At 39.1% G+C, this 72,089-nt stretch overlaps 2 protein-coding genes and 1 pseudogene across 4 annotated transcripts; all 3 read right to left on the bottom strand.

Moving 5' to 3' along the window:
• Window positions 1-17,888: 17,888 nt before the first annotated feature.
• Window positions 17,889-22,006, bottom strand: gjd2b (gap junction protein delta 2b). The gene is made up of 2 exons (XM_060879432.1): window positions 21,248-22,006; window positions 17,889-20,814 (listed from the first exon to the last, which is right to left on the bottom strand). Exons 1-2 carry the CDS (start codon window positions 21,316-21,318, stop codon window positions 19,971-19,973), a joined length of 915 nt encoding a protein of 304 aa, XP_060735415.1. The 5' UTR covers window positions 21,319-22,006; the 3' UTR covers window positions 17,889-19,970.
• A 1,109-nt stretch (window positions 22,007-23,115) lies between these two features.
• On the bottom strand, window positions 23,116-24,161 carry LOC132852312 (actin, alpha sarcomeric/skeletal-like; annotated as a pseudogene).
• A 4,400-nt stretch (window positions 24,162-28,561) lies between these two features.
• Window positions 28,562-70,423, bottom strand: aqr (aquarius intron-binding spliceosomal factor). Of its 3 annotated transcripts, none has more exons than XM_060879427.1 (36): window positions 70,273-70,423; window positions 69,999-70,074; window positions 67,233-67,289; window positions 66,855-66,895; window positions 66,699-66,734; window positions 66,472-66,592; window positions 65,139-65,279; window positions 64,871-64,939; window positions 64,497-64,597; window positions 64,316-64,398; window positions 60,313-60,377; window positions 58,625-58,741; window positions 58,343-58,456; window positions 57,509-57,612; window positions 55,812-55,914; window positions 53,605-53,725; window positions 53,370-53,511; window positions 53,113-53,291; window positions 51,840-52,007; window positions 50,895-51,064; window positions 50,360-50,601; window positions 50,070-50,213; window positions 49,903-49,972; window positions 48,376-48,486; window positions 47,903-48,012; window positions 45,562-45,697; window positions 44,601-44,810; window positions 43,298-43,435; window positions 42,917-42,988; window positions 41,577-41,764; window positions 41,261-41,432; window positions 38,481-38,651; window positions 35,936-36,021; window positions 31,365-31,530; window positions 30,253-30,366; window positions 28,562-28,981 (listed from the first exon to the last, which is right to left on the bottom strand). In XM_060879427.1, exons 2-36 carry the CDS (start codon window positions 70,071-70,073, stop codon window positions 28,715-28,717), a joined length of 4,404 nt encoding a protein of 1,467 aa, XP_060735410.1. In that variant the 5' UTR covers window position 70,074; window positions 70,273-70,423; the 3' UTR covers window positions 28,562-28,714. The 3 variants fall into 3 exon arrangements, with proteins under 3 accessions (XP_060735410.1, XP_060735409.1, XP_060735411.1); XM_060879426.1 differs by having other exon boundaries at window positions 28,583-28,984; XM_060879428.1 differs by having other exon boundaries at window positions 28,583-28,984; window positions 64,322-64,398.
• Window positions 70,424-72,089: the final 1,666 nt, after the last annotated feature.

The raw sequence follows: 72,089 nt of genomic DNA, 5'->3' as shown, positions 1-72,089 counted from the left end.
GCATCCAGATTTTTTATATACCTCAAACCTGCAGCAGAATGTTATCTACAGTGTGTGTTTGTGTGGGTATGAATACAGATTTGAGTATGAAAAAAAAAAAAACATCACAAGGCTCATATGGTACTGGATCTGATTCAGTGTGGATTAAGAAAAAAAATAGAAGACAAAAAAGTAGATATGAGAACTGGAAAATTATTAGATGTTTACTCTTATCAGACACCTGTACAAAACAATACAGTTGTTATTAAATCTAATGTATTATAGAGGTGAAGAAGATCTACAGTTATATGTTATATGATATAAACACAACCCTAAATATAATTCCACCCTGACACTGACTGACAGGTTTATGTGCAAGACATTGGGACTGCAAATGCAGGAATGGAAAGGAAGTGAAATAGTAAACAGGGTAATTGTTATTGCTATTTCAATAAGGTCATAACTTGTAAGACATGGGAAATGCGATAGCACATGGACTTTGCTTTTCCGTTTGAAATTTTGCAGAGATTGTAGATTTGCATTTTCATTTGAATCATGTTACAATGTGCAGAAAAGACAAGTTTTGCATTAGTTTTGCAAATGGTCAGAAAAATACTTCCACTATGAAAGATGCAAATCTCAAACACTAAACATTCAAGATATTGGAAATATATTTTCTTTGTTTTAGCTATTGCAAAATTTAAAAATCTTCTGTTTATTTCTAATTCATTCATTCATTCATCTTCTACCGCTTATCCGAGCTACCTCGGGTCACGGGGAGCCTGTGCCTATCTCAGGCGTCATCGGGCATCAAGGCAGGATACACCCTGGACGGAGTGCCAACCGATCGCAGGGCACACACACACACTCTCATTCACTCACGCAATCACACACTAGGGACAATTTTCCAGAGATGCCAATCAACCTACCATGCATGCCTTTGGTCCGGGGGAGGAAACCGGAGTACCCGGGGGAAACCCCTGAGGCACGGGGAGAACATGCAAACTCCACACACACAAGGCGGAGGCGGGAATCGAACCCCAACCCTGAAGGTGTGAGGCGAACGTGCTAACCACTAAGCCACCGCGCCCCCCTATTTCTAATTTTAAATGGAAAAAAAAAATATATGCCAGAAAATCCCAGAATGTGGTCTCAGACCCCACTGTAGATGATGATGTTTGTGTCCTAACTAATCTCACTAACTTACTGTACATAGTTTATCAGTTAACTTTGATGTCAGGTGGCAGACCAGACTCTGATGGTCCCTCCTCTGTCCAAGAGTGTCATGAGAATTGGCTGAGCACAGCATGATGGGAAATTACCGGAGAGCTCCAACACAGAGACTGACATGGCTCAGTGTGTATGCATGTGTGTTTAATCATATATACCTTTGGACTCCTTCTCCTGTGGTTAGATGATTTATATGTTAATGTTGGAAGATGGATGTGTACATGCAGCTGTGCATGTGTGCATCTATGTGTGTGTAGTCAGTGATTTGTTTTAGATGCATCCTGTTAAAGTGACTATTACACACAGGAAATGTTGAACACACAATCAGTTTCTATTCATACAGAATAAGCAAAATGAATGTAATATGTCTCAGTACTTCAGTTACTCCTAGCAGATGCCACACTTTTTGCACAGAAAATCATTGCTATGCATGAACAGTAAAAGAAATTCATTTTGTTGTCCTCTCGTCATAGTTCACCAGGTGGAGAGAACAGTAGCTAGGATAAAAGAAGAGCCTCATTTGTATGCAGGGTTCAGTTCGAGGTGAACATGTAGGCGGTGCCAATATGAAAGGAATTTGATTGGTCTGAAGTGAGTCTGAGCAGAGCAGGAGAATGACTGATGTCAGGTTCTGGGGATTTAACTCTTGTGGTGAACAGTGTTAGATTAAAGTGTTTATTTGTTCAGGCAGCTAGAAATGAGAACAGACTGGTTGAGGATGACATTGGCTCATCTTTTTGTGTAACCCGGACACATGCTACAGCACATGCTGATTTATTTCTTCCAGACAGTGTGGATGACACTAGATTTCTGTTGTCAGAAATTCATTAATATTTGAAGTGTCTGTACATTTTGTCCTTCAAGAAAGTTGCCAAAAAGTATTTTCAGTATAATTCTTACCTCTACCACTTACCTCTTACTTATTTTTTAAAATAATACGCTTTCCCTCAAAATATTATTGGCAAATGATGCATTTCTCTCTATGCATCTGTCTGTCTGTCCGTCCGTTCGTCTGTCTGTCTGCCAGTACAAAAGAATAAAAATAAATGGTGCAAAAAATGTTTTTGATTAACATTTAAACATTTAAGAATAAAATTATTGGTTGTGAATATTGCTGTTGTGTCTTGGCTTTAAAAACACTACACACTCTAACAGGCATGATTTACTGATTGAGTACAAAATGTTTCACAGCTCCCGTGGACTAAAATGCTATGTGTTAACTCTGTATTTATGACTGTCCTGCTGTGTTACTGAGTATCGTTCTTCATCTCATTGCACATCCTCACTCACACATATGAGCTCTCTGAAATTGTGGACATTGCTGATGAGATGGAGCACACAGTGAAGTTTAGAGGAGCTTGGGGTGTGATGGTGAGATGCTTGTAGGACAGTGATGCTGGTCTGGCTTTGATTGCCTTCCTTATTATGCATCCACACTCTCTCATGCTGTCAGCCTCAAAGGCGGCCTGCAGTGCCATAGCAACTGGCCTGAATGAGGCGAAACACAGTGTTGACTGGCAGTGGAACACAGCTGGACCACACTAAAATGGCCATCTGACTCATCCTGCATTGTTTAATCTCTACAGACCAGCAGTGTGTTTGTGGATGGAGGACTCTGGGTGTGGGATTGTGTAAAACAATAGATGGTGCATTATGGCTACCATGATGAGGTGATGTTCAGAATAAATGAAGTATTTGTAATGAGGTGTGTGTGCGCGCGCGTGTGTGTGTGTGTGTGTGTGTGTGTGTGTGTGGAACATGTTTCTGGTTCAAGCACAGCTGTGAGGTACTTCACCATCAGCAGGACTGGTGGTGTAATGAAGGCTTGATGGAGATCAGATACACGGCTGCAGCGTGGCTGCTCATAACACGGCATCCACTCTTTACAATTTGCACTTCTGAGACATGATGCTGTACATTACTTCATCCAATTTTCACAGGCAATCACAGGGTGACAACATATACAGCCAAACACACTTCAAGTGTTTCTTGTTCATCACTTTTCAACTGGAAATGTGCCATAAAGCATGTTCAGTCAACTTGTTTACTGAGACTGAATTTCAGGCACCAGTATAATTTTATGTTAGTTATTCTCTTGGTATAAACACATGTTATGTATAAATGTGCTGCATATAAATGGTTAAAGAGAAAAAGCTACACCTCTGAGCAAGGTCAACAAACACGAAGGAGGAAAAGGTCGATTGTGTGTGTAGTGTGTAGTGTGTGTATTGGTTGTGTAATTGATCATGGCTGTGCATGGGCTCATGAATAAAGCAGCTTTGTACTTCTATATTTCTACTTGTCTCTGTTAGAATGGCAGCATGCTAGAGCTCAGTAGTTTGTTCTTGGACATGTCTTTGTACACCACGGAACTACGCATACTCAAGGAGTCCCTGTGCATTTATTTTATCCCTGTAAGATTGAATAAAGAAAGAAAGAATAAAGATTGTGACACATACAATAGAAGAAATATTCTGCATATTGGCCGTGCCATAATCCCAGATGCACCAGGAATAAAAATGGAAGCCTATTGCTGAAGTGAAGCTGTGGAATCTGCCCTTTTTACCTCCATTTTGAAATTGCTACTGGTGCTGGGGCCATGGAGCTGCAGTTAGTAATCTTTGGAGTTAAATTCACCTTGAATTAAACCTGAAACACAGATCTAATAATTTTATTGTTGTCTTATTACAGCTATAAGTAGATCCAATAGTAAAAAAATACTGTTTTAGTTTACAGATCTGTGCTATACTGTTGTGTGTAGGTTTGACTACTCACAGCAGGCACTGAAGCAATAAGGCTCATAGCTCTTCCCTCAGTGATTGTCTTTTGGTATATTACAGCATAATTACAATAATGTCTTATTCTCAATATACATGGTGTGGATGAACAAGTCGGGAAAATGTGTTCCTGCCCCTTCCGTGAAACTGCATTCTGGGACATGGATCAAATTTTCTGAGACAACCCACTAATGTGATACTTACACCATAAAGAGAAACTATAAATAACTAAAACACTGCTCAAACAGGGTTGAAAAATGGATACATGGATAATGTTAGCTAGGTATTATTATGCAAAACCTTTAAGGAAATGAATATGCATAATATAAGTGCATTATACTGAAGCAACTAATTCTAATTGAAAATATAATCCATGGGATTTCACTTTATTTATATGTTCATTGTTCAGTCAGGCAGGTGGATTCATATCCTACAGTATACACAAAAATAAATCCTTAATTTTAATATATTCTTTTTATTTTTTGGTGTCATTCATCCATTAAGAGCAGCTTGTATTTCCAAATGTTATAAATATTTGACTATAGATATTATATAAGTAGTCTTTTAGTTTGATTAAATATTTGTTTAGATGCTATTTCTATGCACTCTTTAATTCATGCACTGTGGATTCAGGTTCTGGTGAATCTGATTTAACTCCATACTAATCAGCACAGAGATTAACCACGGCAAAAGCTTTGATTCTATTTTTAGCTCATCTGAGAATGGAGTCTGACTCTAAAGTACCCTGCTTAAGCCATCAGACCAAGTGGACTTTGCTTAACCCCATGCCCCTGCCCCCAAAGCCCCCCACCTACACACACACATAAACCCTTAGGTTTTCTTTAATTATGTGCAGCATGAATGAGGATGCTGTTTTGTGTAAATTTATGTGTGGGATATTCAGTTGTGTGTTTATATTTACATGGTGTCTGATTTATTCTGACATTTTGTCCTGGATGTCAGTGGATCTTATATAGCCAGTGATTATATCATGTTGACACTGGCTGGGCTCATTAAAAAATTTCCCACTGGTCATTGGAACATTTTATAGTGATCAGAAATAGTAACTTTTTTTCATTATCTTGTTCTTAGACATGAAACCATTAAACATTGAAGAGGTAGTATTGTTCCTACAACTACTCACTTATGAAAGCTGGATGTGTATGAGATAATTTATATCAGGAGAGAACATGTTGTCATGTTTTCTTAATGATCTGACACATTCATTCATCCACTGATGGATTAAGCTCCACACTAGTGCAGTTACTGCACCGTTGATTTATATGTCTGTACAGAATATAAGAGCCAAATTGCAAGACAGAATCTGTATCAGTCTGCTTTGCTTCCTCAGAAGTGGCTCCAGAGTAACTGCGTGTCATGGTGCCACAGTGGTCATCTGCATGCATGTGATGCAGACAGTCTGAGATTGACAGACATGGCTGAGGGCATGTGAAGCTCAGAGTGGTCCTGGCATTTGTGCAACAGGGAAAGAGCTTCAAAGTATATCAGTCTCAGCTCTGAGACGAGCCCTTCCCCAGAGCTACAGGGAGTCTTTCCATCATTGATCAACACAAGATGCAATCAAATGTCTAGTCAAGGTTTCTTTACTGGGCAACTCATCCTACACCTTTCTATGCATTTGCATTTACAGTACTTTACTATGCAGCTGATTATTTTTTTTCTCTGGAGACCCTTTACACCTTTTGGGCCATTCTGGCCAATCTCATAAAGTCATTAGATTGGAGATGATTCTGGGCCAAATTCATTGAGTTTGTCTCAAATGACCAGAGAAGTTTGCAGTTGTATTTGGAACCTGTGATTAAAATAAACCAGATACTAGTATAGCCTTTGGGCTAAAGGTGGCCCAGGTGTGAGCTCTGTTTTGAGTTATCGTCCCACCCAAATGTTCAGATTTGGGTGGGATTCACATTATTGGTACTGTGTAACCTGTGGTATGTGGGACAGATGAAGTGGTAATTGTAGGACAAAAACTGTGCTAATGGTAATTCCCCTTTATGGTCAACCTGGATCTCTAAAAATACATACTTTTATTAACAAAAATTCTCTACGTTTTATATATGTGGTCAGATCTATTAATAATCTAATAGTTTTATCTTCTTAAGTTTGGTGAATCAAAATAAAACGATTGATTATTTGGTTTGGTTTTATAATTTAACATACTTTTAGGAACAAAAACCCTCAGGGGCTTTTAAGCCTGGAAAAAAACTTAAAACAGTTCATTGGACAAACATAGGGGAATTATAAAAAGTACATTTAGTAATCACAAAAATCACCTGATCATGGAAAAAACAGAGATACCACTAGACAAAAAACTTGCCTTTAACAGTTTAGCAGCTTGTATCTACAATAAAAAAAATATTTGCCCACCAATAATACAGAGCATGCTTTGTTTACTTTCTGCACTCAGGACCTTTCAGTGTTGAATTGCTTTCTCACTGCAATGAAATTGGACTTGAGTTTGCCTGGAAGTGCACTGAGACCAGCTCACTCAGACTCTTATTTTTCTAAGAACCTGGATATATGTAGAAGATTAAAAAGCACCAAACTCAGGATCGAATCATATGCTTAAAAGATCTGTAATTATTTTTTTTCTTTTAGAATAGAATTAATTTATAGCAAGCACTTAATAAAGGATATAATTACCCCAAATGAGGCCTGAGTTGATGTGCTGACTGATAAGAAGTTCTATTGCAACTTTTATTCTGACAAGCTAAGAGGGGCTAGTTGGATTGCACTTGAATATACACTCAGTTCTGTTTCTGTGTTTATCTCACTGAAGATTATAGCTCGATTAGAGATGATGGCCAGTGCTTATAAACAGTGCTGATTTGACTGGTTAATGGATGAGTAAACCACTGGGTGAATTATGTGTCAGCAGTGGTGAGGCTAAAACAAAGCTCTATCCATCAACCGTGCTCACCGAGGCTTCAATAATTGAGCTGGGATAAATGGGCCATGTTTTTCGAGAAAGAAAAATGAAGGAATGCTAGCCAAAGCAGAGAAGCAGAAATCCAATACTCTGAAGCAAACCAGAAAAACTGTCTCTTCTTCTGTGTGTTTCACTCTGAGCCATGACAATAGCAGAGGCCTGGGGTTCTGTTTCACAATACATGTTACTCCTTGCATCAAATCTGAAGTGTAATTATTTAGTCTAGATAAAAGTTGCTAATGGTTTAATCAATGAAAATAAATTGTATGGTACTGGTTTATTATTTATATCAGATAACAATTAGCCCTCTAACAATGAGTCTTTACTGTTTTAAATGAACACTGGATTATGATAGAGCTGGTGCTCTGCATTCCTCTGCATTCCTCTGCATTCCTCTGCATTCCACATTAGCAGCCATCGCTGGCACTTCCAACTTCAGTGAGGGCTTTTCCCTTGTGTGTTGATGCAAACCTTCGGTTTAGAGGAGGCACTGAAAGAAAGCTGTGCTGCAGTTACAGCTACACTGAGACTGGGGAGAAGGGAGGAGGAGTGTAACGGGGCGGTCCTGCGGTACAAAACTGGAGCAATGAGATGAGTATAGAAAAGTGAGACCCTGCAGATGATAGCGAAGTGAGAAGCAAGCCAGCTGGAGATAGCATAGCAATATATACAGGAAATGATTCCTGTATTACAATTAATATATTCTCATCTTCCTTTCTGTATTTCTGGCCTCTAATTGCTTTCAGCTTAGGCTATGGTTTGATTATCTTGTACCTTTTCTAACACACCACTCTCTGCAGTATTACTGGCAGCCAAAATGCCATGGAAGCCAAGCTGATGAGAGCTGAGGTGGAGTCTCTCCACAAGACTGTGTGCCGCAGTATCCACTGCGTATGGAAGCCGGTGCCACACCCCTCTGCACCCTTACTTATCTTTATGTGATTCATAAGTACGCATACCTCATGACTTGAAATTCTGTCCTAAAATGCATATTAATGAATCAGTACATAAAAAATTCTGTCCATAAATCTGACCATGTAAATCATCTATTAAATCAAATACATTTCTGCAAGCACAGAAAAAAGTGTACACGCAGACTGTGTGTATGTGGCCGAAACATCTTTACTGTATTATATGTTGCAAAGATACACAGACAGAAAGTGGGATTGTGGTGTGGATCATATCCATATATATCAGAAATGCAGCTGCACCACAGTGACCTTGTCTTCCCTGCTGAGAAAAAGAAGCCCACATGAAAAGAAGCCCAAATTCTTTGAGGTAGTTTAAGGTCTTTTGTGCGGTTTATGAGATGTAGACGGAAGGAACTTTTGCAGAATTGGTTCAAAACAAGCTATTAGTCTGTCTGTAGGATAACTTTATACTGTCAGCTCTCAAATGTCTATTCGAAGGTTGCTCATAAAATGTATTAGACAGTAGCATATAACATAAATTAATTGTAATTGCTTTTCAACATAATTTTGATGCTTGATGTTTGTTATAATTAATGTGCCGTCCCACAAAAACTGTGGTCACAAGCAACTGATGTTCTCCAAATAATTGTAATATTTTAAATTATGTTTCAATGTGACACTTTACGCTTAATTTATTGAGTTTTTTTTTTTTACTGATTTCTTTTAGTGATAAAAGCAAATTATTCTTCAAATGTTGCTCCTGTGTAATTAGTTTAGATTTTACATTTCACACTAATCTCTGATCACATTAAAGAAATTAAATATTTTGAGTTTCTGTATTTTTATTGTCACTAATATTTACAAGAAGAGACACACTTTGGGCCGACACCAGTATCATTAACATTTATCTACATATGTAAAAGCTTTTCCTGCCAATTCGACTGGTATTGAGCAGCTGGTCAGGAGACTTATTAACTACAGAGATCTCAGCATGACAGATAATACACACTGTGGGATGTTACCAATATATTGTCTAGTCCATGTGCTAAAACAGCATCTTTTATTTTTTAGCATCTTTCTCTGCATTTAGATGTAGCTTTCCAATGAAATGACACAAACCTTTCGGATTATTGCAAGAAATTTCCTTCTGTTTCTTTTTTTGTCATTTCTATGAAATTGATTAATACAAAGGATTTTGCAGTGATCCGTGTGTGCTTAATTTCCCTGAAGATATGCTTCCCCTCTGAGACAGACACACGCAGACAGAATTATTCATGAAGTCCATTTAATTTAATTTCTACTGTTACCATTTGTAAAGGATATATTTTTTATGGTTCATGAAAATTCACGAGATGTGCTGTGCTGATGTGTTAATTACAAAACTCTTCATTATATTCTTTACTCTAATTCTTTTGCGCTTTAATTGCCTTAGGCAGCGTGAGCTTGAAAAGCAGTCTTAAATTAAGTTCAATGAGGCTTGTGTTGTTGAGCATACCAAGTATGGCATTAGAGATGGATGATTATAGTGGATATGTCCTCACATGCCTTTAAAAGCATTATTCAGCCCATGAAGCAAATGCAAGTTCATTGTCATGGCTGTCAGAAATTCATCTGTTGGCCAAATCTCATTTCCATATTTGTCAAGGGATTTTAGGTGGAAGATGAGTTCAGCAGAACAAATAAATTGTGTTTTCTAGTAGAGAGAGGCAGCTAAGGCCTGCAGCATATGAATAAGAAATGAATAAATGTTCATTTGCTTTAATTTTATGCAGAAGCACAATTTGCCTCTGCAGTGTGGGTGGGGTCGAGAGTTCACCTCATGGGAAAGGCTCTGAATGTTCAGGGCTGCAGTTTTATTTTATAAAATTCGATTTACCTAAAATCTTGTATACTAGTATGTCACATTGCTGCTGGTTTTCAGGTATATTTTGCTTTCCACTAATAACATAGTTAAGCACAGCAACATCAGAATAATGCAGTGGGATTGTGCCATGCTCAGTGTCTACTGACTACTAATCTTTTCTTTAGTAGACACTGGCATGTTTAATACTCATGGGTTTTGCAGTCCAGCAGTCTGATTTCTGTTCACCTGAGAGGCGACTGGTCTGCTGAGTGTACTAATGTGACTATGGGATGACGGAGGAGAAGGACGCAGTTCACAGCTGAGCTCTCTTTTGATGGAGATAAAAATAATTGGAGAGACATAAAGGAGGGAGCTCTGAGACGTGCTGAAAAGGACACGACCCTTTGCTGTGGAGGTTGTCCTCGTCTCCTTTGATGTTTTCACGGCTGCCGCTGCAACTCTGTCAGAACATCTCACATAGTCTTAATTCAGCTGATGGACTTTAAATCCCATGCATACAAATCAGCTTGCATGAGACAAAAGAGTCCTCAAGCTCCTCAAGATCTTTTCATACTTTCTGGTGCTCTCTTTGCTCTGTACAGTCTATAGAGAAACTCTTCAAACCCTATGACCGGGTGTTTACCTTTCAGATTGGTAAACCATTTTAAAAGTCCAAGCACCTTTAACTATCTAATGAACCCTTAACAAACACCTGAACAATTTACATTTATGGATCTGTCCATCCTGGAAAATGAAGACTACCTTTGCTTAAATAACCTATGATATGATATCCTATAATTTAAGAAATCCCTATATATCAATCCTATTCTCCATTTTTTGCACGATTGTGCTGAGTTTTTGTAACTGCTATAGCATGTTGAGAGTTTTAGGCAGAGAATTCATTCAATCAAATGTAATATAATAGCAAATGTGTGTGCCATTCAAACACTTATTATTTATCAGCAGAGTCCCTGGGAGATCTATATGCAGCATAATTAGAAAGTGAAGTCTGTAAAATACCATGTAGCAGTGATATGTTTATTAAGTCAGCATCAAAATGACCAGACATGTGGTTATGTGCAGCTGTTCAACACTACAGAGTTTTACAGCTTGCTTTTATACGGATAAAAAAATGGTTGATGGCAAAATATATTTTTATTACTTTACAGGATTGGGTGATTAGAGCAGTGCATTGTTTTACAGTAAAATACTGGAAACTGTAGCGTTAGTATATATCTAATACAAGTGCTGTTGTGCTGTATATTTTCATGACTTTTTAGGTGATCACGAACCTCCTTCATGTAAGTTTGCATTTAAGTAAAATGTTGATTTAGTAAAGTGCTAGAGGTATTTGAAGAGTTTTAGCTCAGTGCTTGGGACAGCTGCAAACGGCTGCGTTTGCTCAGTTCTATCCTGCCTAAATTGTAAGTTGCTTTGGATGAAGTTTACATCAGACAAAGGAGCAAATAATATGCGTAGTATTTGAAAAGATTTACAGTATATTACTGGAAACATTATACTATAAAGGTACAGGTACCTGTAAATACATTATATTACTTTATCAGTAACTCTTTGCAGTGTCCACCCTCTATCTGAGTATTGAAGTGATAACTCCAGCTAATCATTTAACTCATAATTTAATATAAATTTAATACTACTTTTTAGCAAATAGTGAAACATAATAAGAATCCATATAGGATACAACCATTACTGAAAGAAATATAAACTTTCTAAGTAAATGTAAGCAAGTCTTATAAATTACTCACCTCTGAGTTATATGACTTCTGTCTCTGTTTCAGTTTTTGCCATGAACACTTGTATCACATCTCTGATACCAAGCAAGAGCAATTGAAATAAATTTGTGGTGAAGTGAATCTCTTTTCAGTGAGAAAATTGACAGTGAAAATACAGGACTGTGGCAGGACTTCAAGTCAAACCTCCAATCTGTGTAGAAAATGAGAAAGAGACAGCTGGAGACAGACAAGACCTCAGAAAAAGAGCAGGAGACTGAGGTCTAATAGGTCAACATAGAGAGATAGGAATACAGCAAAGCCAAAATAAAATGGATGACTTCTGCATGTATGTAGATGGGTAATGGAATCAGTTATATAAAATAGATACAGTAGATCTACTAATGAGTTCTTACTACCACTACTACTACTACTACTACTACTACTACTACTACTACTACTACTAATAATAATAATAATAATAATAATAATAATAATAATAATAATAATAATGCACCAGTGAATATTCTGGTTAACTTTACAGTGAACATGAACATCTGGGTGCCATATCTAGACCTAGATGTATTATTTCTCTGTGTTTGTGTGTTTTATTTTATTTTATTGAATCTATCAGTTATATTTAGAATCTATCCTGTTACTTTTAGATTCATAATGCTTTCAAACTATGCTTGGGTTAGAAAGAAGATTGAATAAAATGAAACAAACACACACTCACACTCACACAAACACACACACACACACACACACACACACTTAATACATTTTAACTGGATTAAATGCTAATAAAGACATGACTTTAAAAAATTTCTGATTTTATGATACCTGAAGCTAAATGTTTTCTCTTGGTTCCTATTCTTCCTCTTTCATCCCTTCCTGTTATTCTTGCCACCTTTCTTCTCCTGTCATATGGGAGATTTATTTTACTACAATATGTTTTTTTTCATTTAGTGCATTATTTTTGGAACAAAGATCTGTATGTGATATGTGGTTGAGATACTGCACTGTATTTGTAATTGTTAAATCATGTTTTTGTTACTTGCAAATAATTATCTTTCTCTAAAAGTCTAACAAAAAACACACACAGAGAGAGAGAGAGAGAGAGAGAGAGAGAGAGAGAGAGAGAAAAGTGATGAGGGTCAATATTTGCAGCTCCAGTCCTTGCTGCGATGCTTTGGTTAACTACAAATGTGTAAAATTTTGAGTTCCCGAGAGGAAAGTTGGGCAGGAAAGAATTAATCTTTTTATGGAAGAAAAGCATAATTAAAAAGAGTGGCCAGGGTGAGGCAAATAGCTGCCATTCCTGTGTACCACAACTGCTTAGCTGGAGTAGAATATGTCGACCCTATAGGACAAAGTCAATTGATCTTCCTTCTGTGTAGAAGCATGTGATAGAGATGGGTGGACTGATGGCAGATGAATCACATGGTAATGGAATGGAATGGAGTCCAATAAATAGGACGAGATGATTCTGTCCCCTGAGACACTGGCATCATGCTCAAGTTTTGCATTAGATACTTACTGCAGAGTGTAAGGGTCCTTACAGCATTATTATTTTCTCCATCCCCCATCCTGGGATGCACAGACTGTGGCAGACATATGGCTACAGTGAGACAGCTGGGTCCTGGGTTCAAAGGACAACAATTCTTGGCCATGTCTCTTGATGCCTGGCATTGATTGACATAGTGTCCATGTCCTTGGAGATTAATTAGAGTCAGCGCAGGTTCTAACCATATTTCACAGGAAGCAGGGGCAGTCCATCTTCAATAATGACCTGGTAGGTCATCACACTGATGAGTAAGGAGTATTATAGGCGTGTGGTAGTCTAGTGGTTAAGGCGTTGGGCTACTAATTGGAAGGTTGTGAGTTCGATCCCAGGTCTACCAAGCTACCACTATTCTGCCCCTGAGGAAGGCCCTTAACCCTCAGTTGTATAAAAAAAATGAGATGCTGTAAAAGTTATAGAAAAATAAATATAAGAATTATCCCAAACCTATTTCATATCTATACACACAAACATTTACCCACAGACTTGTGTGTGGATGCTGAGGAGCCCCACTCTGCTTTGGCACTTGTGTTTCTGCAGCTGTTACACTGCACATGTGACTAAAAAAGCCTTATTGTTAGAAAACCAGCTAAAATCTATTTGGAACATGTGAATTATGAGGAAAATTGCTGAACCAGCCCTGTCTGAGATTCATTTCCACTTTGTATGAAAAATACAGCATTAGTGTTTACTTCTAAATCACCACACCACTAGACATTTCCTTACACATCACTATCATAACTGGCTTTCATGTAAACTTGATCCTTTTTTCCTTTAAAGCGGTCCAATGTGTGCCTAGTGTAAAACTTGAAGCCCTTTAGATTTCTATTTCTGATTAGCATCAGACAGAAAAATGAATTATAAACAGCACAGTTCAGAAGCTATCTATGTAAAATAAATAAAAGAATAAACCCTGAAGGTTTACAACAAATAACAGAGTGAGGGTGAATCAGGGTGAAATAACGTTTTTCCAAATCAAACATTTTTAACTAGTATACAGTATGTAAGGATGTCTTAAAGACAAATGAGAAAGGTGTAACCTGTGAAGCGAAAACAATGTACTCTCAGAAAATAGGTTATTAAATGCTACCATTCCTTGTCACTGGGGTGGAACCATCAAGCTTACACTGATTTTTTTTTTTAAACATTGGTGTGTAGCTTTTACCAAGAAAGGTGCATTTTGTGAAAATGTTAAGCTTTACTCTAAAAGGTTATACAGGTCCAGTTATGTACATTAATTATTTCTTTAAAAGTGCACTTTATTCACATTTCCAGGTAAAAATACATATTAAAGTTACAAAAATAAGAATATGAACCCCTGGGACAAGGTACGTTTTTGAAAGTCTGTTACAGTCAACCTAACAGATATTTTTAAAACACACGCGCTCACACACACAGACATACACACACACAGACATACACACACACACACACACACACACACACACACACACACACACACACACACACACACACACACACACACACACATACACACACACATAGAGCCAAGTGAGAGGGAGAATATGTTAGATCAAAAACCTGAGAGCTCCATCTGTGAGGTGTGATTTAATCAGTTAGCTAGTGAACCTCACAAGAGCCAAGCAATTTGCACAATGATGCCATGCACAAATTAGAAGAGAAAAAGACAAAGACTGGCAGTCCTCTTCTCTATAAGCAGTATAAAAATGAGCATCATATTTGGATTTTTGAAAATACTCTTGCAGTTGTTTCTCTTGCAGTTGGTATACAGACACACATACTCGTTCCCAATATGTTGTGGACTCTTTACTGGTTCTCTCCTGTGTGTGTGTGTGTGTGTGTGTGTGGTGTTGATTATACTGCAACCTCTCTGAGTGTCAGTGCTGTGCTGGTGGATAATTAAATCTCCCCGGTGTGCTCCACTTCCCCTCCACCCCCCCATTCTGCTGGGTTGGCCGTAATCCTGTCAGACAGGGAGCACCTTTGTTGCTGATTAAGGTTTGTCGCCCAGAGATTTTTATTGGCTGCCCAATGGTGCGTAGCATATACATTTATCAAGAACAATTGGCTAGCTAGCCAACGGTGTCCACCCATCCTGCAAACTGGAATAACAGAGAGAGAGAGAGAGAGAGAGAGAGAGAGAGAGAGAGAGAGAGAGAGAGAGAGAGAGAGAGAGAGAGAGAGTATACAGGTGAGGTGGGAATACTACTGGCACAAGCAAGCAAAATATTATAGATATTATCAAAGGAAGTAATTGAATTAAATGCATTTTTTCAGGCTCTGGAGCACAGGCGATCTAACTGGGGGCTGCCTGCTTGACATTAGTTTGAGTGTAATGTCTTAATAACATGGTTCTGTGTAACTAGATCTCTCAATTATACAGTGTTGTGTTCACATTTACAAGCACATCTAGCTGGATTGGATTTCAATGATGCATAGTGTCAGAGCTCTTTATAGTTTTAAAGTAGATACAAAGAGCAGCTGGCAGCTGCACAAGTATTTACCCACACACCTATGGAAAGAATTCTTTTATTGGAAAATTCATTAAAAAAAAATCAGGATTGTATTTGTAAATTATAATGTACTTCATAATCTCTCAAATTATATATATATAAATTTTTAGATAGTAACCAGTGTATTAGCATTTTGTGTTACTGTAGAAAAAGAAATTGTTGGTCCAGACATGTCCATGAATTTTATTCTTTCCAGCTCATCACTGAGAAGAGGCTTTTGTGTGTCTGCAGTAATAAAGAATAATAAAAACAAAAAAAATCCTTCTGATATTACATTTTCATTTAATAGAGAGAGAGAGAGAGAGAGAGAGAGAGAGAGAGAGAGAGAGAGAGAGAGAGAGAGTGTTGTTTTTTAACTATGGTGCAGGTTTAAGAAGGCAGATTAGGTGTACAGAGGTGACATTGACTTAAACACTTTTCCTTTGACGCATGTAACTTCCTTTTTTTAGAGGATATCTGGAAAAAATTATGAAGAAATGAGGTCACCAAATCTGTAGAATACTGAGTTATATTTTATAGTGATGATAAACCTTTTGCATATAGCAGCAGCTGTATTTTGTCGTTTGTGCCACGGGTAATATGTCATAGTGTTCATGGTGTGACTAAACTGTAAGCAGACTCATTTTATAACATCTGAATTAAAAAGTGCATTCAGCATTTTCTTCTGCCTGCATGTCTCCTTTCATTGCAGTTCTCTAAAGATGCAGATTCAAGCTTTGCCTGCTTCTCTGCATGTGTCTTTTAAAATGGGAAGTTTATTTTAGGACAGGTTGGTTTCAGCTGTAAGGGTTTGTGGGGCTTATTGTGTTTAAGATTTTTCAAAGGTACCAATGCTTTTAAATGCTGTTAAATTGTAAGATAAATGAATCTTTAATGTCACTGTGAATATCTAGAAGAGGGAAATTAGTTGTTATTATAACATTTAGTTAACATTGTGAAGTAATAAATAACCATGAATATTAATAAATTACCAGGAAAATAGCTGAAACGTAAATATGTATCTGTAATTCTTAACATTTTCACGTATATTGCAGTAATATTTGTCAAAAAAAAAGCAAATTTGTACTGCTTGGAAATCTTCTAGTACCTGACACACACCAGTTTCTGCTGTTTTCTAAACTAAATCGGGATGATGATCAGTGTGCATGATTGTGAAATCATGGTGGCTCAATAAAACAACATAGTCTAGAAATTTACTGTAATGTAAAAAGAAATGAATAAAGGAGCAGATGTAACTGTATTTATTATTCTTATGTTCATGTTTATGTTATAGAAATCTTATATAACTATAATGTAATGCACACTGTTTTCAGATAAGAAATGACCTTCAGTAATGTTCCAGCTGCATTTCAGGGCTTTAAGAATAAAAGGTAGTTTTTAACTCCCTACCAGCTTTAAGCCTCAACATCTCATTTCGGCATGTTACATTCAATATTATAATAATGAAAAGAGAGTCAATATAGCTGCATCTGCATTAGATTTATGATCATTCAATATCTGTGCCATTGATGGAAAATATTTAGCATTGGCTACAAACTGTCCTTTAATAGGAAAAACAGCAAAAAGATTATAAGTGATAGGTTTAAATGTGTTGTTAAGTCTTTCACCTTCAGGAAGTTATACCTTGAAAAATGATTTAGCATCCATGCGCTTATATGTAAGTCATTATTTCATTTGAATTTCTTTTCAGAACCATCAAATATAACTATGCAATAAACTAGAGCCACTATGTTTTAAGAATACTTTATAGTAAATGAGCAAATGAGAAGATTGAGTTAAGTCCACAGATTTATATAAGGGTTCAGTTGTACAAAGGTATAAAAAGATTGAGCATTGATGATTCGAAAACGGTGATAAATCAATAGATTGACAGATTGATTCTTGGGTATCACATGCTCCAATATGCTCATCTAATTCTATTCTAATGGAGTTCCTTTAATTTATGAATTTCCTTACTTTTTAATGCACCTGGAAAATTCAAGTAGAACTGATGAATGTGTTTGGAAATGGTCATATTTTATGAGGTTTATATCTTTATGCCTTTATATCTTTGAGGTACGTATGTATTGTTTCTGAAATGCTGTGAAAACAAATTTGTCTCTCAATATGGATGCAGAAAAACAGTAGAAGCACTATATATGTGAAGCCAGAATGAATATTGCCGCAATCTTACCACATGCAGACACACAAAGGAGGAAAGGGAGAGAGAGAGAGAGAGAGAGAGAGAGAGAGAGAGAGAGAGAGAGAGAGAGAGAGAGAGAGAGAAAGCAGAGGGAGGGAACTAGAGAGAGAGAGAGAGAGAGAGAGAGAGAGAGAGAGAGAGAGAGAGAGAGAGAGAGAGAGAGAGAGAAAGGGGAAGGAGGGGGAAGAGAAATGCTGAGATATTTAGATATTTTCACATTCAGCAGGGAAGGTTTTTTATTAAAGCTTTTTTTGTGTGTGGATTGCATACACAATCACAATGTGCTCAGTTCAGTGACATCTCGGTTTAGAGTTGTGTGGGCTCTCATGACAGTTTATTAAAGTCCGTGTGTATCTCACTGATTCAAGATAAATGCAGTTTTGGAATGTTGGTCATAGGACAGAAAGGGGAGGAGAGAAAAAGGCTGAGTGTTGCATTGCACTGTCCGGCCGATCAGGCACGTTATACTTTTCTTCCCTGCAGCATTGTTTATGAGTTTAGGAATTAGTTTCTGAGCTTTGGAAACCTGAAACATCTCTTCGGAGTTGAAGATTGATGTGAGAGTTACCAGCTCCTCCATCTTCAGTCTTGCATTGCAGAGTCATTATGGCAGATGCTGCAGTGAGCGAGTCCCTAGATCCTCCTTGATTCTCAGTCCCCACACTGCGGTCAACATTTTTCTTAACGTTTCTATTTTCTCCTGACCTTCAGGAAGAGCGAATATCTGAAGACACTACATTGCACTATTTCTTACGCAACAAATAAAGACAGGAACGGAAAAAAGGGAAAGACCAACTCCCAAGCAATAGCAGCCGAGACCCTGCAATTCCTCGACAACATCCTAATGCTCTCTAATATGCTTTCTTAAACATGCAACTCTTTACTTGACCTTAGAATTCAAAGGGTATAAAAAGTCCTAATAACTGGAAAATACTGAGTGTGAAATTTTGGATAGACTCAATCAAAATATTTCCCAGGTCACAGTTATGAAGCGCATTCAGAATAGATGGAAACAAACGTTATTTAAATATAGGAAATTCCTAACATTACTGACAAGGAATGAGATTTCAGTCAAATCAATTTTCATACCTCATACTGACACTTAATGCAGCACATTTCTTTCTTAGTGCCTGAGATAGACGCATGCCAGGTCACAGAGAGATGCAGAGAAAGCCTCAGGGCTCCAAACGGCTGTGGTGTACATTTCTTTCACTTGTTTGCTCTGATGAAATTTTTTTTTTCTTATTTTCCTGGATTACACAGACAGCTGTTAGGTGGGAAAAAATGTAGCACCAGAGGAAGTTCTCATTGTCCATATTTTGATTTTCCGTTATATAATATATAATTTCTTATAAAATATGTGTGCTATCATTTTTTTATCACCTATTGTGGCGAATAAAGAGATTATTGTGTACAAAAAAGACCAGCACTTTGTTTATTTCTCGGTCATTTTTCGTTTTCAAGTTAAAAGAGAAAAATGCCGAATATCTGTATATTTATATCTATATATCTTTTTTTAATTTAAATCACAACGAATAGACTTCAAGCAAACCTGGGCGGTGTTTAGCAATCCGAGCAAGGAATCCGCTTTAATAATGTCTATAATAATAATTATTATTATTAGAGATTTTATATATATATATGTTTGTATACATATGCATCTTATGTACAAGTATGGCACTTAATTACACGAAAAAAAATAAAGAACACTTAACAAATGAAAGCCGTGGGCGCTTTGGTGGGTTTAAAATTAAGGTAAGCGTTTGCAGCAAATCCACTAAAGCTCTGGAATGGTTACATACATTAAGGTCAGCGGTGCAACACAGGCAACAAAAAAGAAAATATTTGATATATTATAGGAACATATTCGCCCCTCATATTATTCTATCTTATTTTATAGGCTGAATGTGGACTTAGTCAAACTGCTGTGCGTTGTACCTATAGCTAAAATGTAATGATGTGGGACAAAAAGCCGGTGGAAAATCGCTTAAAAACACCGATAACGGCACAATGAGAGATGTGCGTGGCCCGGGTTTTATCGTTATTTAGTGCAAAACGCATTTACTCTCTTCAAGTACCTACAACTAAGCGGCCCACAGGAGAGTAAATGCGCGGTGTACTCTGTCCTTGTGCTCCAAACGGCACGGAGAAAAGTCGCATCAGCGCAAACGTGTCAGCCATCCTCCACGCCGTCCTTAAAGGACAAGAAAACAGAAAAAATTACCCACTCCTTTAACTGATGACACGTTATAGCGGCGAGCAGAGCCGTCCATCTCGTTCATGTGTGCTGGATACTTGGTTATACTGAACTACACATATGCAGAGTCACTGGATTGAGTGCGGCCGAAATTCGGTACGCTCAGGCGGGGCAAGTCCTTGTTTCTGATCTCGTAGACGGACTTTCTTCGAGCCTGCACTCCTCTTACGGCCGTTTTGATTTTCCTCCAGCCCAGATGATTGAGCTCGGCCAGATTGAGTATTACGCAGAAGCCGCTGACAGCAAACATGAACACCAGGAAGACCGTTTTCTCCGTGGGCCTTGACACGTAGCACTCGACCTCCTTGATGCACGGGTACCGGTCGCACTCGTACACGGCGGGGACATTGAATCCGTACAGGAAGTACTGGCCCACTAGGAAGCCAATTTCCAGGACGTTTCTGAAAACCACTTGGATGATGTAAAACCTGGAGATGCCCTCCTGACGCCTCATTTTGGACTTGCCAGGCCGCAAATTTGGGTTGGGCATTTCTTTAACCTCCAAGCAGTCGGGTTCAGCCTCTTTATTGGAGTTCTCAGCATTTTGCAGAACTCCGTTCCCGATCGTGTTCTTTATCTTTTTGCTGTCCTCTCGCTTCAGTGAGTCTTGGTCCTTATCCACGGTGAGATACACGGTGGAGAAGCGGCGGTCCTTCTGTTTTGCAGACTGATGAACCGAGTAGGTGATGAAGCAAAGGCTCGGGGTGCAGACCATGATTATTTGAAACACCCAGTATCTTATGTGTGAGATTGGGAAGGCCTTGTCGTAGCACGCTTGGTTACAGCCCGGCTGTAAAGCGTTACAGACAAACATTGTTTGTTCGTCGTCGTAAACTGTCTCTCCAACTATGGCTACGATTAGGATCCGGAAGATCACCACCACTGTTAATAGGATCCTAAAGCATACAAGCAAATAAAGAAACAGAACATGACTAAGCGTGTGAACTTTAAGTTAAAATTATTTTTTTACGACATAAAAATGATTTGAAAAAGCAAACAGCAGCACGAGATCTGGGAGCTGTCCAGTGCTGAAACTCAAGCGCATGTTGCCTGCTGTGCGCGTAAAATTCGCCGCTCATGTGGTTAGGATGGATTTTCTTTTTAATTCCCTAAAATTCTATTAAAATATTGTACAGTTTGAGCAGTAAAAAATGTTATTTAGAACGAAATTATATTTATCTTTTTTTTTAAAGGAGTAAAGTAGGCTGTTGCGCCCTTCTTTGCGCACGCCCAGTGAATGATGTTCACCTATTAAACCAGCTCCAAAACCTACTTTAAATGAAATGATACTCACTCTCATCGACAAATATAGATGGCTTTTTGACTTACCTTCCGATCATAGTAGAGTGCTGCTGGACAGCAGCCTCTAGGAGCCTCTCGAGTATGGTCCATTCCCCCATTTCTGTTCATTCGGAGACGAGAGCGCACAGCACTTCGCACTCAATCCGCGGGAAAAAATACTAGACTATTTCCTTTTTATTGTCCAATGGGCCCGATTTTTTCTGCCCAAATCATTGATCACGGTTCTTGTTCCCTGCGCCGTGGTCAGTTGTTATGCCAGGGGATCACCGGGCGATCCTACTTTTACTTGTCTTCCAGTCCGAAGTGCTGATTAAAATATGAGCCCTCCTATTTTCGATCCTAAGATCAAGTTGATAGGTCGCGCGGCGTGTGACTGGTGGGAGGTTGGATATAATGCCTCGCCAGTGCTAATCTTCTTTAATAGTTCTTCCTGCGTCACGGGGCACAAAGGTCTGCAAAAAGCTGTCCAAACACAAGACAATTCTTATTTACAATAATTGTGTAGATGATGGACCGCAGGAATGGTGACTCGCGTTGAGCTCTGCAGAAGCACCGGGTAGAAGAGCAGAGTTTTGCACAATGATGCTGAAACTAAATAGAATCAAGGATGCAGAGGGGGTGGCCAGTGAAGTGTTATTGGCTTAAACACAGGATGTGTCCTATTTTTTTCTCTGTCATACTTGTTGCTATCACGGCCACGAGCGCCTTCCCTGAGGAATTCCCCGTCCTCTTGGACTGTACTTCTCTAAGCTGTTTTTTTTTATTTTTGTTTTCACTGCGACCATTCCTAATGCTTCTTAAGAAGCTACCGCGAGCTGCTCAGCGCGAGGAGCTCTGAGATTCTAATCGCTTTATCGCCGTGATGTGGATAAAAATAGGAACGTCATCTCCGGCCCCGCCCTTTGTTTCACCCTCAAATCCTGCACGATCACACCTAAATGTATTTAACGACAATTTATTAAGGTACAGATAATCGTATCGGAGAATCCCTTTAAAGATTGGTTTGAAGATATCTTGGGTCATCGTTGCCCATGACATGCACATGCATAATCACCCAAAAATGTTACTAAACTGTATCTATCCGTGTGGCTGGAATAGTGCCGTCGAAGGTACACGTTGTTGTTCTTTGAGTATATTCCTTTTACGTATAAAAGGTGTACGCATTGCAACTTTAAACTAAAATAATTTATAATTCATTTATGGACCTTATTTTTAAGGCATGCGTTTCCAGATGAGAGGTACAGAATGTGCATTCTCAAGGGTGCCACCCCACTGACAAGAGAAGGTAGTCATATAGAATGTTTGTCTTAACGTTCTTTAGAGAAGCCTTACAAGGTATTAATCCGTGTTTTTGTTTTGTGATCATCTTCATTAGTGTATGCAAACTGACAACCACTGACTACACAACTTCTTTGTCAATCTGCTAACAGGAAAGTAAGGCTGTAAATGAAGGTAGCTGTTTACTGAAACTTGTTTTTCCTTAAAAAGAAGTTATAATTTTCATTAAATGACTTTATGCCTGAAATATTTTGTACAAACATTTTTCATACAAGTTAGAATATTTGTTTTAAATATATATACTGCAGCTTTCTTTTCACACAAACAATAAATCCAGATAGAGTGTGTGTGCCCTGCGATGGGTTGGCACTCCATCCTGGGTGTATCCTGCCTTGATGCCTGATGACGCCTGAGATAGGCACAGTCTCCCCGTGACCCCAGGTAGTTCGGATAAGCGGTAGAAAATAAATGAATGAATGAATAAATCCAGATCATTGTTTAATAGGAAACCTGTACCTATAAATCCAGTGCAACATAAAACAGCATTTGTGCTTATAAATAATGCATTCTTTAGTATTTGTGAAGTGTGGCAGTTGAGATATTCAATGCAATGATGTTTAAAAGCACTTTTGGTGGACAACGGAGGGTCCAGCCTCATCATATTCCTCTTTACTTGTCCACATCTGCTGGAAGGTGGAGCGGGAGGCCAAAATGGAGCCTCCAATACAAACAGATTACTTACGTTCAAGAGGAGCAATTATATAAAACAAACAAAAGAGTCAAATGCTTACAATCTATAGAACAGAATAGAATAGAATAGAATAGAATAGAATAGAAATTACCTTAATTTTCATTGTGATAGGGGCGAGAGCTGTGATTTCCTTCTGCATGCAGTCAGCATTACCAGGATTCATGGTGGTGCCACCAGAGAGGACATTGTTGGCATACAGATCCTTATGAATGTCAATATCACACTTTATAATGCTGTTGTATGTTGTTTCATGAATTCCAGCAGACTCCATTCCTGTGGCAATAAAAAAGTGAGCAGTTTTGTGAGTCTAAACAAAGGAAAGCATCAGTGACTCTAGACCAAGAAAAAAAAAGATATTGTCCATTATCTTATACAGCCCTAAGCATATAACAGTTAAAATTGCTTTACATTCTCAGGTGTGAAATATATATTCAGTATGTAGTACATATTCAGTATTCAGCAAGCCTGAGCAGCTTATCAACTTAAAAACCCTCTTAGAGCAATGCAATAGTCCCAGGCAACTTAAATGATTACATGTTTTTTAATTTTTTATGTCATACCATTAGATAAAAATAACAGCATAATTGGTTAATAAGAATAATAACATCTATAGAGCGAGAGCACAGCTCGGATAGCCAAATACATGGCAGGTACATTAAAGGTCTCAAACATGATCTGCGTCATCTCTCGGTTGGCCTTGGGGTTGAGAGGAGCCTCAGTTAGTAGGGTTGGGTGCTCCTCAGGTGCCACACGCAGCTCATTGTAGAATGTGTAGTGCCAGATCTTTTCCATATCATCGTAGTTGGTGATGATGCCATGCTCAATAGGGTACTTTTGAAGCATCAGGATGCCTCTCTTACTTTGAGCCTCATTACCCACATAGGAATCTTTTTGTCCCATACCGACCATCATGCCCTAAAAAGCAATAGAATTATTCAGTTCATGCTCATGTACGTGGCCCTGGGCTGTCAGCTATTATAACAATGAATTATTCACAGCAAAGTGAATGAATACAATAGTGACAACAATACATGAAAGTGAGACATGAGACAAGACATATATATCCAAATTTTACACCAACATGGCCTGCCATGTAATTTGGTCTATTTGGAAACCAAGTACTGCCCCAGTATAGACTGACTAGGTTGTTCTAATGCACTGGTTGGTTTGGGTTATATATGTATATATGTGTGTGTGTGTGTCAGCATGTCAGCAGACATTTGCTATCCCAAATACAAGTTGAAAAAGTTATTGTCTTTTGAATATAAGCTTGAGAGGTTAAATCAAATAACATTTCAGGTAAATGTCAACAAACCCGTGAATTTCCTTTAGTATTACTTCAGATGTTTTTCTTTGCTGGATGTTTCTCTATTCAGATAAATAGATGATGCGCATGTATATGTATGTAAACATATACATTTCATATTATATATGTAAAATGTTAGGGATACATAATGTGGATAAATGCTGTGAAAGTCCTGCGAAATACTGTGTAGTGCCTCCCTTTGCTCTCTAAACGACCTCAAAGTTCATAGCAAAGATTCCACAAGATTTTCGAACATTCCTGTGAGATTCTGGTCCATGATGACAATTTTTCAGGTACAATTTTATGCTGCAAATGTCTCATCTACCACATCCTAAAATCACAGAGATCACATTTCCCCCATTCTGATGGTTGATTACTTGAAGCTGCTGGTTTGCATCTGCAGGATTTTATGCATTTCCCTGCTGTCATACGATTGGCTGATAAGATAATTGTATGGATGCTTAGGTGTTGATAATAAAGTGCTCAGTGAGTGTATCTATGTATGTATGTACTGGCATCACTACGAACCATTGATAGGATACACATGACCATCTTCTGGGCACAGCAATTTGAGGAATGAATTTTATATGGCACTGCACAGTTAGTTCCACTGTGTCCTGTTCTGTGGGTTTTCTTCAAGGCTCCATGTAGGTAAGTATAACATCCATTTATATAATATTTAGAGACAGTATATAATACACACACACTTTGCATATACATACAGATAGATTTTCTATCTATCTATCTATCTATCTATCTATCTATCTATCTATATATGTGTATATATATATATATATATATATATATATATATATATACATATATATATATATATATATGTATATACAAACATAATAAATGAATGTACTTACACCACTGTGCTGTAGTAAGTCATGAGATTCCCTGAGCCAGCAGTACAGGAGAGTCCACTCCCTGTCCAGTGTGTGAGAGCCAAATTAGAAAAGCGGTATGAGGTTAATTGGATGCTCAGCATTCCATATCCTCTCTGAAAATCCCCCACATATTAGCTCAGCAAGACAGGCGGCCCTGTTTCCTCTCTCCATCTCACACTGAAATAGAATATTTCCAGCCTGGGCCCAATCTCAGCCCATGACACATTGCCATCCTCTATGTCCCACTGTGTCCTCTCTGCCATGCCTGTCCACTGCCAGCTTTTCTTTACAGTAAGGGAAAAGAAAACAAGCACACACTTGAAACTAAACTAGATTTTGTCCAGTATTGCCTTTGTCATGAAATCTCTTTTCAAAAATATTTCCGCTTGAACATGTGCAGTTTGTCTTGTTTTGCAGTCTCATAAATATTGCATTTGAAGTTATCTGAAACAGCTATAGCTATATATTTTCCTCAAAGATTAGGTCTTACTGTGTCATTTCAAAGAATGATTGTCACACAATACACCAGTCAATAGTGAGGAAAATGAAGATAAATGACATTTTGGAATGATCATGAAATATGCACGAATCAAAATAAATGCTTTCATCTACAAATGTCAAGTGCATATTTGTTGCTTTATATTCACCAATATCCTGGATAGGTCAGGATTAGGATTTGGAAGCTGGGTAGCTGTAAATGTTCTTAAAATAAATGGCTGAAATATGTCAGAATAATGCATGATCGTTACTTTTATACTTTACATTAGTTAAAACATATTAACATATCTTTAATCATGGATATAATCACAGTACAGGACATCCGTCACATATTAAACCATAATGAACATGCTATACATGCAAAGCATTACTCACAAGCTTGCTTACATTGTGCATACATTCCTATTAGTACATCTTTACTAAAGTAATTCTGGAGAATTTATGAAAGGTATATCATAATTAGATTATGTAAAATTCGTGACAACATTACAAGTTTTGTGACAGAAGAGAACAACACTTTGTTTATGTTTATGTTTTTGGTTGGGTCACTTCATGGTAATGAATCGATGGTATAAATGCTAATTCACTTACTACGTTAATTTGAGGGCATTCAAATATTTAAGATACTTTGGAATGACACTTTAAAAGAGTTATATAACTTCTATGAAATTTCACATAATTTATATACTCAATTACTGCTTAAAAAGATTTATGCAATGCTTATGCATATCTTATAAAGGCCATTGTTGGTCTTTTGTAGCGGAAGAGGAGAGCAGAGTCAGTCCATAGTAACTTCACTGCATTAAATATTTGAGTGCCCTCAAAATTACTAGCCAACCAGACACCATCTAGTAGATTAACATAAGAAAATTGGCTAGTTCACAATTGGTTACATAGGCCATACTTTATAATGTGTATAACAAACACTTCCTGTGTGTCTGGATAACTCAGAAAAAATGGAATGATAGAAATATACTCCTACTTTTCCAATGTAACTAGGCAGGTGATTTAAATTCTGATTGCAAGAGCTCATAATACTTTGTACTCTGTTCTACATGTTCCTTCAGTACCCAAGCTAAGGATGTTGTATAGATCTAACCTCATGGACCGGCACAATGGCCTTCAAATAGAAGAATGGATAATATATAGGTTTTTTGTGTATTCACTGAATTTCTCTGTCACAAGCACAACAATTATAGATTCACAGCCTGGTAGGGATATTAATATTACAGTCACTACTTCTGCCTAAGCCCTATGTGTGAGAAGAGAGCATGCATGCAGTGTTCATAATAAAATTGTGCATCAACATTGCTTGAGGGTGAGTTTGTCCTCCTTCCATCTCAACCATTCATTCATTCATTCTTCCAGTTTTCCTTGTGAGAAAAGAGTGTCCACAGACTAAGACTGTCAATCTATACTTTCTGATCTCTTGCCACTCATTCCAACGCCTTCTAGACATTTCAAAGCCAAGTGAATAAAATAATCCCTCCACTGCATCCGGTGGGACATGCCTCATACTGTTCCACTGCTGCCCAAACCACCTTAATCAATGTCAACTGAGAGTATGCAGAAGCTCAGAAACTCTGGCGGAATCTAATTTCCACCATATGTAATTGTGACCTCATTTTGTCAGTCACTACCCACAGCTCATGCCTGTAGGTGGGGAGCAGGGAGCCTCATCCACAAACTGCTGCTTCACCAACACAGACTGGTGAAAACACAGTAACCAATCAAACTTGGACTCTCTTCCATTACTTGTGGAATTAAAATCAAAGCAAAACAAAAATCCTCTAACCTCTCCAAAGCGCAAATAAATAAATAAAAGTAATTTCTGCAAGGGGGGCACGGTGGCTTAGTGGTTAGCACGTTCGCCTCACACCTCCAGGGTCGGGGTTCGATTCCCGCCTCCACCTTGTGTGTGTGGAGTGTGCATGTTCTCCCCGTGCCTCGGGGGTTTCCTCCGGGTACTCCGGTTTCCTCCCCCGGTCCAAAGACATGCATGGTAGGTTGATTGGCATCTCTGGAAAATTGTCCCTAGTGTGTGATTGAGTGAATGAGAGTGTGTGTGTGCCCTGCGATGGGTTGGCACTCCGTCCAGGGTGTATCCTGCCTTGATGCCCGATGACGCCTGAGATAGGCACAGGCTCCCCGTGACCCGAGGTAGTTCGGATAAGCGGTAGAAGATGAATGAATGAATGAATGAATTTCTGCAAGTTAAAGAGTTAGCCGTGTCTCACCGTCTCTGCACCGACTGCATGAAACTGGCTGTGTGTAAGTGAACAGCAGCGACAAATTCCATCTGCTTAACACTAGTTTCTAAGAAGTGCTAGATTGAAGTTCTTGAAATTGGGGATAAGTGAAAAAAAAAATGTGCTGCATTATGAAGGAGGAAGACTTTTAGAAGTTGCTCAAGGCATGCATTCATGAACAGCCATATTAAGAGCAAAAAAAAAATCAATAAATATAAAACAAGCAGGAAGTTTATAATGAGAAGTAGGCTGCATGTAGGAGACACTATATGAGGAGAAACACTCTGGGAGAAACTTTTCAGTACCACTCATACACACACAAACAAGTTTCTGTAAATTTAACTTCTTTAATTTTTATTACAAAAGTTTCCTTACAAAAGGCAATTGTTGTTCAAGAAACCAAATCAAGGTGAGGTAAAAAAAAAAAAACATGGAAAAAAAAAATAAAAAAAATCACAGCCTGGTGGATGGTGCAGTGGACCCTGGCCAACAGAGGTGTGGCGTGTGGGTGGATTTGTCCTAGGGCTCTTCCTCCTCACTGTCCCCGCTGTCACTGTCTCTACCTGGGTGTTCAGGCATTTTAGCGTGTTCCTCTGTGTGCTGCTCTTCCACGCCAGACTTCATCTCTATCTCCATCTCAGACTCTTTCTGCTCAGAATTATCTCCAGTCACATCTTCCTTGTTCTCTTCTTCAGGTTGACCTTCTTTTTGCTCTTCTTCTTCCCTCATATTCACGTCAGACTCTTCCTCTGTCGTTACTTGCTGAGGGGGTGGGAGGATCTGCTGCTGCTGCACAAAGACAAAGAAAGAAGAACATGGCTATTTAGAAGTTTCCTAAACATAGATAAAGATACTACAAGTTTGCTACAAACAAATCTAGTGCTACAGAAACTCGTGTAGAAGCTCTGCATATCTAAATAGAGGTTGCCCAGATTCTCCTCATGATCATTTGATCATTTGTAGTTAGTGCTTTGGAAATAGTGTGTATTGCTCCCAGAGCCTATTGTGTTCTAATTGTCCTAAACCCACTATTGGACTTTTCCAGATGTGAGCATATGAAGTGTGTCAACACAAATGTCAGTGTTTAAATACTATTTCAGTGGTGGACAAATGATACATTTGCCTGGAAACCTAACTGACTATGCTGAATAACTGGAAGCCTACATAATATACAAGGGAAAAGCTAGTTATAACTTTAAGTGCATCATACAGACAAGGATTCAAAACTTTGGGGTTGCATCCCTACTTTTCCCTACTTACTGATCTCCATGATAAATACTTTTATGCATATGAACTTGACTTGTGGAATATTTATAAAGAATTAAATCCTAGATATGTATTAAAATGCCAATAGCCCTCATTCACTTTGGAGGTCATCTTAAGCCCATTTTATTCCAGACCACCAAACAACTGTATCAATCAACGGTGGCCTCAGGATTTCTAGCTAGAAACATGACAAAATACAATATTAATGCTGTACTTTGTACTGTATGACAATAATCTAAATCAGTGGCTTCACAAACCTGCATGCTCCTGATTTTGGTTGGAAATTAATCTAACAAAATATTGGTAATTGAAGGCAAATATTCATATGCGGCTGTTTAAGATGGAAAGACGTGCAACTGTTGATTGATGTAGAAAAAAGGCAAGTTTATAATGATCCTTACATTAGTACAGCCCTTTTTATTTTATATTTATAGAACTGCTCCACATCAGCCTTTGCTGATGCATGTGTCTCTGCTTCTCGTGTAAAAGGGCTTTAACAGGCCACATAAACCAAGAGCAGCTCTAAAACTGACATTCTGCTCTGGTTTGGGAGTTCGAGAGCAGAGCTTGAGCTCACTCCACAATTTAGCTCAGCAGGTCTTCATTAGCAGCAATTTATCTCTCATTCAACACACTGCATTTATGCTCACTGCTTAGGTTTCACCATGAAGAACTAAACTGAATATATTACAGATGAATCACATTTTCAACAAAAAAAGAATTCAGACGGTTTTATAATGAATAATATATAATAATGTTTGGAAAAGGAAATGACCCATTGGAGTGCTCACCTGTCTGTACTGCTGTGTTCTCTGCATCATATGCATGTACATATTGTAGACCAGGTTGGCCATTTCAGGCATGTCCTGTATTACCCGAGCAGGCTCTTTGGAACGTTCCTCAGTCTGTAAGGAAAGATGGAGACAGAGAGTAATCTTAATCTTTTACATCATTTTCCATGACATTATTTTTGAAGTGTTCTCTGCACTGTATGAATTTGATAACTATTTTCTGTCTATCTGTCTATGCACAGTACTGGACAGGGCCAGACGCCTATTGCATTTATTTGAGCCACACTAGAAAAATTAATATTCTGTTAAAAAGCCAAGCGCTCTTGGAATTGTAGTGTCTGCTATTCAGCGCTGCAATTTATTAACAAAATGACATCCATTTTTTGGATGCTACTAAAGTACATTTATGAATATTTCAAGAACTTGAAAAACAGACAGACAGCATGGACATCTGATTTTAGTCTTCATAATCAATTGGTGTCTATTGCATTATAGGTCTGTTACAACTGGGCAAGGGAACTATTCTTTAAGGAAAGTGAACAGGCTGAGTGTGTGTGTGTGTGTGTGTGTGTGTGTGAGTCAGGTCCTGCTACACACATTGCTACAGTGAATATAGAAATTCTTGATAAAATTACTCTCATTCTCTCTTATTATTAAGTCTCCTTGAAATAGTTTTTGTGCTATAAATCATGTCAGACATGGTGTTTATTACAACCAAATTAATGAAGGTTTTTTGTTTTAATATAATTCTATACTTCAACTACTGTGGTTTCAGACACATGATAAAAATGTATCTGATAATTGATCTTGATATTTAGTTGAGATTAAGAGAACAAGAATAAAAGGAAACCTTTCTGATGCTGAGTGACGCCGCTACTAGGATTGTAAATCATTACTGTTCCACAAAACCCAGACAATACTCAGTGTGTGTTGAAAGGGTGTTCAGTAGGACTGTATTTTGAATACAGCCCTTAAAAACAAGATTTGATTTTAGTGTAAGGCTAAAATAATTGTTTGGTTATGTTTTGCTAGACACATTAATTGGCCTTGAAGGATTTGACAGCTTGACTATCACCATAAATCTCTCTACACATGCATCATTGTGTACTCACGGAGTTGTAATACTCTTGAGGTCGGATGTGCAGTTGCAGCGGCAGTGCAGTCAGCTGATTGAAGGCGGGCGTCAGCTCAAAGCAGTTCTGGAAAAGGGAGACTCGAGCAAAGATGTATAAACCCAGCCTGGCCCTGGACATAGCTACCACTAAACGCCGCACATCTCTGCAGACACAAGATTAAGATGGTTGAATCAAAATAAAAAATGCAACTTACAGAAAAAGCAGGGAGGAAGAAAGAGTGAAAAGGAAGACAATTATGGGTTTAGATGCGTTAGATTCTTCCACAGTTGGGGTAGTTTGCCTTTCCTCATGATCAGAGCTCAATAAAAGTCCTCATTAATGAAACAGGTTCAATTGGAAAAAGGCTGATAAGGCACTCTGTGCTGTAAGGAGTCGGACTGTAAGGCTTTAATCACACACACTAGTCTTTTCTTTAGTACCGGCTTCAGTTCAGCATCTTCTCTCGCACACACAGAGACGTACACAGAGGCAGACGCACACACACACAGACAGACACACAGACGCGCGCACACAGAGGCAGACGCACACACACACACAGACAGACACACAGACGCGCGCACACAGAGGCAGACGCACACACACACAGACAGACACACAGACGCGCGCACACAGAGGCAGACGCACACACACACAGACAGACACACAGACGCGCGCACACAGAGGCAGACGCACACACACACAGACAGACACACAGACGCGCACACACAGAGGCAGACGCACACACACACAGACAGACACACAGACGCGCACACACAGAGGCAGACGCACACACACACAGACAGACACACAGACGCGCGCACACAGAGGCAGACACACACACACACACAGACAAACACACAGACGCGCACACACAGAGGCAGACGCACACACACACAGACAGACGCGCGCACACAGAGGCAGACGCACACACACAGACAGACACACAGACGCGCGCACACAGAGGCAGACGCACACACACACAGACAGACACACAGACGCGCGCACACAGAGGCAGACGCACATACATACAGACAGACACACAGACAGACACACAGACGCGCGCACACAGAGGCAGACCCACACACACAGACACACAGACGCGCACACACAGAGGCAGACGCACACACACACAGACAGACACACAGACGCACGCACACAGAGGCAGACGCGCGCACACAGAGGCAGACGCACACACACAGACGCACACAGACAGACACACAGACGCGCGCACACAGAGGCAGACGCACACACACAGACAGACAGACACACAGACGCGCGCACACACAGGCAGACGCACACACACACAGACAGACACACAACGCGCGCACACAGAGGCAGACGCACACACACACACACAGACAGACAGGCGCGCGCACACAGAGGCAGACGCACACACACACAGACAGACACACAGATGCGCGCACACAGAGGCAGACGCACACACACACAGACAGACACACAGACGTGCGCACACAGAGGCAGACGCACACACACACAGACAGACACACAACGCGCGCACACAGAGGCAGACGTGCGCACACAGAGGCAGACGCACACACACACAGACAGACACACAACGCGCGCACACGGAGGCAAACGTGCGCACACAGAGGCAGACGCGCACACACACACAGACAGACACACAAACGCGCGCACACGGAGGCAGACGTGCGCACACAGAGGCAGACGCACACACACACACACACAGACGCGCACACACACAGACAGACGCGCACACACACAGACAGACGCACACACACACAGACAGACGCACACACACACAGACAGACGCACACGCACAGACAGACGCACACGCACAGACGCACACGCACAGACAGACGCACAGACACACACACAGACAGATGAACAGACGCACACACACAGAGGCAGATGCACACACACAGAGGCAGATGCACACACAGACAGACACACAGACGCACACACAGACAGACACACACAGACAGACGGACACACAGACAGACGCACACACACAGACAGACGCACACACACACACAGACAGACGCACACACACACAGACAGACGCACACACACACAGACAGACGCACACACACACAGACAGACGCACACACACACAGACAGACGCACACACACACAGACAGACGCACACACACAGACAGACGCACACACACAGACAGACGCACACACACACAGACAGACGCACACACACACACACACAGACAGACGCACACACACACACACAGACAGACGCACACACACACAGACAGACGCACACACACACAGACAGACGCACACACACACACAGACGCACACAGACGCGTACACACAGACGCGTACACACAGACGCGTACACACACAGACGCGCACACACACAGACGCGCACACACACAGACGCACCCACACACAGAGGCAGACGCACACACACAGACAGACGCACACACACAGACAGACGCACACACACAGACAGAAGCACACACACAGACAGAAGCACACACACACACACACACAGACGCACACACACAGACACACAGATGCCCACACACACAGACGCACACACACACAGACGCACACACAGACAGACGCGCACACAGACAGACAGACGCGCACACACACAGACGCACACACACACAGACAGACACACAGACGCCCACACACACAGACGCACACACACAGACAGACGCGTACACACACAGACACACAGACGCCCACACACACAGACGCCCACACACACAGATGCACACACACACACAGACGCACACACACACAGACGCACACACACACAGACGCACACACACACAGACGCACACACACACACAGACGCACACACACACACACACACACACACACACACACACACACACAGACACACACACACAGACAGACACACAGACGCCCACACACACAGACGCACACACACAGACGCACACACACAGACAGACGCGCACACACACAGACGCACACACAGACAGACGCACACACAGACAGACACACAGACGCCCACACACACAGACAGACGCGTACACACACAGACAGACACACAGACGCACACACACAGACGCACACACACACACAGACGCACACACACAGACAGACGCACACACACACAGACAGACGCACACACACACAGACAGACGCACACACACACAGACAGACGCACACACAGACAGACGCACACACACAGACAGACGCACACACACAGACAGACGCACACACACAGACAGACGCACACACAGACAGACGCACACACAGACTGACGCACACACAGACAGACGCACACACAGACAGACGCACACACAGACAGACGCACACACAGACAGACGCACACACAGACAGACGCACACACAGACAGACGCACACACAGACAGACGCACACACACACAGACAGACGCACACACACACAGACAGACGCAGACACACACACAGACGCACACACACACAGACAGACGCACACACACACAGACAGACAGACGCACACACATACACAGACAGACAGACAGACAGACACACACATACACAGACAGACAGACAGAGGCACACACACACAGACAGACAGACAGACACACACATACACAGACAGACGCGCACACACACAGACATCTGATATAAATGTAAAAAATGTTATTCATTTAGACCAGATACTGAATGTGTGTATGCATGTCTTTAGAGAGTCCACTTCTGTAAGACATCAGAGCTATTTTATCTGCATAGCCATTCTAGTGTTAATACAGAAGTGTATAGTGTCTGCTGAATGAAATCACAGCTTTTATAATCTTTAAAAGATGACTGGAGATAATATCAAGAATGAATCAAAACTTTCAACATAAAAGCTACAAGCAAAATAACCAAAGTGCAGAACCTTTGACTCATTCAAGATGTCTAAAATAGAGGAAAGGGAAGAAAAACAAACTTTCGTTCTTTCATGTGGCTTCAGGTCCATCAGCCCAAACTAAATAGAATGCACTACCTCAGACTTTTAAAGTATCAGAGGTAAAGTAGTGCAGAGAGGACTGACAGTAAACGCTTTTGCTTCAGCTCGGCATGTTTCTGAAGACGATTATAGTCTTCTAGTGCTTTTAAGGACATTAGGCTTGCAGAGCACAGATACAAAGCCATAACTTATTCATTAGGCTAAAACTCCATTTCCAGGCTGCAGGTTCAGTGTGCTGTGCTGAGCATGTCTCAATGTTCACAATAAACACACCACCAGACAGCAATAATTCTTACACTGGAAAAAAAAACGCTGCGGCATTTTTTTAACACTTCAGATGTTTATTAAATATGCAACACACTAACATAGGAGTCACTGAATGTTACATTTATGTTTACATTCAATAGTCACTCTCTAAGAACACTGACACTAAGGAGCCTTTCGGGCCAGTGCTTTGATCGTGAAGCTTTGCATTGCTCCATATTTGCCAATCATTCTATATACGACAGTCCTTCTTTTCATATAAGCATTATACAAGGTTTCTGACTCTGCATGGGCTAACAAGTGTACTGTAGGAACTAAATTGGGGTAGATGGGGTAGAGGAGGGTCAACATGATAGCTTTAAAATTCATCAATTGTGTGCAAAACCAACATGCTTACCTCAAATGTCCTACAGCTTTGGTGCGTACCAGCGAGAGGATGATGTAGTCATTCTGCTGACCCTGAAACCTGTCCACTGTAGTTACCTAAAAAAAAGAACATCCCAGTTTTTTTTTAATGCAGCCGGCTGATCCTGCTTACCTGTTTTTCTATTTACTATATAGAAAAAATAAATAAATAAAAATAAATGAATGAATAAATACAAAATTATATATATATTTTTTTTTTTCTTTTTTTTTTTTTTTTTTTAAACAAAAATGGCTGGGGCTTGCAGCTTTGCATGTATTAAAACACAGCGAGGCAGCATGAAGCAGGCAAAAACCTTACACGGCTATTTATCTACATGCACACCTGAGTTTTCCTGATTGGCTTTTTGACACGATCAGGAAAACATGCTTAGGGAAAGAACCCAGGCAGGTAAACTAATCCTCTTTTAATAAAACCCCAAAAAGCACATTTAAAACACAATTCTGTGCGCATCTCTGTACAATAATGCTGCAAGCTGCTACACTGCACAAACTCTCTTACGCACACACACACACTCACACACATTCACAACTGAGCGAAGAAAGAAAAGCTGCTGCAGGTTGATAAAATCATTGTAGGTTATCAGAGCGCAGTAGTGCTGGCTGCTTCTGTCTGATCTGGGCATGATAAACAGAAAAAATGAGACCCAGCTAAAGTGTTCCCTGACAAATGGGCAGCACCTTTAAATAAATCTCAGGCTTGAACTATTTCCAGACATCCAGTCCACTGAGACAATCTACTGCTGGGGCCTTTTGGTGGACAAATAAAGAGGGAAAAAATAATAAAAAAACAAAAACGGGGGTGGGGGGTGGGAGAGAGAGAAGGCCATCTATTTACAGCTCTCTGTTGCTATACAGAACAGGTGCAGCACCGCAAGCAACAACATGCCACTTTACAATAGCAGGAAGCAGTGAGATCTGTAGGTTTAGACAGGCCATTTCAGCTCTGTCTACAGACATTCCCTCAGATGCCCTGCTTTTCTGAACCATCAACACAGTTGTTGGCTGAGGCAACCATGCCCTACCCCTGAGGAACCGCCTTCAGAAACATGATGGACTAGATATGCCATGCGGTTATGTCCAAAATGCTTTGCCCTGCTTTTCTCCAGCTGGTGCAGCATGGCAGAGCATTTTATTATTTGCCTTCAGTAAGTTCTCCAACATTGTGGATTGTATTCTGCTCAAGGGCATGGGGAATCCATGTCGAACCTCAAACTTCAGCCAGTGCATGGTGAGTCAAAGTGCAACACCACTGAGCCTCAGCTCAATTATAACCTGTTGATGAGTAAAGGTGCCCCTGAAAGAGTCCATGAGAGCAGAACATACAAGCTTCTTCCTCTCATTAGCACCCTCAGACTGGGATTGGTGTAGGTGATGCCTCTCAGCAGATGGTCACTGAAGTAAAAGATTTATTGGCGGTTCTCCAGTAGTCTGCTTTGGCCTGTCAAATTTACAATGTGCAAACCTAAATGAGACTTGTTAAATGTTCTGTTTTCACAAACTCTGATTTAACAGTACCTGCAAATGTGTGCTATTCTGCCAGAATACATGATTTTTTTTCTTGAGTACATAAGCTTAACACTTGATTTATTAGTCTTTGTGTGTGTGTGCGCGCATGTGTGTATTGTGTGAATCTAGTTCACCCTGCATCTGCATTAGTGCATTTTTTCATCAACAGGCATCTATACACTGTAAGAGGTTGAGTGGTCATGGGAAAAGTACAGCAGATTTTAATATAAACAATCCGCTCGGCGGTAAGCAGCTGAAAGCCGTATACATATTTCTCCACACTCATGTATATGTAAATGTGGTGGTGTTTTTCTTTGAAGCCGCACATAGTTTGTGCTTCACTTTTCTCTAGGGCTTGTCTAGAGTCTAATAATAATCTCCTTTTCAAAATGATGTTTTTTTGCTTCTCCCTTTCTTCTTCTCTCTAATTAGAGCACTTGTAACAGACTCCTGAAATGACATTTGATTTGTTTTAGCCATTCTGACAAACTGTCAGCAGCGTTACGGCCAGATGCAGGCCGGGTGACTGTTCTGCAGTTCAGCACATTCTCATCATGGCTCTATTTCTTTCCCTGTCACCAAAATGAATAAACCTGCAAATCTTCAATGGCTTCCTGTTTTTTAAGCACTGCATGAATGTTTACCTTATAACTTTAACCTTTGCAATTCTTTGATTCTCAAATTAACTGTGAATATGTGTATAACTCCTGTGATAACTTCCTCCTGAGTAATGGTGTAACTGAGAGCACATGGTAATTTTATTTAGGATAGAGCCACGTGCCCTGCTTCTTTGTCAGCCACTGTCAGACTACCCCATCCCTGCCCACACACAAACACTCGCATGCACACAATTCTGAACTCTGGGTTCTGTGTAACTCAGTCAGAAGGATCGTTAGTCGTTAGAGACATTCTGTTCTTCTGTTTCCCTAATTCTCTGATCTATCTGATGTATGCATGCAAATTATATAAGCATTCAGCAGAGATAAACTTATTTGTAAGATTGTGATTACTTTGTTGGGCTGGCCGAAGAAGAGGTTGTTGGCACACCGCTGGTTGATGACATCTCGGATTAAGTGCTTCTGGCCATTGTAAGTAGTGAGGATGCTGATGCGCTCTGCTGGGTAACCCAACAGCCTCATGTACATGTACAGAGCCACCGAGTATTCTGCCTCAGCAAGGTTCTACACACAGGAAAGAAACAACACATTAAAAATAATGAAAAATGTGACAAACAGCACCTTTAGATACAGCTGTGGGGAAAGAGTCACGTTAAGCTGTGGTAGTGTGACAAAAACAATTAAGCCATCATTTTCTGAAACACTTGTTAAACAGCAGGTACAACGTTAACGGTTGCTGAAAAGGTTTTATTCTAATAAGAATTCAGGCAGGACCTGAATACATCATACATATAAACAAATCTGTTTAGAACCTTAACAAATCCCTGACTCTAGCATCATCAAGGCACAATCCCATTTATTCACTCCATTTTGATTTGCCAGTATGTTTATTCCTGGAAACTGATCATGACTATATAAAGCCTGTTACATGTGTGTCCTTGACAAAGCGTAATGTCAGAAAGTCTTTAGCTGTTGGATAACAGTTCTGTCTCTCTCACACCTTTGGATTTCGCTCTGCATGTGTTCAAGTACAAGGTGATTGAGCACTGTAAAGTCACCGAGGACAGAGAGGATGAAGCTCTGGGCAACGAACTGCAGGCATAGAGAACTTCACTTGTGCAATATTTCCAAACTATGACATTTTAAAATATTTTGTTCATGATTTTCCATGTCGAAGCAAAGCAGCATGATCATGTTCTGCTTATTTACCACTGAAGAAGAAAATAAATGAAACAATACAAGCTGTTTTATCTAGTTTCTCATTTATGAGACTACAGTTTAAGACACCAGGTAAAGGAGAACTTGACCTCCTAAATCTGTATATTTTAGACAATCTCTCAACCCTTGTGTTATAAACCATACTGTGTACTTGTTGATGCTGCTCTGTGAACACTATTGTGATGTAATGTGCTGTCTATCCTGCACTCTGCTGTATGTAATTTGTTAGTGTACTAACACAGTACCATGGTCTGTGTTATGTTTTCATTTCTGACCAGCTATATAGGGCTGAAATGACAAACTCTTCTTTACTTGACTTGAAGAGAATAAAATGATCATTATTATTATTTTATTACATTTTGAACCACCACTTAAATCAAAGGTAATAATATGTCTATGCACAGTAAGAAATCTTATCTGTACTGTGTGTATACTTGGACTGCAAGTGAGTGAATAAGTGATTGAGAAAACAAAGGATGGTGCTTTTTAATGCTCAATGACCTGCTGCCGAACCAGGCATTGAAATATAACCATGCATTCCACATTGACAAAGCAAAGAGTGACAAACAAGATTAATAAGTCTCAGTGGTGGTGAATTTCACTCTCACAAGGATCATCTGGCCTCTCAATCGCAAACAGCTGCAAACAATGCCGCAATTTCAATAATGCGGAGCATCTGAATAGGACAAGTAGTGACACTATTTTTGGAAGGCTGAATCACTTCATTACAACAGATTCAATAAAGGACCACAGGGCAGCTATTAAAACTGCACACAATTAGAAATAAATAGGTTATGGAATCTTGCCACAGCTGCTAAACCCCAAAGCGCTAGAAATGCCAACTCTGTTTCCATTACACACACACACTGTGGATCTACTGTGTACTGTGTATCTGTACACAATGGTCAGACGATGGTACATGAGAGCCCCTGACTTACACTCTTCTTCTACATGTTCGAGATCAAATATGTCAATCTAAGCAATAACATTTTTTTTTCTGGGCACAAGCACAGATGTTAACTACACTCAAAGACAAGAATGCTTGTGGTTTTATACAAATGCGATCTAATGTGCTGCAACCGAAGAGCCCCCAGTAACCATGGCAACAGCATAGCTTTAAACCAAAGGCTCAGTGTGAGTGCAGTTTGAGGACAGACATATCACACAGAGAATCTTATAACAAGTTCAATTTGTGGCATCATCAATGCACTAAAGCATTCAGTACAAAAAAAAAAAAAACAGCAACATGCTCTTAGCAAACCAACAACATGCTCTGAGCCACATACACAGTGTCTACACACTAACACTCAATAATAGCTCTACTCTTAATAATATTAACCTTTAACAACCCTGTAACCAAACTGCCTCACCAATTAGCTGGCCACAGAAAAGAAAAAGAATCAATATTTCACATTAGTGTTGGTTAAGTGGAGTCATAAGCCTTGTTTAAACAGTGACATTTACAAGCATACGAGTCTCATACAGCACCCGACGTGCTGAATCTAGAGCCAATGAGGGTGAATGAGATGGAACATTAGTGTAAAAGTACTTTGACTAATGAGGTGTAACTAATGTACATTAGAATAGCGGCTGGCTCGTTGGCAGAAAGCTGCTGTGGCCGGAGCTCCATGGAGGCCTGGTGGACGTTTGTTCAGCTGCTGCTGGGACTGACTGTGTAAACACTAGCTTCTTTATTGCTCCTCAAGTGATCCCTGCCTGATTTTACAGCTGCTTGAATGTGCATACTTCATATTTGGAACAAAAAAAACTGTCTAAATGCTTGAAAATATAAATTTGTGTTACAATCATGCCACATGTATCAAGCAAATGACCACTTTTTACTTGAGAACTTGATTACTCATACTTGATTAACCATAATTAATCCCATAATAAATAATATAGAATTGCTCCATAAAAAATGTGAACAGAAATCAGTGTGTGATGTAAACAGAGACCTGGTAGAAGTAAGGATTGGGTTCAGACTCCCCGATTCCGTTGAAATTCTCCACGTTGATGAGTTGGAAGTCGTAGGCAAAACCTGCGTTGGGAGCCTGGAACTCTGGCTGGCTCTGAACATGAGGGAGGTTTCCTAGACGCTTATAGCGCCAGTTGTACAGATTACACAGACTGCAATACACAAACAGAGGGGTTTCATTAACATTAAGAGACACAAATGATAAGAAATGATGAATACATACAGATGTACTAAGAGCTAGATTACGAGGAAGGAACTGTAACACATGGTCTTTGTATCGGTGAAAAGAAACAGACCTGGCACGAGCTCGGCCCTGAGCGTCCAGGTCCACTGTGGGCACTCCTAATCTCACAAAGCGTGTGAACAGAGATTGCTCCATGTTGGAGTATTTCTGGAAGGCCATGTTCTTAATCACAGGAGGAAGCTGGTGATGATCACCAATCATGATCCAGCGCTTCAGACGACTGTATCCATCCTCAGGATTCTGTTACAAAAAAAAGACAACAAAACTAGGAATGTTAATGCTTAATCTTGAAGGCATCTGATCTGCATAATATCACATTTCAGTGATTATACAATCCTTCAATCCCATTGTATTGAATGCTTTCAGACTGGGGTGTTCACTGTTATCCGCAAAGGGCTGACGTGGCTGCAGGTTTGCATTCTAATCCACCAGGAGCCACACGTGAGTCCACCCATTTAATTAGATGAACTTTAAATAGCCTCAGGTGTGGCACCCACACTGACCCTATCCAGATAAGATTGGACACTCCTGCTTTAAAGCCAGATTAACAGAACAGTTCTCATGTTTAGTCCTGAAAACACACTGTGTAGTAGACTTGTGATCCTTGCAACAGCATGCCTAACACCTGACTTAATAATTAACAGATATTAGAGACGGATGAATCAGGAAACCACTTAATGGCATCAAGAACAGCAATCCTCAAACAGATGCATTAAACCAGCCCTTTTACTGTAATGCACAACATTAAACTGAATCTTGTGGTCTCAGGAGTATTCAGTCAGTGCAGGGACAGGTGGCAGAGTGGAGAGTAGAGCCATGTTGTGATAACACCTAGCAGTGTGGGAGAGTGTTAATGCTTAATATGTGTTGCTTTCCAACAAAAAAAAAGCCCCCTCCAAGGGTAGTCACATGCTCCAGCCATACACCCAAAATCAACATCCTTACTGAGCAGCTACAACGTTAAAGGCTAAATCATAAGTCAAACGCCCGTCAATGGCACATCTGTGTTTACTCTCTGCTTTGCTACTCTGGGCTGATTTAGAAACCTTAAAATAAACTGGCTGAGCCTTGCACATGCAAGCATGGAGCATAGAGGTCTGTTCTTATAGGGATTAACTCCCAGCACAGCAGTAATAAAGGACTTGGCAGGGCAAAAGCTCCTAATTGGGAGTTAAACTCAGGGGTCAAGCATTATTCAATCAACTATTGAGAGGCATTGCAGGAAAATTTAGCAGAGGGCACATTCATCGTGTGGGAACTTGATGCAACACCATGCAAGAGACCCAACAGAAAATCAGATTCAAAGCTATGTTGAGTTATGGCTAACATGATACTGCCTTGCTGCCAGGCTATGATAAAGTGAGACAGGTTGAACATGGGAGAAGGTTATACCTGCAGTAAGAGCGGAATGAAAGTTTCAATCTCCAGGATCTGAGCTGCTTCTTCCATTAGGATGTTGTCATACTGAAACAAATGAACATGTCATCAAATTTAATTTGTAAATCTCCTACAGCCATGGTATGGAACGACAAACTTCCACTTAATTCTCTAGTTTAGTTTTAAAAATTATACTGTTTTGTTATATGAAACTAAATAAATAATGTTGTGAATTTCCCACAATTAATGGGGATCGCATTTTTAATATGAAAACACCCTTTGCCCCAGAAAACATTAATTAATTTCAATATAAATTCAACATGTCTTTAAGTGTAATTTGTTAAACTTACAAAACCTAAATGGATATCAAATTTTTCATTCTGTTTGAAGAGTTACCTTAAAGCCGAGCTCCACGAGGTCATGGCGTTTGAGAGCGGCATGTGTGCAGGTCATGGCAATGATTTTAGCTTCTTTCACCAGCAGGTATTTTGATCTGTCCAGTCCGCTGCGCAGCAGCTCAAAGGCCCGAAACTCCTGTACAAATACCAACAGTGCAGTCAGAACTAAAGTTTCTCACATCTACTGTAAATCTGCATAAAGAATGACTCTGAGATACCATTATCTCCTCAAACATCTGCTGTCAATCATAGGTAGGCGCAAGCGGTTGGATTTTACTGTGTTAAAAAAAATTGCTTGCAACCGATTTTTGGGAATACTGAGCTGCTATAACAGATAGGAGGAATAGAGCAAAGCAGTGATCTATAGCAAGACACTACACAAGCAGCTGCGACTGAAACCACTAGATCATAAATGTTTTATGTGTTACTATTTTCAGTTTAATATTAAACTGATAAAATCATGCAATATTAATGAGGATAATTATAACCCTGACCCATCACTAGAGGACAAACAGCAGCCAAGCTGCTTCCTGTGCTGATGCTGGAATGCGAGAAACAACATGAGACAAGCTCCGGACCAGCATGTTTTTGAAATACAAGAGTCAGACATTTATTACAGTCATGTGTTGTCGGCATCTGCCTTATCAAAGAGAGATAACATAACTGACAGTGTGGTCTTGCTTATTCTTCTATGATAGAAGAAAAAAAAAAAAGCTTCTCACAAAAAAGAAAACATGTCAGTAGAGTGCTCTGGTATCAGCTCTGGGAAATGAACATGTGCAGAGGCTGAGATATTACTACAAACCAATAAATCGGTTATTGCTTTTTGAGGCCAGTTCTCCCAAAAGAGAGTAACATTTTGCTATCTCTGTATAAATTCGGGCCTGTCCCTGATGGCTGAGACTGCAAGAGCACAACATATGAAAAGGGATACGCATTGAGTAGGTGGGAATGAGGATGGGCGGCAATGCCACTCTTCAGCAGACAAGAAAGTTAAACTCTCACTGATCATGTCATCATTATTGTCCATGACAAATGTCTAGTTAAAAGAATGTGCAAGTGATAAAGATGATCTCCTGCTTATCTGAAGCTTAGTCCACACTAACTAGAGGTAATATTTTTAATGTTTTAGTCACATTCCCATTCCCAGTGAATTGAATTACTCTGAATTAATTATTTTTGCTTCCATAAGTTATGTAATGAATCCTTCAGATAGACAATGTTTAACTGCTGTATGTAGCCAACTCCATGTCAACTCTCAGTCACACTGAACTAGGTGCACAACTCCCCCACACACTTACTTCCAGTTGGGTGAAGATCTTGCGGATGTGACGGTAACAGCCTTCTGCTATGTCCATGTCCTCCTGGTAGCTCTGCCCCTTAAAGACAGGCTGGGGTGCATTTGAGAAGTACTTATTGAAAGGAAAGTGTGCAGCCACGTCCTGTACGCTCACCTCACGGCCCTGTTTGGGCCTGACCTTGCTTATGTATTCCTCCCAACGTGACATAACCTGCAGGGAAACGGGAAAAGAAAAAAAAAAATGAGAGAGAGTGTATTTGTTTGTGAGCTAGATCACTGCCTCTGGCATTCACATGCAATATATCACTGCTAAATAACCAGAAATAATGATGCCCAGCTTAATTAGTAGCATGTATGTGTGACTGCAGTAACGTGTATGTCTGTAGGATGTATGTCTGACTGCAGGCTGTAGCGTTGTTTAGTTCATAGCATCATTGTTATTGATATGAGTATAAGCATCTCATATATCAGCTGATCTAAGCACCGAGAAGTGGAAGATGGTAGAACACGAATTCAGTGAAAACTGAGGAGGAAAGAATCAAAAATAAATAGGCAAATAAAAGCCCTGTTTAAAGGACACAAGCATGCTGACACTGACTTATTGGATGTAAATGTCTGAAACCTGATCAGGCACATCTACTGAGTTCTACAGAGGTTGTAATTGCTGCTCTCATCCTCTCAAACCTGTATCCCTCCTTGTGCATCTCTCCATAACATCCCCTGCAAAACTATCTACTAACTATGTTTTTATCCATGTTGGGTCAGATTTTTTACCACCCTGTTCACAGCACTGCTTGTTGACTTTGTTTCTGCCCAGTGAGGAGTTACTATGTGCTACTGATTCCAATGGAAAAAAAGATGTCACTTTTTTCATATTTCTGCATGCAGCCAAGCAGAAAAGCATATTTGTGGTTTTTGTTTTCCTGAGTAGGGAGAATCAAGGACTATCGAGGTGAAAATACCTGATAAAGGTAAAAATGGCCGGCTGTTTCACAGGTGTAGGACACGTCGCCCGGGACGCCGAGACTCTCCTGCAAGCGAGCCACCTCTCTGAGCAGCTCCAGCCTTCGAGCCAGAACATAGTTTACTCTTCCATACCTAAGGTGGAAAACAGTATAATGTCAAAACTCTGATGAACAGATAGTAGCACTGATAAAAAGAAGGACAACATGACGACGATAGAAAACAATGAAATCTAACAATAGCTGGAAAAAAATCTCTGTAGGTCTTCTGGTGTTTTCTTTAGGGGATCACTGACACTGTGTAGCAGCTAAAAGGAAATGCCAATAGGTTAAAGCACTAAAAAACTAAAGCCAAAATGTTTTATTAATCATTCAGCCTCATACATGGTATGACGCACAGCATAGCTCACCAAAAAAACACTCCATTTAACAGACAATTCTTTAAAATCATAAAGTAATAATTAAGACAGTGATGTTGAATTTAAAAGGATGAAACATCTTTAACTAGTAAAAGTAGAAAAACCAAGCAATACTGTAACTGGGGAAAAGTGACTTGAAAAGCTAAAATAAAAATGACAATTTTCAAGGTGGCACCAGGACAAACCAATCATCAAATAGCATGTTAATGTAATGTAGGTATTAATAATAAGCTTAAAAAAATAAGCTTCTGAGTGCATGGTTTAGTTAAAATATCATGCATGTGTAACTACATGCATCACACTGCCTCAATTGCAGTTTAAAAAAAACAAACAAACAAAAACAAAAACACACAAACCAATTTCACGTCCTGTAATTAAAAGTACTGAAAGTGCCTAATTTTGGTTCTATTTTAATATTGTTAATACATGGAACATGTTTTTTGTTTTATTGTTATTTGGCAATGTTCGGTTAGTGTTAAAAGTCTCCATCACAGTGTTTACAATGGTTTTTCATTTTTCATGATCTGTACTGCTGATTTGATTCCTTGCCTTTGCCTTCCTCTTGCCATTGGTTTGGAAACTCAGTGGGTTATGAATGCTGTTATCCCTCGTCATCTGCATCTGTCTGGCTCTCATGCAATCTGCATAATGCAATTGTGCCCATCCAGAGCAGATGCAGTCTCATTTATCATTGCTGATCTTGCACCAACAGGCCCCTCTGCCTTCCATTACCAAGCCAATATCCAAATTCCAACCTTGCTTCAGTGGATACTTCACCTGACTACTGTAGGCTTGTTCCTAAGAGCTACTGATGTAATAAATCCACTATCTGGCCTTCACAGAAGAGCATAGGTTTCCTTTTGAGTCCTATCAAGTTTTCATCGTCATATCGTCTCAGACAGTTCTTCCGCGCTGCTGTTACTCCTGACTTGCTCATTAGAGATCGAAATCTTTATACGGATTTCTATAAAGCTGCTTCTGGACAATGCCTTTTTGAAAAAAAAAGTGCTGTAAAACTGAAATGAATCAATATCCACTGATGCACTAATAGACAGGCTTCTTAGTTCAAGTGCATTCTGAGAAATCCAAAGAAATAGAAGAATAATTCAGCCCATGAAAAGTGCCCACATTGAGACCCCTATAGTATCTGTTTTTTAGGTATATGATGCTATTGGTCTTATAAGATCTGCAAAATCTGACTTTGAATTGAAGTGGAATATTAAACATCCTACTGTGGAGTAACACAACGTCACATCTGTATTGCTCTATATTAGGATCTAAAACCCTTAGAAACCTCTTTTTCGTTCATGTAAACTTTGGGGAAAATACAAAGCAACAGCAGTCATTTGTCCCACAGGGTCATATTTGCATGGGCAACTTTTACTGTATTCTATGAACACCTTTAGCCTCAAATAGATGCCCTGTGAACCTTTCTGGTGAGCTTTTTTACATATGGTGCATCTTCCATTTGTATCTGTTTAAAATGTTATCCGTTAGATCTAAATAATACATTCATATATAGTTATTTGCTAACTTTCTGCATGTATTTGTGCCACAAGTATCTCTTTATTTATATATTTATTTATATATGTATTCTCTGCTTAGACCCACCTACACAGAATTAGATATGCCAAAGATGTCACAAGGAACAGAGACTGAGTCGTTCTAAGTTATTCAAATTAGTGACAGCAGGAGTCTGACTTGTGTAAAACACACAACAGACAACACTCAGGGCACTAATTAGGAGCTCTAATAACAACATCAAACACTCCATAAAGGGCTGCTGCCTTCATCAGGGGAGCAAGAATGAAGACAAACATTGTACTGGGGGGGACAAGGTGGTGCTGAGTGGTCTTTAAGTTTATAAGCTTTGATCTGTTGTGTGACCAGCTGGGGTTCAATATCCTGCCTCCATGTCTCACCTGCTGAAATCCTTCTCAGTCTCCAGCGCCTCCTCTCCGTGACCCAGACGCAGGAGGTGCCGCTCGTCGATGTCCAGTGCCATGATTTTCTCAAAAAGTTGGTTCAGTGCCTGGGTGAGAGAAAAACACAAATACACACACAAGCTGGATTTAGTATGATGCAATTTCAGTGAACATAATTTAATCTAATTCAGTGAACAGCCCCTGGTAGAAATAACACATATTTTCCATCATGAAGTGTACAGAAACACAAGATTATAAGTAGTGGACAAAACCTGTGGGTTTTGCGTGAACAGTTTTAGTGTGATTGATGGCCACAAACACACAGCCTCAGATCTATAAATATTCCAGACCTAGACAGGCATTTTAGGCCATGGAACGATCATTTTTCTACAGCTGCCATTTCAAATCCAATCAGGTGATGATTATAAAAAAAGGATGCTAAGCCACCGGAAGCAGAGGCACAGCTTTACCTGATTGGAGTGAGTCACGATCAGTGTCCTTTGCTCAGGGAAGTTGTGGTAGAGATTGGAGATGATCTGCACGGCTACGTCTGTTTTGCCTGTACCTGGGGGACCTACGACCTATAAAAAGTTGGTTAAAAACAAAAAAAAGAATAGTTAAAGAACAAATACAGAAGAGAGCACAGCATAGTTCATAAAGAGCTGCAACTAGTATTAGCTGAATGACCTCTTGCAAAAAGAGATGATGCATATGCAAGGTCAGGCAGTCTGACTAATGCACAGAGAAAATACGCCCTTAATTACACTTAACCATTAATTCCAGGGTAAATCCGATATAAACAGAGCGCTTTAAATCCAGGATAAGCCTTCACAGGGGTGTTAAAGAATAAAACACAGACTGAATATTAAATTCCAACATCAGACATGTCTTTACCACATGTGTTATGCATAACTTTATGACTGTCATATTACAACAGTACAAGTCGTGTGGTACTGAAAGCTGACGCATATCGGATATGCATCACTGTGACCTTAGTCTAAACAGTCAGATCAGAATTAATGCACACAGCTTAAATTACGCCCTCGTGAATGGCTGTGAATTTACACACAGCCTCAATAAAAAGCAACAACTTCAGGCTAAAGATTCTTTGTGTAGCCTCCATTTTCTTTGTTTACTTCTGTACAGATCATCTTTGCTTTGTGCAGGAGGGACATATCACAAGCATGATATGCATAGTGTCATATATAGAACAAATGATAAAAACAATTTGAACAGAAAAAAAATTAAGTGAGCACTTGAAGGCGTGCAGTGTGAAAAATAAGATACAGACATCATCATATAGGTTGCAGAAACAACTTCATCATGACACATCAACATGTTGAACATATCTAAATACACCTGACAATTACATTTTATATGATGCTATTTAGATGTCCCGATTGTAACCGCAGCATTGCACCATGCAAATTACAAAATTGTGAATGCTTCCTCAAGGGATTTGCAAAAGATCTAAATGTAGATTACATAAAGTACACAATGTAATACAGGGCAAGGGAACCCAAGGCCTGTTGCTTGGCTGTGAAATAAGCCCACGCATGCCAGCAGATTGTGGAGGTGGGGAGAGACAGGCATGTAGGATGACTTGGTTTATAACCCTGTCGATAGCCTTCCTGCCATATTCACTTCCAGCCAACTGCACAATAAATAACAGCCAACAGTCTCTGCCAACAACCAATCAGCAGTTTGAGGAGGCTTCTCAATCAGCATCCTGTTCAGACACTCCGAGGCCAGCAAGGACATAATGGCTCATTTACTGAAGTCCTCTCACAGCCATTATTCACTTTACCATCATTCCGCTGACATTTACATAGATGATAAGAATATCGGTGAGAAATTATATAAAATTAGAAATAGAATAGAAAAATATCTAAAGCAAGAGAATGATGCAGGCTATACAGCTTTTTGACAGTGGAAGTGACATATGTGAAGAAAGAATGACAGAAAAGAGTAAAATAAAGGTAACATTTTGATCTTACCATGGTGAGGCCTGGCTGCATTCCTGCACGAATAGCCTCAATCTGTGTTGGGGTAAATGGGATGTTGTTCCTGTCCAAATACACAGCGCAAGTATCAGGAATCAGTCTTCAATATAAGCTTGTGATTTCCTTTACATCATTTTTATTTTCAGTTGCGCTTCTCTCACCTTTTGGGTTGGTTGTAAGGATAGGGGCCACGGTTTGGAATCACATGGGGCTCCACTATCAGTGTGTTATCTTCTTCAGTTTTCTCGCTTTCCTCGTCTGCTTTACGCTTCTTCCCCTTCACGTCCTTTACAGGGAACTTGATTCTGAACATAAGCAAAAGGAACAGTTTTCATTTCAAATTCAGAAATCAAAATTGCACCTGGGATCAAAAATATTATGATTTCCATTTTGAGAGGCACATAAATGGGTAGAAACAGTCAGATTGTAGCAGGATGAATGTGTTCCTGACCTGAATGGTGGGACCTGCTTGGCTGGGTCTTCCTCTGTGACCTTCACTGTGTAACCAGGGAAACAGGACTTAAGATTATCAATAGACAGGAAGGTGTCATTGAAGTCCAGGGACGAGATCTGATTGGGCATTTTGGAGTAATGAGCACTCCCAGGGTCACCATATCCCAAGATGATGTCATGCAGCCAATCAGGGACAACGCACTCAGTGTTCATCAGGTGGCGTATAGTCTCTAGCACAGCCTACAAAGGTGAACATAAAATTCAGTGATGGTCAAATGTCTTAAATAAGAGACATTTACTGGCTATAAGTACAGTGGATACAAAAGGGAAATATAAAAGCAATTAATATAAATTGAAATGCTGACTATGGAATTTTTATGTATTTATCATTTAACAATCCAAAAAATGTTTTTTTGTTTTTTTTTTTTTTTAAAATAAGTTATTTAATTTCACAAAGGATTCTGAAAATTATTTCATTTATCAACAGGTTACTGAATTGAAAAGTGAGGCTGGAATAAACCTGAGAGACGAACCTTGAAGTTGTTCTCCTTGGGCTTGCGTCTCATTATGATGTTGAAAGTCTCGTAGGGATCCTCAGCACCATTCTGGATGCTGTTGGTCATATCCTGTTGGTACTGATTCGGGTCCAGCCACACTCGGAATGTTCTTGAGTCACCCCTTAGTTTGGGCTTTGGATCAGGACCTTGAGTCAAACACAGAGAAGATTTACTGAATGTGCATTATATGGCCCTATCGTAATCATAAGTACATATCATTTCAAAGCTGGTCCTCTCTTTGAGGCTATAACTTGAACCTTGAACCTTTTGCAAAAAAGTCTTCCATTAAATTTTTAGATGGTGGCTATAGGGATTTAAGCAATTCAACTACAAGAGCATTAGTCAGGTTTGGCACTGCAGTAAGGTGAGAACGTCTGTAGTGAAGTCGCTGTGTTCAGTGGGGTTGACTACGTGCAGAACACACAAGTTCTTCCACATAAACCATAAATCATGTTTTTGTTTAGACATTGTTTTGTGCAGTGGAGCACTGTCATAATTTCAGCCTTAAATCCACTTTAGGGGAAACCTAAATTTATAGCATACAAAGACATAGTAGACAATTGTGTACTTCCGAATTTGGTGCAACAATCCGGGTTAAGGCAGGCACATGGGTGTGATAGTCAGGTGTCTAAATACTTTTGGCCATATAATATAGTATAGTATACCCCAAACAAATGAAATTCAAATACAGTACATAAAACCAATAGTGTTTACATAAAAAGAAAGATGCAGCCGTAAGCAGTATCTATTATTTTATGCATATATCTTCAGAGAAATTTCATTGCATAGAGCTGCATTGCCATCTTTCATGTCCCCTCTGATGCATTTTCACCTCTGTATTGCTGCCAACATGGGGTTGTAAGAGTGACTTTGGCTGATAAAAATAATACCAAATCACAGCAGAGGAGAGATTAAACTTACCTTCCTCAATGACCCGGCCTTTATCATCCAGCATGCCTTGCACCTCACAGCCCCTCACATACACTAGGCCTGTCTGCTCCCTAAAGGGCTGGCGCCGATCAAAGCGTGTGCCGTAGGGTAGGGTGGGACGCACGGTGATGAGAAAACAAACATCATGCTTACGCAAACCTGAAGAGAAGAGTGCAAGGAAGAAAAGAACATGGAGAAGAAACGGCTCTGTCAGCACACACTGACCTTGTATACATGAAGCCTGTAATTATCCAAGTTCACGATCACACTCAAATCTTACCTCTTACACAAAGGGAAAGGGAGAACAGATTCGTAAAAAGACAATAAAAGCGCTGGAGAATCACTCTATGACTGATTTAACACACTGCGTCATAAGTAAAGCATGACAAACTATGACAAAAACATCATAAACAAATGAAAAACAGACAGGAATCTCATCTGTGACCAAGATCTGTGATGAAAACTAAGTGAAAAGCTTGGGCATTAATCTGGATTAATTCATTTCATATGCACATTCTGAAAAAACTTTTAAAAATCCTAATAAAGGTTCATGTCAAGATTTGGAGTATAAACATTTCATGTCAGCATTATTATAGCAAGGAAAAGCTTGTGAGTCCTGTCAGGGCATAACAACTAGCTAACTTTGGTCAAATATGCTAACTAAATAACTAAAATCACAATGAATTAGATAAATACTGAAATACTAGTTCACCAAAACCCTAAGTACTAAGATCACTTGCATTTATGTCCATGTTAACAAGTGATTCGTGGATATGTTTTGGAGAAAAGTTCCTTCCCTTTATCATTCTGTAATGATAAAATCTCAGTAACCACTGAGACTCAAACACACATGCAGTAAGGGGGCATAATGTGTCTAATGCCGACTTGTAATTTTGTCTAATGCTACTAAGAAAAATATTCCATTTGTTTATGATAGAAGATATGACATTGAGCATTGTTCCATAATGTTGTTGTCTCACTGACTACTTCCAAGATTCCAAGGAGGATTGCAAGATCCCTTAAAGAAGTGAAAATTAAACAATAAGGGAAAAAAGAAACCGTTTTTCAGCTTGTACGTGTTCCTGTCATTTGCATATCTGTATTATGTTATGAACATGAATGTAATGTCAAAAAAGATCTAAATAAACAATAACATAAGCCTTTTCTGATTGGTATTTCCATAAATAACCCATTACATCTGTTTAAAAAGTAGATTTAATGGATTATTAAGATGAAGGGAAATGTACGTATGAAGAAAACAAACCTTCCCACTCAGATTTGATGTGGTTTTGCACATTGAGGTTCAGAGTGACATCAGCACGGACTCGAGCAGGCCAGTTCTCTCCAATGTTAGGCTTTGCCACTTCAACGATGGAGAAGGACACAATAGTCTGTGCCATTCTGGCCCAGCCACCAAACACCACTCCACCATATTCTGACTGCCTACAGCAGATATGAAGCAGTCTTAGTGAACACTCCAAGGACTGTGTAACGGGTATGAAAATGTTGTTAATTAATTACCATGGCTTCATTCGCAACACAATGTCTTCTATGTCCTGTCTGATCTCGTAGGTAGACTCCAGACGGAAGAGGTTGAAGTTTCTCAGCAGATAATCGTGAAGAGTCAAGAACTGCAGATTAAGCTTTGGCAGAGCTAAGCAACCTGTACAACAATCACAGGACATTTAGAAATTCTTCTTGTTTCACATTTCATTGTGTTTGATATACATGGTTCACAGCGCAAAAAGATGTAAACCTTCGCCAGAGTAGTACTCGGTGGGGACAATGTTCTCATCCCAGATAATCTTCTCGGTTGGATAAAGAGGCATCTGGTTAAGTTGCTCAATCTGTGAGATTCTCCGCTCATGGCGTGACACCTGTGCATGCAAGAGACAGAGAAAGAAATTGGGTTAATTTTTAAGACCTAAGTTCAGAAATCCTGTGTTGATCCTCTCTACATACAGACAAATGAAATTTAGAACTGTGAGGAATTAGGTCAGCGCACATTACATCAGGTACATCAGGTACACTCTGAGCCTGGCATTTCTGCAAAGACGCCAGCTGTCCCAGAACAATACATCCCATAATATCAGACCCTGATCAGACTTGCTATTAAGATCATTCAAAGGTGATCCAATAACAAGAGAACAGCAGCAAAAGGCTGTTCACGTGTCTCAAAGACATCTTCATTGAGCACTTGTTATCCCAGGGGTACGCAAACTCTGCCAAAAGCTACCCGATTGCACCAAAACCAGCCTCCAAAACAAACACAAAGCTCCAACAAATTGTAATGTACCAATAGCTATAATAGCATCACTACCATAATCTATAATACTATTTCCTTTAACACTGCCATCCAATAGGTGAACAATCTGCCAAACCCAAACTCTACCCTTTCCAAACAACTCATTCTAAACCAAAATGAACAACATGTCATTTCTTACGTTTTGAAATGGTCCCCATTATTACTTATATGGTCATAATAAAGAATAAAGAAAAGCGAGTAAAAGAAATAGAGGAAGAAACTGATCAGCATACATTTAAACATTAATGACTAAAGCCGTGAAAGACTTTGCACGTCCAACATGCCTGCTTTAATACACACAGCAGTGAAGCTGGACACCACAATAGTAGCTTGTCTCTGTGGAATACTTGTGAGCCTGACAACACTGGTCACTGGTACTCTTGATGTTAGTGACACAATGGCGTTCATTATAAACATGCATGAGGTGCGAGTAATGACATCACAAGATGCATTTGACTCCTTCTGCACCTGTATTTAGTGTCATTATCTTGTCATCCGATCACCCGAGACAGACATTAATACAGAGTGTAAGGCTTGTGTGTGTCTGTTTAAGATTGATGTCTAACCTACAACTAAAAACCATCAAGATGTGACCTATAAGAAAACGCATGGCAGAACAATGAACGTCCTGTTCCTCAGTCTGGTGACATGCGGAAATAAAAATTCACCTGGGTGACATTAATTTCTATGGTAATTCAGGAATGGTACATTGTGTCTCAGACAGAAAGGTGCACTGTGTACATGTCATCCCCACCCAGCCTGGGAAATGAAAAAGTGTGTGAAGAGAAGTGAGAAATATGGAAGTGTGAAGCTGTCTGCTGAGTGTCATGTAAGGCATCAAGCATCTGCATTTCTCATCTGTGCTCTGTGCTAAAAAGGAAAAGTGTAAAAATGCTCTAAATGACAACCTAATAAAAGAAACATGCAACAAACATCACATAACAACCAATTACTGATTTTTCCAGCCTGTGCCTCCATGTTATATACAATAAAATAAATCAATTTCTCTGAGAATAATGTGTAGGAAGATCTTTTTGAAGCTTAATGATATACTTTATCACATGCACGACCTGCAATAAACACATAATGAAGTCTTCGCCTTTGAGATTTGTATTGCCGGGGGCAACCAGGGCCACTTAAATGAGTGGACGGACATTTTCTCTAACAATACAGCGAGCGAGTTAATTAACAAAAGTGTCTCCTGAACCTCTGGAGGACAGCTGGAGAGCATAATTATGGCCAAAGCAGGACAGAGGTGCTGTGCTGATGACCGCAGTGAAAACAGCTTCTTATGCAAGTGTGTGATGAGCTCGAGAGGAAATTTATGGGGCAATCAGAAAGGGCCTGAGAGAAACATCCGGTCATTTCCAGGCACCCTCCAGACACAGCACTTAGTGGTTAATTCAGCCAAGAACATCAAACTCTAATTGGATCTCAAAAATGAAGAGGCAAAAAAGAAAGGAGCCCAATCTGCATTTCAAAGTCGACGTCATCAATTAATTTCAGCATGCACAATAAAACACGAAAAAACTAAACTATCACACTATTATGCAGACTTTGTTAAATTGAGGTCAAATATTTATGTCTATTTTGAAATACAATCAATTGTGATCTTAAATGAATTACAGCTACATTAAATAAAATGATTTCAAACCTACCAATAGCTCTAAAAGCATCTCTTTGTCATAGGAGGTGTCCTTTCCTTCTGGAAGCTCAGGTAAAAGGCACAGGTATGACGCCACCCGGTGAAGGGTATTGGGACTGCAGGAAATCAGAGAAAAGGAAATAAACTTGAGTCAATTCTGAGTAAACTTTCCACAAGGACTGTGACATGTGCAAGATGAAAAGAGAAACTTTGTCAATATGGAGAATTAACCTCAATTTAACCAGATTTTTTTTTTGTTAAAACAGGTATAACATTTGAACTGGGAAAATGATGAATAAATGTGACCAAAAAACCCAACAATTATATATTAAATAATGAGAAGAAAATGGACAGTACAGATAACATGGTTTGAGATTAGCTAGGCCTTTTTTCGGCAAAGGAAATAGAGAAGAACTTCTGATTCCTCTTTTTCGATCGGTCACCTGCATTTACACACACTGTTAAGAGACAGCAAGCTTTACAGTGTGGCAGCGTTATTATGGTCTGACAAACGCAGCTGTTTAAAGAGTTTATTGTCAGCCTCCCACAAATCGATTAAATTAATGAGGCACAGCTTCCCATCTAGTTGCAATGAGCCTGTGCTCAATGACCCGAGTCCTGTCACTTAGCAAGCCAATAAACGGTTGTTAATCTCGATGCACTGTGGCTGTTTAACTCTGTGATCAAATACAATACAGGAATCGAAGCTAGGGGGTGAACAACGTTGCGTATACTTCCACCGGTTTCTTCCTTTAGGGTAATCTTATAAAAATATTAAACCTAACAGCAAACACTGCCTATAAATGATAAAGAAATCAGGGTTAGTTCTATAAGCTTTACAAATCTGTCTTAGTAGGAACCCTCACACACACACACACACACCCACACTTACACAAAAGCTAAGGGTGATTGGGTACTCTGTGAGCATGATGGTCTCTTAAAACACCTGATCCAACTGAGCTTCTGAGAGTCAGCCATCTATGAGTCATCAGACAAATACTTTTCATACTGAATGGCACCCAAGAGCTCAGCAAGTCACAAAGAAAAGAGATTTGTATGCTGTGTGTATGAGTCTGTGTGCTTCAGCAGAATTTGCATTTTTATGAGATGCATGTTCAGAGCATGGATATATAGAATCCATTGCATGACCCTTTTCTTTATAAGGAATTACAAAATGTAATAAACGAAAGTAAAAGCTGCACAAAATCTCACTGAGATTCTATACGTATTGCTCAAGTCCATCGGCGAGAATATTACAGTATAAAAGAAATGAGCTCACCTGTCCTGAACCAGTAAACACAGTAAAAACAGCATTTCTATGAACCTTGGTGGATTGACAGTGCATTGCACTCTGTTGTTCTCAACACCTGCTCCGACTAGCAACTAGCTAGTATGAATGCTTTCTTACAGCTATTGTGTCATTGCTGGGTTTATACACTTTTTTTGGAGGCAGATTAAAACAGATTTATCTTTGGAATAATTCTCTCCTTAGCACCACTAACGTAGGCTCACACATGTGAATCCAGCTGTTTAGCTCATGGACTGTTAAAAACGGACTGTTAAGCTAGACCCAAAGCAGCCATGTACTGAGGGAGAGCATTCTAACTAAACCACAATGAGATATTTGACTGAAGTGGTAAGGGTGCATTGGAAACTGTTGTACTGACTAACAGTAAATACTGAGAGTGTTCTTGATAATTCTTTACTTACCTGAGGTGACCAAAATGTTTGGTGAGCGAGTCCCGAGTGTCCACAGCTGCTACGTTAGAGAGAGCAAAATCCTGCAGCTCAGGAAAGTGTGCGAAAGCAGCTCTCTGTAAAAGAATCATGCAACTTGATATAACATTTATAATATGTATCTAAAACAGCATGAGCCAGCGTTAATTAACTACACTGAAAAAACCCCAAAATCTGGGAGCAAAGCACTGATTGATGTTTGTTTGTAGCCGGTACAGGAAGAATAAACTATCAAAGCCCAGGTTATGCAAACCACCTTTTTTAATATAGCTAATTAAAACAAGAAACATTAAACCAGCTATTAAAGCACTGCAGGGATCTGTTTGTAAAAAAAAAAAACAAAAAAAAAGTTCCTCTCTGTAAAAAGCAGAGATGGGGACTCGACTCATATGACTTGACTCGAATCAGACTTAAGTCGCAATTTTGAGACTTGAGACTTGCTTGACAAATATTAAAAAAAGACTCAACTTGACTTTGACTTGACATTCATGACTTGCGATTTGACTCGGATTTGAGTTGAATGACTCAGAGGTGGGGGACTCGACTTGACTCGAGTCAGACTTAAGTCGCAAATTTGAGACTTGAGACTTGCTTGACAAATATTAAAAAAGACTCGACTTGACATTCATGACTGAAGACTTACTTGTGACTTGCACATGTGTGACTTACTCCCACCTCTGGTAAAAAGTAAAACTTAAAAGCCACCAAGCTAATTTGAAATGATTCAGTGTTTGAAGGTGGTTTTTGAAAAATTATGTAGAAAAGTGTGTCTGGTAGAGGTTTAGTGAAAATAAGCGTGTTATTTACCTGCAGTGAAGTTATCCGGTCGTAGTGAAGAGTGGTCATCTCTTTCTGTGTGAGAGCGTTGCCGGTTTGGTCATTGATCTCAAAGCCGGTGTAGAACTTCAACATGTCCAGCAGCTACATGAAAGCAAACAGAATTATAGCACAGCTGACCAGTTCTTTTTAAAGTTATAGGGAACTGAGCCATTAATAATCAATGCCTCGTCCACAAAACAGACTAATATTTAAAATATGTGTATTGTACTGCAAGTACACACAAACTCTACTTAGGCTATAAGTTTCCACCTGGCAGAAAAGGTGACCTTCTTTCTCTTGCTGTGTGAGACCAGACAGGTGGCAGCTGACCACCAGATGAGAGTCGTCCAGCACAGTGTTGAACCAGCGGCGTGTTGGGAGAAGAGCCTGCCGAAAATAACGGAGATTTAGGAACTCATCTCATAAAAAAACAACTTTTAATGCATCTTGGCACTTCCATAGACTCACCAGACAATAACTAACAATGATGGAGTTAAAAGCATTACCAGCTACAATTTAGTTGTACATATGAATATACACACTTAGATAGGTCAGACTTAGTAAAATGTGTAAAAATAAACAAATTAAATAAATAAATAAACAAACAAACAAACAAACAAAAAAAGTTTGCGTGTTAAAAACTTATTCTCTGTCCATGTAGGTTTGGCACAACTGGCAAAATATTTTGTTATACAAATTCAAAAAAGGTTCTGCTTAAAGCAAAATGCAGTGCAATAGGTATTCAGCTGGTTAACAAAACACATGAACGTTAAACAATTTAAAAACAAGAAGAAACAGCACAGCTTCAGCTTCCTCCATGTTTGCTGTCACGTGTTACAAAATTACAGGTACTGCAAAACACTGCAGTGGAAAAGTGCATACAGCACAAAAGCAAATCAGGAGTCTTGGATCTCTGAAGTTATTGGTTAGTTCCTTACGAAACTCACTTGAAGTTCCTTGTGGTAAATTTAAAGATGAAGTATAGTGCATCGCTTCCCAACACCACTACCTTCTGTTGTTAGGGAAACTGTAGCTCAGTGGTTAAGGTGTTTGGCTACTGATCGGAAGCTTGTGAGCTCTGAGCTCTTGCTCAAGGTCCCTAACCGTCAAATGCTAACCTGTTTAAATGACATAAAGGCCAGTTGCTCTCGATAGGGGTGTTTGCCAAATCCTGTAAATATTCTGTACATTTCTGTATTTAATTGTTTGTTAGTGTGGTGTTTGCTCTGTTAGTGTTAAAGCATGAGCTCAGGTCACTGTTATATCTTGATGCAGCTGGGTCCCAGAGGAACTTACTATTTATTTTTCCTTATTTTGTCTCACTATTCTAGTGCATTGTTTAGGATTTGAATTGTGAATATCTGTGATATCACTAAAGCTCTGCCTTGCTCGGTTTCAATCCCGGCCCAAATCCTAGAGGATTAGAGCTCTACACATCGTACTCTCAAAAACACACCTGATTCAAGGTGATAGGCTGATGACGAACAGTGAAGTGTGTACTGTTTAGACTGTTTAGAAATCTGATAAAATATAAACTTGTTACGTAGACTCTGCTGTATTGTGATGAATGTGAACTAATTCGAGTTTAATATCATACACCACAAGTAATGGCATATTTTACAACGTTGTTGTTCTTTCGGCTGTTCAATCATCTGGTCTGCATATTTGACTTGGCACAAGTGTTACGCCAGATGTTGTGTTATATTTTACCAGTATTTATTTATTTGTATTTAATTAATTAATTTTTAATTGTATTAATTTATTTAACTACAGATAAGATGCTCAGTTCTGGGAATCTGGGTCAGGTGGCCTGTTCAACACGCTTACCATTTCATTTGTAGTTCGTGTACTTCATTCATCATGCATGTAACATCACATTTATTTTCTTTGAACAACAGCAATAGCATCAATAAAGCTTCTATATCTTCAGCAGTCTGTTACCATAGCGACCATCATACCTCTAAGTCAATCATGAGCTCGATAAATCTCTCGCAGTAGTGCACCTTCTCCATGGAGATCGGGCCTATTACAGGAAATGGAAAAAAGAAGTCAGGGAGTATAAATAACAGTGTGGATGGTGGGAGAGCCATGAAGACACAGACAGTGTATTTGTTATTGTTGAGACAAGTGTATCTCACAGCCAGCAACTCCATAAAGAGCAGAGAGACAGCGAATGACAGGAAGGATTAAGAATGTATATGCATGCACTGAACAGAGCAGTGTGTCTCCATCTCGCATACCGCCCTGTCTGTCCTGTGGTGTCAACATGAATTAGGTAGCCAGAGAGAACCAGCTGTACCACCTGCATCACAGAATGGTCAAAGGATGGGAGAAAGATTTAGGCTCCATTGTAAACGAATGAAAAAAAATCATAGGAGCCGCAAGGTAGAAACCAGACAGTCCGTTAGAAATGATGGGTCATCATAATAGTTTACAAAATTTCCCTACATAAGCTGTTTAAAACTGGTTATGTATTTCAGGGATAAATGAAAAGCAGCACAGGACAAGCAGATTTTGTGTCTAGAATATTAAAGCCTTATTCGTAGTTACACCGACAATAATTTAAAAAAAAGGAAAGAAATGGTGCGTTATTGGCTTTTGCAAAACAAATGTTTTAATTGTGTTTTGCGGCAGTGTGAAAAGTTCACCAACTACTCTGTCTGAATCTCACCACCTGCTGCACCACACACACACACACACACACACACACTAGGGCTGCACGATTTAGGGAAAATGTCATATTGCGATTATTGAGGTCAATATTTCGATTGCGATATGTGATTGCGATATAATAAACAAATGGTATCATGAGTCAACTTGCTTGGTTCTCAGTGAAAATGCACACAGATTACTGATAATGCTGAAATTTGTATTTCTCAGCTCAAACTAGCAACAACAACAAACAAATGCAAAACGTTTTCAAATTAAAATATTTTTACAAAATAACATCTTTGCATTACTGCAAACAAACTTCTTATTGTCTCAATAGTACAGCTAAATATAATAAATAGAACAAAGTAATTTCTATGTTCATGAAAATAAGATATTTTGAACATTCTGTCCAAACAGGGATATTTTACCTGGACGTAACATTTTTGTATAAACTTTCAAAAAGCAATTTGGATATAAATGTGTGGTTCAAACCACTAAAACTGTTGTTGGTCATTTACAAAAACAAAAACAAAGCAACAAACTGCTACTTCCAAATCCTCTTTCTAAAAAGCTCTACTTATCACTTGAGAGGTTCTTTGCCAAAAAAACAAGCATATACTGTAGCATAAAGCTCAGGGATTGCAACTTGAGAGAAATAGTTCCGCGAGGGCAGCTGGTACCTCTTGTCCAGTGTGCGGATCATTTTCTGAAATCCGCCCTTGCTAACGGTGTATATGGGCAACATGTCTCCTGCCAAGCAGTGCGTTATAGAGTTGGTGATTTATCTATATCTCTGAAGACCTTTCATATGGCGCAACACTCTCAAACACATCTGTAATTGTGGTTTGTTTTTTTTGTCTTACAGATTGTTCTTTTTGTTCAGTAGTTTCTTTACTAATCTGGGCTTTTACCTTCATGCATTCATCATACTTTTCTCTGTGCTGTTTCAGGTGCTGATATAAGTTTGTCGTGTTGCCACGTGATGTAGCAACTTTATTTTTACAAATTCTGCACAGTACCTCTCTCTGCTCAGTGTCGGATATCTTATAGCCAAAATATCGCCATATAACAGAGGTAGCATTTTTTCTGGCCACCAGTTCAGTAGTGTTAATTTCGCCACCTATTTTTAATTTAGTCTTAGTCTTGTGCCAAATGTCCTTGTTAGTTTTAGTCATATTTAGTCATTCACATATCTTTTTTTGTTAGTCAGGTTTTAGTCGACTAAAAGTCCCGTCATTTTAGTCTAGTTTTAGTCAAAAGAAAACTCAAGGTATCTTAGTCAAGTTTTAGTCGACTAAAAGTCTTTTAATTTTAGTCTAGTTTTAGTCAAAAAATTGTAGCTTGACCACATCTGGAATCTACTGTAAAAATAAATACGAGGCCTCATTAAATGCGATAATATCAGGAACACATGTGTTATAGTGGAAATAAATAAATATATAATAATAATAATAATAATAAATATATATATATATATATATATATATATATATATATATATATATAATATGGATATAAATAACTTAATGAAAAGCCTAAGATCAAAACTGTAGATGTGTGTATTATATATATATATATATATATATATATATATATATATATATATATATATATATATATATATATATATATATACACACACATACCAATTACCAACTTAATGCAAGTTATACATGGTATTGTGCACACACCATTATTGATGATATTTGGAGCAATATTACATGTAATTGTTAAACTTGATTCCTTTACATATACATTTGCTTTTAAGCCTAATTATTAATTTTGATTATAATGTGATTGTGACAGGGAAGAGGTTTCAGGTTGGGGGTGCTGAATTTTTTCTGTCAACACTTTTGAATAAGAAACAATATCAAGGCTATAAAACTTGTGAAAACTCCGCGAATCACAAAAGTATCAGTGAGAAGTTGAGAACACTCGTTTAAACAGTGCATACACTCGAACTTGACCGCACATCACATTTTTTACTTTAGTGATACTGCTTTTAATACCGGTTTTTTTAATACTGCTTTTAAATCTGCTTGTAAGACCGATCATCGGGACATAAGCTGTCATGCACAATAAAAGAGCCTGTGCAGCGACAGGAAATATAATTTAACACAAAAAGCCTAGACCAGGGGTGGACTTGCGCTCAGGATTTTTATTTATTTTAATTATTTATTTTTTGAGCGGCATGTGGACGAATTCTTTCTACGCACACACTATTTTATTTCTTGATAACATACCGCTGCGAACTATAACACACCGTTGCCATGAAAAACAGCGTTGCCATGGACACACAGGATTCTAAAAGTAGAGATGGAGCGCACTATTTTCTTTAGAGGAAGCAATACAATTGTTTTTAAATCAATAAACTCCTTTTTAAATCATCGTTTTGTGACAAATTATTGATTTATTTGATAGGTAGCAATATAATAAGCGGGATCCGCTTCGCGGACCTGTAACTTGAGCAACAGCGCGAAGCCGCGAACTCGTTCTGAATATTTTAAAGGCGTAACAGCTGATGAAAAAGCAGAGACAATTGTAGACGTAAATGACTATTGACTATAAGACTATTGACTAAATAACTATAAGACTATTTAATTTAGTCTTAGTCAGCGTTTTTGGACAGTGGTGCAGTCTTGTCATCGTCTCGTTTTAGTCATGAAAAAAAGGTTGTTGAACATATTTCGTCTCGTCTTGTCTGACGAAATTAACACTACAGTTCAGTGTCCGTCTGCTTGGCATCCATCTTCACCCGTTCTGCGCTGCACACCGGAAAAAGTCACGACATGACCACACGCGCCACCGCCCAAACTGAAACTCAGAATGGGTTGTCATGTCCACGCATGCATTTATTTATTATTTATTTATTTCATAAAATCGCAGCATTTTGCGTCATATAATCGCACAGGCTTGATATCACGATTGCGGTATGATAAATCGTGCAGCACTAACACACACACACACACCAGTCAGGCTTAATTAGGGCAGATTCCAAATCAAAGATGCAGGTATGTGGAAACACTGATGAAAAGGAGCAAGTCCAGCACAAAGCCAACATTTCTGATGTACTTGTGCAGTTTGTATTAATGCACTTGCCAAACAATAACTATAACTGTTTCAGCCAAGTCAAATAAGCTTCTGGGCTTCCAGATCATGGGACTGGGCTGCACAATGGAGACTCTATCTTATAGACTAATTAATGAACAATTGCTTTGTTTACTCCTGACTTCACATCACAGGTTGCCTGCTGTCTGATAAAGACTTTGCTGTGGAAAAGCCGGTAGTGTCAGAATCGGAAAGACTTACCTGTACCTGATGATGGGATGGAATTCAGCACTCTGAGAAACTTCTTAATGAGTGTAGAGAGAAAGGTACGTTCCCTTTTGGCTCTGCCGAAGAAAGTTGTGTGATTTTACTAGAACTTTACATGCCCTTATTGGTAGACTTTAATTAAGATAAGTCTAAGACAATAAAAGAAGCTTCGTACTGTTCGGCATCCTTCGCATCCATTTTCTCATAGTTCTTCTTTATGAGATTCCAGAACTTCTGCAGTTTGGGGACTTTTTTCATTTCGTGTTGGAGTCGTGACTGTAAAATGTTATTTTTAGGTTCAAATGATCAAAGATGTTGTCAGAATGAAAAACAAAAGCACTACAAATAGGTTACAATGATCACCAGAGTGCATAATGGGTTTTTATAAAAATAATATCTATTTGACAATACTGTGTGTGCACATATATAAAAGAGCTGTTTGTTTACAGTAGATAATGTTCACATCTGTTATAAATGCATAGACTAGAGGGCGGTGAATGTTTAACACACTGCTATTTCTATCAGGATCATGAGTGTGCTGTTGCTCACCGGCAGGAGGCACATCCACATGGGCAGAGAAATGAGCTGCTGCACCTGTTCTCGGATTATATCTACCTCCTGAAACAAGAAATACACCCATCAGGATTGGACAAAAACAGAAATATTCCAAATGTTTTAAGCTGATAGGATCATTAAAGCTCTCAAATTCTTTATTACAAATTACAACAGCCTGATAGTCACTATTCTCTTACAGCGCAACACTGCCATCTAGTGGACATATCGAAAATAACGCCGTTTTAAAGGTACTGATACAAACCAGACTGTTGAAGCAGTGATCAAGGAAGATCAGCAGAACCGTTTGTTCCCGTAGCGACAGTCCGAGCTCTTCTCCAGTTAGACAGGCCTCCATTACACACTTGAAAAAGTAGGGGAAGTGAGTGGGCTCTTTTTTAAAAACCTGAAAATAGACAGATGAAATATGTGACGGCTCATATTTATTCTCTTCATAGACTAGTAACAAACATCTAAAAATTGAGAGTCTGAAGAATTGAACATGACCAACCAGCTGATGTTGCCAATGGTGGCTTTACAATAATTGTTATAAAGGAAAGACAACAAGGCTGTACATAACTGAAATGAACCAATGATCCCATAAAATAAACTTTATCAGTGAATCATGATTCCTCCCAAACTGGTGTTGATGGATGTGTTTTTTGGGTTTTGAAAATTAGAGCATTTATACTTTTATGTACTACCACCACCATGCTTTATATTGTATCACTCATTTTATTCTCTCTCTTTCATTAAAGACTTGTTATTGTATAAACTTTTATCACAACAGAATTTGGCTGAATATTTGATTTAAAAGACAAACGTAGCCAAAATGCTGTTTGGTATAATGCAGAACATTACATGGTCCTGTGTGACTGGATTAAACAAGATGAGCTACACTGCTGCATCATTAGTTAGTTCACAAATGAGCTAACCAGCCTCCACTAACCAGCTAAAACTCCAGCCCTATAAAACATCTCGCTCTCTCAGATCCACTGCACTACATGACTAATCTGAAATGATTTCCCTCTGCACACGCTTCTCATCCCTCTAAACTAACACAATGTAGACGAGAGAAGGAAAGAAGGGCATACCGACACGTGCTGTTATTCCAGTTTCCATGGTAACAGCAGCACCACTCATTTTGTATTAAATTATATTATTCTTTATAATAACCTTTTGTTCTATGTGTATGTTCTGTAAAGCTGCTTTGAGACAATGTCAATTGTAATAATTATAAATAATAAAAATACATAACTAAAAATACATTTGAATTGAATTGGTGGGTTTAGATTGTGGGTGATTGAGTATCACCCACAAGCATTTCAGCAATTAAATATGAAATATGAATTTAAAAAAAGGAATATAGTTGAATCTAGTCGGGCCAACACCTTCTACTGAACCACATAGTTTGCATGTCATCACTAATAAACACATTCATAAATAATTTCAAACATACTGTTAATCAAATACATCATTTGTACCTCCAGAATCAGACTATTTAACTTGATATGCAAGACAACAGATAAAACAATGTAAAAAAAAACAAAAAAAAAAACACGACCATCCTATTCTAAAGCCCAGTATCTGGCACTCACCTCCCAAGCAGGAACATTTTCTCTGAACTTCTCATTAACTATACAGCAGATGGACATCAGATAGCTATTACTGGACACCTCTGGGCTGTAGTTTATCCACAAGTAATTCTCAAGGTACTGGCTGGAAGACAAACAAATAACCAAAGACATGAATAAAATATGAGCTCATTAAACAAAGTCAGGGACGCAGTGTGAAGCGACAAAGACATGGCGAATGTCAATCCTACCTAAATTCCAGCAACATGATTTTTCTGATTGCAAATCTGAAGGAAAAATGAAAGACATGCTTTTAATTAAGTTCTAAGACAGAAACGACAGAAAAGAAGGTTTGTTTAAATAAAAAATCATTAATATTCAATGCGAATTCATCGTTGCAGACTTACTTTGACTTGAGAATCTCATTTTGATAGACGTCTTCAACGACCTGAAGAAAAGATAATAATATTAAAAGGCGATTATTTCACTTTGCCCTACTGTTAAACTACTGTTTAAATACTGTTAAACATGATGAATTTAAGATGTGTACACACAAACAGCAGGTCATAAAGCACAGAAAATGAAAGATTCATACACAAACTGCTCCATCATTTAGAAAGTGCAGCAATTCTTACAATATATACAGTGATGTTGATTCAGCACTAGAATGACAGTTTGTATGTATAGATGTCTGATGTTTACACTGTTTATCAGGAAGTGAAGCACAATAAACCGTAATGAGTCACATGATGTTAGCTTTCTTTGACAAGTCATGCGTTGCTTACCTTAGAATCAAACGGTAGTTTATTCTTTGCGTGGGGAGCCCAAAATTTATTTGAGAGCTAAAAAAAGAGAAAAGAACAGAAAGAAGAAACAAACTGAATATGTTAATCAACAGCCTAATACAAAAGGGATGATAGAGAAAATATGTTGTCGTTACATCAACAAACACTGCTTACAGAGGACATGTAATGAACAGCACTTACATGTTTTCTCTTCAGTGCAGAGGAAAATAAAAACGTATACAATTAGGGTCTTAGACAGAATATGCTCTTAGTCGGTCTGTTGGCTTACCGATCTGCATGACAGCTTTCACATTATCAATGATTCATATTAAACTGCCAATGAGAAATGTACTTTGTTAGCCAACTGCACAAATACGATTATGCTTAGTTGTTATTGTCTTTTGCCTATTCGATGTTCACCAGCACTTCAGTGGATGATCTGATAAGCACATCTGCTTTTGACACAAGTTTTATGAAAGATGCCCTTCCGGACACAACCCTCTCATTTTATCTGGGCTTGGGACTGGCACTGAGAGTGGCTGGGTTGGTTCTCTGCCTGGGATCCTGCGTCTGGACCACTAGGGAGATAAACAAGGCTTTCCCTTCTTCACATTATCATTGGAACGTTACTCCTTTTATATCACTTTGTATATAGTATGGATTTTTTATTTTAATCCTACCCAAGTGCAAGTTATTTCTGTTGTCTTTAAAGCTAAATTAAATTGTTGCAGTATGGTATATTGAAGGATCTGTGTTGTGCAACAGAGTGTGTTCTGTGCAGCAGGTTGCACTTCATGTTCTGATCTCACTCGGCTCACAGACACTAGACATGTCATCCCCCTTTCGGAGGAGCTACACGCGGCCCTTCTAGACATGGACATGAGATTCCATGCTGTGTGGCCCCTCAGCTGAGCCACCAGGTTGTCTACAAGAGTCTACACCTTAAGAATGGCCCTTTCCTTAATTAGGGTAGTACGGTACAAAGTTTCCGTACATTTACTGCACAGACACAGCGTATTTACTTCAGTCATTAAGAGTGAAGCCTAGGAAAAGCACTGAAGCTTGAAATACAATTTTTTAGCAGATTTGTGGCTGTTTAGTGAAATGAGGTTTGGTGTAATGATTATAAGTTTAATTATAAAGATTATAAGTATATAAGATTATAAGTTTAAATACATGTTTTAATCGCCAGTCAACTTGTAAAAACGAAGTGTCATTCAGCACTGATGCCGACAGACTGGCATTGTACTGGCATGGTATGGATGTATCAGTGTGTGAAACAGTTCACCAAGCAAATATATACTGCCAACAGTGGTTTAATACTAGAGTATATGCCTTTTCCACTGAGATATATGTGTGACATTTAATTATATACATATATATACACATATACATATATACATATACATATATATATTATATATATATATATATATATATATATTACACACACACACACATATATATATACACTATATATATATACATTATGGGAAAACATTACACACTACACAGAGGCTCAAAGCTCACTGACTACCATTTCCCAAGACCTGAAATAAGAGTGCAACATAAACTCCATCATCAAAAAGGCTCAGCAGAAGATGTACTTTCTATGTCAATAGAAGAGTATGTATGGTCTGCCACAGGAGCTGTTCATGCTGGTCTACACTGCAGTCATTGAATCTGTCCTGTGCACATACATCCATCACCATCTGGTTTGGTGCAGCAACAAAACAGGACAGAAACAGACGCTGTGCAACACACATTAAAAAAAGCAGACAAATAATTGGTGCCCTCCTGCCCACTCCCCAGGACTTGTACCATACAAGAACCAGAAACCACACTACTGCTGCTGTATATTGTACAAAAAGCATAATATTGAACAATATTGTTATTTGCACTAGAGGTCCGGACAGCTGAGTCACTGGCTATTTTCAAGCGGCGGTTGAAGACCTACTTATTCAGGAAACACTTCAACTAGCACTTCTTTCATTATCTTTTGCATTTAAAAAAAAAAAAAAAAAAAAAAAAAAAAAAAAACACACCTTTGACACTTTCATTGTAACTTTGAACAAATGTTTTAAACTCATGGTATCTTAAGTATGTAACTTAGTGAGCCAGCATTAATGTATTCAATGTTAGAGATTTAAGCACTTATGTACGTCGCTCTGGATAAGGGCGTCTGCCAAATGCTGTAAATGTAAATGTAAATGCACTACCATGCACTTCTCACACTTTATGTACACAACTGATCGTTTATATATTCTGTATTCATATTTAATACTCATACTGTCTATTGTATCACATCTGCATTGTCTTGTATAGTCTGTATTATTATGTCTTGTATAGTATAGTGTTATTTATGTCTGTACTTTTGAGAGTCACAAACAGCTGGAACCAAATTCCTTGTGTGTGTCAACATCAACACACTTGGCCAATAAACCTGATTCTGAACAAGGGAGGACCAGCAAAATATTATATAACTGATTAATATTCAATATATATATATGTATTCTATTTATGATATACAGTGTATTCAATGTATGGTTTATTTATTGAGCTTTTTGTTTCATTATGCAGTTTATGCATATTAGTATAAATCTTAAACGAATGTATTATTATTGATTAATATTGCACAAGCTTTTGTGTCACTTGGTCTAATGATTCGTATTAAACCGAATCGATACCGAACCGAGCTTTTGTGTCACGTGGTTTAATTTACCCAATCAGATTTGAAATATCATCGATGGAGAATTAAACCGTCACCTGTGTAACATATTCGGCGTTAATCTGATCCACTGATGGTGCCGCCGTCTTCTTCACCCGCGCGTCCTTCTCCATCCTAAAGACATACATTTAGTTAATTTACCAGCCACAACACTATACACTTACAAAAAAAAAACACACATATAAGCTCAATGCAAAACTAGTAAACTGACTCACTTGGCTATCGTTAGCTAACAGTATTTGAATGGAATAAAGCGGATGCTGTATCTTAGTTTCTCCAAGTTAATAGCTGTAATAGATGTTAGTAAATTACCTTCAAGCCTGAAATTTTGTCCGTTAATGTAAAATATAATTTTGTAAAACTTTTAGTTGCCAAATACTTGTTTTACCAGGACGTCATTAATACGTTGTTAGCTCTTGTGCTAACGCGTGAGCAAACAACTGCAGTGAGACTTCCTGCTGTACGTTAGTGTATGTCGTCAAAATAAAAGTCCCCTAATACAGCGATATAGAGTAATAATAAATAGAATAATAATAATGAATATAATATGAAGGTTTTTGTAAATTGTACATTTATTGGAAAAATTATATACCCTGAAAAAATGGGGGAGAACAGCGTTAATTTGTACTTCTTCCTTACGCTTTGCACTATTCATAAACCATTACAGCACACTAACGCCATCGGCTGGTCAAGTACATAATGGAAACAAAATAACACTAGCATCTCAAACCACTTGGTCCTCATCGTAGCATGAAATGTAGACCTGACAACCAAGAACTATCTGTCTGTCTGTCTGTCTGTCTGTCACATTCATTGATTCATTCACTGACTATCATTATGAAACGATGTGCACACTCATTCAACCATTTTTAAACTCCATTTATACATGTAATTTCCCTTTGAAGGTGGAAATGTTCTGACATGATCTATCTCAGTTTCATCACAAAAACCTACCATTGTGGCTGCATTTCATAAACTCTGGCTTATCCATGAATTTAACCACCCTGCTGCCGCCTCTTTGTTGCCCTCCTCACAGTTAGGGACCATTTACAGTCTGGTGGATGATCTTCATGGTGAAGTTGTATTTTTAAATAATGGATTTAATGGTGTGCTGATTAATAGCTGAATCATGATTGATTTTTCCCCTTTTCAGAAGATTGTCCTGCACTTGAGTTAATGTTTGCTCTTCATGATGCTATTTGTTTAGGTATGTTCTCTAACTAACTCCAGGGCCTTCGAGGAACCAGTTTATATTGAGTTGAATTCAGTGACACTTTTATTGTACACAAGTAGACTTCATTTAATAGCAGCTCATCCACAGGGACAGCGCCACAGCATTTATTTCAGATGTTCACCAAATATTAACCTTAATAAAGTAGTGACTCATTTTAAATTGTTATGAAATGCCAATGGCTTCTTTTGAGTCACAGATTTGACAGATATATGCAGATTTGCAGTTGATTTGCACACATTACTAGGTGGTACGCAACCATGTACCTTCCACAATTATTATTTCACCAATGATCACAAATGGGAAGGTAAACAAACTGTAACAGACATCTATAAGGGAAGAATATATCCTGCACCCTGCAGAGGAGGAGGAGGGAAGCAGATTGGGCTGGTTACCAAAAAAAACTTGGTAACTAAAGTTGTATGAAATAAGAGAATAAATGTAAGTCGCTATGGATAAGGCTGTCTGTCAAATGCTGGGAATGTAAATCTCTTTACGTGACTCCAAAACAATATTGAGGCCTCACATGTGGTTCCTAAGGGACCATGGTGGATGGAAGCAGATCATCTCCACGTATACTTTCAGGATAGTTAGAGACTTGCAGAATTGAATCAATAATGCAAACATCATTCACAGAACACCCATCATAGTACAACCACTCAGAATTCATTCAATTATCTAATGAATATCCAAACGTATGGCATGCACTGCAGAAAATCTTTCAGATACAAAGCAGCATCTTTAGGTAACATTCACATCAATCATTAGATTGTGGAAAAATATGATCTCTGTGACTTTTACTGTGGCATGATTGTCGGTTCCATATGGTTGGTTTGAGTATTTCTATATCTGCTGGGATTTTCACACGCAACACTACAGTCTACAGTTTCTCAGAATT

The sequence above is a fragment of the Tachysurus vachellii genome, chromosome 10 (genome assembly GCF_030014155.1).
Source record: "Tachysurus vachellii isolate PV-2020 chromosome 10, HZAU_Pvac_v1, whole genome shotgun sequence".
Lineage (NCBI taxonomy): Eukaryota > Metazoa > Chordata > Actinopteri > Siluriformes > Bagridae > Tachysurus > Tachysurus vachellii.
The sequence above is the reverse complement of the archived record's forward strand: the minus strand, read 5'-3'. Positions and strand labels throughout refer to the sequence as shown.

Excerpts from the sequence above, each read along its gene's own strand:
- gjd2b (XM_060879432.1), bottom strand. The coding sequence starts at position 21,318 with ATGGGGGAATGGACCATACTCGAGAGGCTCCTAGAGGCTGCTGTCCAG. Across the intron at positions 20,815-21,247 it reads CACTCTACTATGATCGGAAG|GATCCTATTAACAGTGGTGG; the intron begins GTAAGTCAAAAA and ends TGTATGCTTTAG.
- aqr (XM_060879426.1), bottom strand. The coding sequence starts at position 70,073 with ATGGAGAAGGACGCGCGGGTGAAGAAGACGGCGGCACCATCAGTGGAT. Across the intron at positions 55,915-57,508 it reads AAACATTTTGGTCACCTCAG|TCCCAATACCCTTCACCGGG; the intron begins GTAAGTAAAGAA and ends GATTTCCTGCAG. Across the intron at positions 51,065-51,839 it reads AGGCCGGGTCATTGAGGAAG|GTCCTGATCCAAAGCCCAAA; the intron begins GTAAGTTTAATC and ends GTTTGACTCAAG.